The sequence below is a fragment of the Bubalus kerabau genome, chromosome 4, assembly GCF_029407905.1.
Source record: "Bubalus kerabau isolate K-KA32 ecotype Philippines breed swamp buffalo chromosome 4, PCC_UOA_SB_1v2, whole genome shotgun sequence".
Lineage (NCBI taxonomy): Eukaryota > Metazoa > Chordata > Mammalia > Artiodactyla > Bovidae > Bubalus > Bubalus kerabau.
The window spans coordinates 154,556,509-154,628,597 of NC_073627.1; the positions used below are offsets into that span (position 1 = coordinate 154,556,509).

The 72,089-nt window shown below is 40.7% G+C and overlaps 1 protein-coding gene across 1 annotated transcript; it reads left to right on the forward strand.

Annotated features, from left to right (window-relative positions):
- Positions 1 to 5,323: 5,323 nt before the first annotated feature.
- Positions 5,324 to 41,754, forward strand: DIRAS2 (DIRAS family GTPase 2). The gene is made up of 2 exons (XM_055579130.1): positions 5,324 to 5,477; positions 37,858 to 41,754. Exon 2 carries the CDS (start codon positions 37,894 to 37,896, stop codon positions 38,491 to 38,493), a length of 600 nt encoding a protein of 199 aa, XP_055435105.1. The 5' UTR covers positions 5,324 to 5,477; positions 37,858 to 37,893; the 3' UTR covers positions 38,494 to 41,754.
- Positions 41,755 to 72,089: the final 30,335 nt, after the last annotated feature.

A 72,089-nucleotide genomic window follows, 5' to 3' on the forward strand; every position in this document is an offset into this window, starting at 1 on the left:
CTTCCAATGAGTATTCAGGGTTGATTTCCTTTAAGATTGACTGGTTTTATCTCTACTCTTGTATGACCTCATTTTAACCTAACCAGTTATTTTGGCAACAAACCTATTTCCAAAAAAAGTGACATTTTGAGTTGCTAGAAATTAGAACTTCACGTATCTTTTTGGAGGGGCACAATTCAACACACAACAGGAGGTGATACAAGTTTAAACAGAGGAGGCAAGGAAGATCTCTCTCCAGAAAATTGGACATTTGGAAATACGTTGGTATTTAGGACTAGATTTGAGGCAACGAATGTAGTGGAATGACCATGGAAAAATAAGCTCATGGAACTGATGTGCAGAATACATGCAGCAGCCTTCATGGGAGGAAAGCCTCAGTGTATTTGAGAAATTGAAAGAAGGCCAGTTTGGCTGGCACTTCACAGCAGCAGGACGTAGGGCATGAAATGAAATTGGAAACGCAGCAAGCCGCTGGATCATGAGAGCCTCATGAGCCAACATAAATGTTGGGCTTGATTCTAAAAACTCTGGGATACCCCTCTAGGCTGTATTTGCTCCAATCTTCCTGGCTGCTTGTGGAACAGACTAGAGATCAAAAGCATAGATGAGGGGAGACAGCTTAGAAGCTCAGACTCATTCAATGATATCTTCAGTCTTATTGACTTTTCTAAGGGGACAAAAGTGAGAGGGACAAAATACATATTTCTACTATGTATTATACAGGTAGAAAAGGGAGAAATGATGATATGAAAGAGACAAATGCTTAGAAAGAAAGTAATCCTGAGCACAGTACAGAAACTGGCCTGTTTGGGAGGAGTGGCTAGAAAAGGGGATGCTTGAAACCAATATCTCACTGTCCTGTAATGTATCATGATCCCAGACAGCAGGCTGTGGCCATCAGTGGAGATGACTGGGATGGGGTTGGGGGAAATCACTGGGAACAAAGAGACCATGGAAAGAAGAGAGCAGAGAGCAGGATGAATCTTTTAAGTGGCACTGGATCCGGATAAAGAGAAAGGCCATCAGACCCAAAGCACAGCAAGATGAAGTGAAGACGGTGGTACAGTGTAAAAGAAGGCGGGGTTTTGCAGCCAGATAGGGAGATAGGCTCAGAAGATACGATGCACTGAGATCAAGGAGATAATGGAGCAGAGAGAAAAAAGAAAACAGTCTCTGTTTGAGATGCTACAGGAAAAGTAGAGACTGGAGAACAATCAGTTTTTATACAGGGAAAAGGGGGTGGCAGACTCTTCCACAAAGCAGTGTAGGATTTAGAGGAACTTGATGAATAAGGCACAAATGTTCCATCAGCTAGAATGGAAGACTGGGGAGGAGGGAAGGCAAGGGGTTTGATGGCCTGGATCCTGGGATGTGCAGAGCAGTGCACAGGGTTGCATTTTGTGGACAGAATCATCTGTATGTGTTCACTAATATTTTAGTAGACCAAGAGAACTAGGTCAACCTTAGATAAGGCAGGGATGTGAAATTCTCTGAGATTACAGAAAACAGATGTCAGCATTAGTATCTGTGTAGTCTGGGTAAGCTGAAAAGATTAATACCAGATAGCAAGCATGGTGCCTTGTCCTTACTGGGTTGTACACAATATGGAGGGAGGCAAGGAATGAGAGGGGCAAAATCTCCCTACACTTGAAAAGCATCTTATACAGTTGTACAGAGCCTGAACGGATGAGTAAAAATGCAGAAGCATAATTAAAACTAGTGGAATAATATAGAACTTTTATTCTCTGTAAAAAGTATTGCCTCTGAAATTCCTCATTCATGACAGATTGATTTCATTCTCTCCAGATCATCCTCGGCTTCTGAAGAGGGTGTTGCCACCCACCACCATGACCACCACTTGAGACTGAAGCCTCCTTCCCCTGTGGCTGGAGTGTTGCCGTTGAAGGCTGTCAGCTGATTTCCTTCCTGGGACTTTCCCCCAAAAGGGTCTGGAGGGAGGACAGCATACATACAATGACTAATCCAGGGTGGCTCTCAATGGGTGACCTTTTTTCAAATTTCAAAAGTCTTATTTTGAGGCTAGGGGACTCATGAACAAAAATCAAAGTCAAATTTATTTTCTTCTACTTTATGTTCATGGGCCTGTGTTTCTTTTCTCCACATAGATGTGCAAAGCTTTTTGCATTTCAATGCTAAGGTCTCAGTTTGGAGGGTCTGGCATTTTCAGTGGTTAGTTTGCCTGACTTTATAGAGGAGAAGATAGAGGCAGGAGTTTGAGGTGAAGAGAGCCAACCTTAGAGATGGACATCCCAACTGCTGGTAAGATTGCTGGGAAAGGGGGTGTCTTCTGGTCAGTGGAGTCCTGTAGCCCACTCTTACATGGGTTGCTGGGGGAATCTGAAGAAGCAGAAATATCTGGGGGAGGGGGCACATTGCTCCCCTTTCAACAGATTTTAAGGAGATATGTTGACATGACATTTGTTAAAAATACACACACACACACACACACACCACTTTAGTTTGATGTGTTTCAAAGTCTGCATCATCAAAAACACCAGATCACCTGGATTGTTTGCTAAAACACAGGTTGCTTGGCCCCATCTTCAGAGTTTGATACAGTAAAGGGAGCTAAAAAGTCCATTTCTAAAAACTTCCCAGGTGATTCTGATGCTGCTGTCCAGAACCATTGTGTTGGAGAAAACAGATTGAAAGTGAGACAAGACACATAACATAGCTCAAAGCTGTGTCTTTTCATTCCATTTGCTTGCTCAACTGCAAGCTGGAGTGCCTCCTACCTTATCCCTCAGCTCAGGACCCCATTGTTAGAATGTGGCTCTACCTCTTCCTTGATGGCATCTGGCACTCTGGATCTGTAGACCCAGGTCCTAAATGGAGCTGCCAGCCCTCACCTGGACCATGCTGGCTCCAGGGAAGTAAAATTGATGTGATTGCTTGTGCAGTTTGAGTAATGTACTAAACTGACCAATAGGTGGCAAGAGTAGGGCTAGGGTTCAACAGGTGCCCCACTCATTCAGCTGGGGACTGCAGTGGGTTGCACCTGTCCCCGGCACATTCTTTGCACAAAGTGTCCTCTGTCCCTCAAGCCACGTACTGTCTTAGGGGGAGAGTGATCAACTCTGCCCAGAGCAGAGTCTTTTTCCTAATTTGCATAGAGGCCTAGTATACCTGTGCTGAGTCCTACATAGAAGGGCAAAGTGGGAACACAGCTGGAAAGGTTCTTTTTAAAACCCCCAAAAGATCCTAGGGTGCATGTGTGACTCTGTAGAGAAGAACCAGGTTTCCTCAGAGTAAGGGACATTGGGTTGAGTGAGTTTCGATGTGCTTTAGAAAATAGAGGAATGTTACACTTCTTGTCCCTGAGCACATTACCACTTGTTATCAGTCTCTGCATTACCTGATGGGTGGCTGAGCTCAGTGGGTCCCGGCTGTAAGCAGCCTCAGGGACACCAGGGAACTTGTTAGAATCATGCATTTTGGGACCCAACCCAGCAGTGCTGAATCAGAAAACCTGGGGTGTGGACGAGCTGGCTGTTTAACAAGCTCCCCCCAACCAGATAATTCTGATGTGTGTTAGAGTTTGAGAGAAACTGGCTTAAAGCATCCCACCTCCAACAGGCCTAGAACTCTAAGGATCTTATTACATCAGATCCTGAGGCTGTAGTCCTGGGAGCAATCTGTTTCTTCTGGCTGATGAAAAGTCAGGGGTTGTGGAGAGTGACAAGACAGCAGGGCCATCATTCGAAGTGTATTGTTCCTTGTTTAAATGGGCCCTCTGGGACCCTTGCTTCACATCCTCAAAACAAATAATGATTATATGTGGTGAAATGCAGGATTCCACCGCAGTGTGGAGTTTGCAGAATCAAATTGGCTTCCTTCACCACCTCCAGATTCTTTCTCTCTACTAGTTTGGTGCCAGAATTGGCTTTTTGCCTTCAGTATTTTTACCTCTTTATATCTTTCACCCTTCTCTATTCAGCCCTCAACTTCCATTTTTTTTTTTCATTTAGTTGATAACCTACATTTTGGGATTGTCATGGAAAACACCTTGATTTAATGGTTCTTGCAGATTCTAGAAATGGAGGCAGACACACAGGGTCTTTGGGTCTCTGAGCCCTCCTCCAGGTTTAGGATGGCTTTCCTAATAGCTATCCACTCCTTTGTAATGAAGAGGAAACTGGGAAGAGAATTATATCCTTATATCTTTAAAATAGGAGTTGATTTGTTGATAGTGGCCTTACATGACAAAAATGGTATTTTATTCATAATCCAGTGACCATAGCTTCAAGATCAGAATTAGGGTGGACTGGCAAGCTGAAAAAAATTTCCTGATTATATTTATCACACTAAAGTAAGATTTAAAAAACCCATATATTTCCTGTGAGTAGCAAGGTAGAAACTTACTTTGGAAATAAGCATCATAGGGTAATGCTGACTGAAACTGTAAATTCTAAACAGTCTTAGAACTGATAAATGGGATTCTTTAAGCTAAATCAAGTTTAAAGAATAAGAAAATGTCCAATTCTTTTAATACCAAAATTTTGGTATTAAAAAAGAGCGGGTTACAATAGCTAGAAGAGATCTTCCTTAAGTGTAGTTTACATTTAATATGGATCATGTTATAGGAGAGCATTTCTTTAAAAGTTTCAGCACAGAATTTCTAGCCATAAACCTAATTCTTGCTGATTCACCTGTTTTTGATCAATGCTTCTTTGACAACACAGTTTACCAATGTCAGAAAATATACTTGGTTATTTCCCCGAAATACTAAAGTGAAACTACTTGGTGTAAAGACAATTTTAGCCCCGGATTGCCTATGGTGGTTTTGCTAGAGAAGCCTGTTAAATTAGAATGTATTAACCTGCAATGTGTGGTTGCCTGTCCATCATGGCCCGATTTTATCTGCTTTATAAATGAGGTTTTTAATTTAGAATCTGGACACTGAAAGAAAGCTTTAGGCGCCTAGTAGTAACTATAGTCGGTAATGTGAACAATCTGAAACAAAAGAATCTGGTGCACTTTCAATGAAATTATTTTAATTCATTGAATTCTCTGAGAATTCCAGTATTGACCACCTATTCCAGGAGCATGCAGTAGGTGGCACCTAAACGCTCTTTGGAGGCGAGCAGGCGCCATTTAAGCAGGAGCATCCACCGCTGCAGCAGTTGGCACAGCTGAGAAGTCCGAGATTGAAGAGGGGAGGAGGCGGGGGAGGCTGCAGGATGGTGGAGTGGCAGTGACAGCTCCGGGCCCGCCCGGGCTGGGCGGCGCAGGTGCGCTGGGGGCGCGGGGCACACGAGCCCGGCCGCAGGTGCGCGGGGGCGCGGGGCGCGGGGCGCACGGGCGGGCACACAGCTGACAGCACCGTCACGGCAGCGCAAGGGAGCTCGCGCCCCGCCTACCTGCGGGAGGAGCCAGTATCCTCACAGCCTGCGCTGCCCGGTCCTATTCGAGGCGAGCTCAGAAGCAGCTCTGCGAAGAGTTGTGTACATCCTCAGGTAACCGAGATTTCTCTTCCTTTGCTGTGGCCTCGCTGCTTCTGCACTGGAGCATTGACGGCTTTGGCATTCTTGTCTGCTAGTCCCTTAAAAAGGCTTAACGCTATCTGGGAGGGCGAGTCAGCAATATAAAGACTGGAGTAGATGAGAGAGTAAAAAACTGCATTTCTGTATCCTTGTCAGAGAGAGTGAGCATCCTGATACTTTTATAAAAATATCCTTTTAAAAACATTTGTATCTTACACATTATTTGGAATTCCGAAGCAGGAGTTTGTGTTTTAGAAAATTATACGGTGCAGGTGTTTCTGTTATGTAGAAGTTGATTTAATGGTTTTACGGGAGTCCTGAAAAGATTTGCTCCAAAGTGAGAGCACGTTAGAGGCTGCTGTTGTGTTTCAGCGTGTTTTCGTACTCGACCGGAGCTCTTCGCGGGCTTGGCTGAGACTTGGCTAAACGTTTTAATTCTCCTTTTAAATAATGCATTTCATGATGTCTACATGTGTTTCTTCCTGTTTTGTTGTTGTAAGAAGAGAAGATGGGGAAGGCGCCGCACCCCATCTTTACTTGTAAGATTGTGGTTCCCATAAGAAGACAATGACTGCTGACTGCTCCCAGGCTCGCCTGCAAAGCATTGTCAGCTTTCCGCCTGGTGGGAACCTGCCTGAGTCTTCTGTCCTGAAAAATGCTGGTTTTCCCCTTTAAAACTCCAGTTCACCTTCTATGGGGGTTTGGGAGACTTTTGAACTAGAAGCTCTGTGAATCGTTATATCCATTGAACGGTTATCTGCATGGCTGTGGTGGAATTCAGTTTCTTCCCACTGTGCAGTGACACAACTTGCCTTCCTTAGGAATTTATTCTACATATTTGCCCACATTATTTTTTGAATGACCCTCTTCCGTGTGAGAAGCTAGTCCTAGCATAGGGGACCTTTTCTGTTTTGAACTAAAAACTTGAGGAAAAATTTCCTTTTAAGGAAGATTTTCTAGGTAACAGTAAAAGGTTGGAGCATTTTACATTCCAAATCAGTCCAAATGTGCTTCTTTCCCAGTGACATTTGGATTTGAGGAGGTGGAGTGGGAGGGAGAGAAAAGGGGAGGATAAAATTAGAATAAATTTAACAAATTTGTGAGGAATAATAATTTTTTTTTTGGTCATTGCCTGAAATTGCAAATTGTCAACAATTCTATCTTTGGAAATGCAGGAGATCCTATGGGCTGAGATGAAGGAAAATCCATAGTTCGTTTTATAGAAACAGAAGACACAAAGCAGGGAAGCATTTTCATCCTATTTAACACATGGCATTTAATTTGGTAATAGGGACTTCAGTGCCCATCGAACTCAGGAAGGGGGGTGGGGAGAGGTGATTGTCTCCACCATTGCACAGAACTGCTGCTCAGTTATCTCTGCAGATGGCAAATATATATGCACAGCTATTGCAGAAATCTCCAGAATCCTTTTCTTGTTACAGCTTTAGTAGAGTTGTTCCAAAGAAGAGACTCAGAAAACACTCAAATTGAATTCCAAGTTGTGGAAGTCCCTTTTCAGCTTATGGCTAGCAAGTAGCATTCTCAGCAATCAACAGTGCCATCTCACCACGGGAAGAGCAGAGACGACTTTATTCATTTCACGCTGTACATCTCCAAGGAACCACACCTGACTTTATTAGAAATATATTATTTCAGAAGTAAATACTGTCTCTACACTGAAATCTACGTATCTTAGTGAAAAATTAAAACCTTTGAAAACTAACAAGGTTCTCGTATCAAAAAGAGTATAGCTGTGAAAACAAAATCATATGTTCACTTTTCTAATTTTGTGGCCATACTTGATATATATTAGTATATTGGAAATTAACCTATTAATTTAGACAAAATCATTATTTTCCCCCAAGATAAAGGCAATCAGTTTTTGCACAGGAGAATTTCTTTGTTACAAAGAGGAATGCTTGGCTATCTGGGTGAGGAGGTTGCCTGCCAGCTGTTTTAAGTTAAAATGGACTCAGTGCTGACCTGAACTTTCAATTCAGAAGACCATGATGCCCCGTTTGCACTTCTATGTTGAATTGAGTTTGTCTGTTTTGTTGGTCTGCCCATTATCTATTTCTCATCCAGCTATTAACCGACTATTTATCTACTTGGTAAGGATGTTTATAATGGACAGATGTCTCTTTAAAGGCAGAACTGATTTCTAGGACACTAATTGGTGTTAGGTATGATTTTTCTAGGAAAATAGCCACTCTTAAAAGGGGAGCTGATGATTTTCATGTTGTCATGATTGCTAATATTCTTTTACACATTAAATTGATGCATGCATGCACATTTAACATATAAAATTATGTTTTATTTCAATTATTTGGAAATTAGTTTAATTTCAAATTATGTTTTAGTTTTTATTTTTATTATGTGGCTTGCAAGTCTGGGTTTGTTGACCAGGTAAGTATTTTTTAAAGTATTTGGAACAAATGCCGTCTTATCCTCTCTTCCTTTGCTTTTGTCATGGGCAAATTCAGGAAAGGAAGATTGCTTGTAGCTCTCTCCTTAGTGCAGTTAAGTGTCTTCCCATAAATCAGTACTGTCCAATAGAACTAAAGTGTGTGAGCCGCATGCATAGTTTAATCTGCCCTAGTAGTCATGTTAGAAAAGTAAAAATAAACAGGTAAAATTAATTTTAATAAATATATTCTTTAACCCAGTATGTTAAAAAATGACCATTTAAAGATGTAGTCAATACAAAATACTACTGAGACATTTTACTTTTTTTTTTTTTTTGGCTAAGTCTTATATTTACAGAGTACCTTGATTCAGATTAGCTATGCTTCCAGATGTCGATAGCCTGCATGGCTAGTGGCTGTTGAATTAACCAGCACAAATATAGAATGTTAACCTTTTGGCAAAGCAATTTAAAAATTGAAATATTAGAAGCTTTTAAATTAAACTGGTTAAACACTATTAAAAATAAATATACAAATGATCTTAAATTGCTGTAAGACCTGTGTCCTGCCCTTCCTTGCCATTAACTAGTTGTGCGGTCTTGAACTTACTTTTACTACTTTATCAGTAAAACAAGAGGATTGGGTCAAATACTTCCCTTGATTTTATGAAAAATAACCAGTAGATATGAATTCAGCCCACATGCAGCTTAGAGAGCTACTGTAGCAGAAACAAAGGGAGCGGACCTTATGCTGGACATTGCCGTTTTGCACGAGTTTGCTTTGGTCCAGTTCCTGATGACAGATGTCAGCATGTGAGGTCCCATGCCTCGTTGGAGGTCATTCCATTTTCATATTTAAATTACTGGACGAGTAGCAGCAAGCCTATTGGAAAATCAAGAAATAGTAAGCTAGCATTTAGGTCTTTTTATATTATCCTTCACTGGCATACATATCTTCAATGTTGTTATCTATTTGTTTCAACACCATTAAATAAAGTTTGGTTAATTGTAATACTTTATGATTGACTGATCCATGAGTAGTGACTTCTGGTTTGGGGTAGGGGTGTTGAACATTTTTAATTAATTTTTATTGGAGTAGAGTTGCTTTTATTGGAGTAGAGTTGCTTTAAAATGTTGTATTAGTTCCTACATATAGCAAAACAAATCAGCTATATGTATACATATACCCCCTTTTTTTTGGATTTCCTCCCCATTTAGGTCACCACAGAGCACTGAGTAGAGTTTCCTGAATTATTATATATAGTAGGTTCTCATTAGGTATCTATTTTGTACATAGTATCAACAGTGTATACATGACAATCCCAATCTCCCAATTTATCCCCTCTCCATTTCTCTCCTTGTGTTGTAAGTTTGTTCTCTATGTCTATGTCTCTATTTCTGTTTTGCAAATAAAATCATCTTCCATTTTTCTATACTTCACATATATGCATTAATATATATTTGCTTTAGTAGTGACTTCCTGGTAGTTCAGCTGGTAAAGAATCCTCCTGCAATGTAGGAGACCCCAGTTTGATTCCTGGTCAGGAAGTTCCCCTGGAGAAGTGATAGGCTACCCACTCTTTGGCTTCCCTGGTGGCTCAGATGGTAAAGAATCTGCCTGCAGTGTGGGAGACTGGGGTTCAATCCCTGGGTTGGGAAGATCCCCTGGAGGAGGGCATGGCAACCCACTCCAGTATTCCTGCTTATAGAATCCTATGGACAGAGGAGCCTGGTGGGCTATAGTCCATGGGGTTGCAAAGAGTTGGACACGACTGAGCGACTAAGCACAGCGTAGCACAGAGACTTCTTGACACATCGATATGAATGTCCTTATGAAAAGATGTCAGTTTCCTCCCCCAGTCTCTGGATAGCTTCTGTGATCAATGAGTGCTGATGGGCATGGGTACAATTTCTATCATATGACTCTCTGCCTTGGAAAGGATTGTAGGACATTTAAAGAGAACTATGTTTTGTATGAAAGGAATTTATATGCTATTTTTCTAAAGCTAATGAATGTCTGGAAAGTGAATTTTTTCTGAAGAAATAAGAGAACAGAGGAACTTTGTATTAGGCCTTTCTATAGTAATGAATTTCTCTGTCTCTTTCTTTCCCCTTGCTCCTACCCCCTCAGTTTCTGAAGCTATGCTCCAGAAAGATCTAGCTACTTATCAGTATTTAGACAGAGAAGACTTTGCAGGGGTAAACTTTCCTTCCTATGTCCTCTTTACACTCAGATTGTTTTATTGGAGCACCTCTATGATTTTTGAATTTGGACTTTATCTTTGAATGATACTGAGCAAAGAGGAAAAACGATCAGTACCCGGTCTTTGCATCCAGAGCAAAGCCAGTACGCTCAGGTCTCTGTCACTTTAAAAATCCAGTGCAAAGGCATTTTCCTTTTGGTATGAACTTGAACGCATCTCCCCAAACCCCATGCCCAGCTGCCACCCCGTCATTACACGCACACATGTAAGAGCAGTGGATTATCTCATTGCATTCTTGAAATAGTCCCCTGAGATTTTAAGAAAGGCCTTTGTGGAGTAGTCTCTGACACTTAAAGATTGTGCTTCTCTTTGGAGGCCCCTTTAGACTTTGTGGGTTCCTGACCACAGAATGGTGTTCAAGAGGGCACCACAAAATGTACATCTGACCTTACTTTTTTTTTAAGGTTTATGTAAGTGTACATCTGTGTAAAGTCTGGGCAAGCTACATGCAAGCAAAATGGGGCTGGGAATGTTGAATGATAGAAATGACTAGGTGACCTACATTTTTGAAAGAATCTAAATTTTCCAGGATATCATGATAACCATGTGTTTATATATTTTCTATCATTTCAGGTGGATTTACAAATGGCACTCTATATACCTCCTCTTTGTTCTTTCCTTTTTTAAAAATGATAGCTTAAATTCCTCTAAGTATACCATCCATTTCAAAGTGCTCCATGTTGTTGGAGCCAATATTTAAACATAAAGAATGAAAATGTGGATAGAGAGAATGTTTAGTGATCTCAGAGCAGGGAAGAATTTTCTAAGGATGATGCCAAACTGGGATCGTAAAGAGGAAAAGTTTCTTAAATTGGGCTTCACAGAAATTTTAAATTTCTCTCTAGGAAGAAGAAACAATAGCAAAGGATGAATGGCAGCTGGGAATAAACATTTGAAAAATATTTCAGATGAGGTCTAATTATCTTAGTATGGTAGGTCTCAAATGTTAAGCACCCGAATCACCTGATGAGATAGTTATACTTGCAGATCCCCAGAGACTGTGATTCAGCAGGGCCAGAGCAGGTGGAACGTGGTCCCAGATGAGCAGGATAGCTTTGGTCTGCTGAGACGAGTTTGAGAATGACCACCTTGAAGTAGGGTAAATACCATCCTTGCAAATGAATAGAAATCTGAGCAGAGTGCAGGAACATGCAGGCCTCAGATACAAATTACTTGGAATATATGAAGAAATCCTCTGCTGCTGCTGCTAAGTCGCTTCAGTCGTGTCTGACTCTGTACGACCCCATAGATGGCAGCCCACCAGGATCCCCCGTCCCTGGATTCTCCAGGCAAGAACACTGGAGTGGGTTGCCATTTCCTTCTCCAATGCATGAAAGTGAAAAGTGAAAGTGAAGTCACTCAGTCGTGTCCGACTCCTAGCGACCCCATGGACTGCAGCCTACCAGGCTCCTCCGTCCATGGGATTTGCCAGGCAAGAGTACTGGAGTGGGTTGCCATTGCCTTCTCCAAAGAAGTCCAATCTTCAGTCTCACACAAATCAAATACAATTAAATCAATCATGAGAAATAGACTTCTTGTTACATGGGGAGGAGCTACAACTTTGATAATACACCCACACTGGGCTATGCCAGGCCAAGGAACTAGCACCATCACACATTACTAGGGTAATTTGGTAGTAATTTTGGAGAGCAACTGGCAGTCTCTACCAAATTTAAATTGCACATACAGTTTGATACAGTATTTTTATTTATAGGAGGCTAGTCAACTCAAAAATGTGATGAGAGTTTGTTGAGGAAAAAAAAAAAGCAATCAGTGAGAAATTAGTGATAAATGATAGGCCATTTAGTGAGTTCTATGTAGCTGGTATGTAGTTCTAAGTAGCCAGAGTCTAAACTGTTCCTAAGAGGCAGTAGGGGGAAAGGACAGTATATATGTAATTTTGCTGAAGGGGGAATACATGCAATCAAGCACATGTTTTTTAAGAAAGTTTCTGCTGGTCTTGTGAAACTTCTGCTAATCATGAGAAACAGTCATCACCATGAAGGATGTTACTGCTTTTTTAGATATGAGGAGATATAGGAATTGGGCTCATAAAATCAGCTCCTGAGAATATCTAACTATCTGAAGACTTGACTTGTCGGTTTTCCCAGAGCAGAGAGTGCCTCATTTCTGCTCTCTGCCCTGAACTCCTTCAGGAGTGTTGGAGGTCAGCAGCTGCAGCAGCACATGGCTTAATCCTTGTAGAGGTAGATGGCAAGCACCCATGGCAAGTACCAATTTGTGGATGACAATGCAATTACCCAGTTCTATCTTTTAGGACAATTCCAGGTTCCACTGAAGCTGTTCTACTTCTATTACAGAAATACGAGCCATGTTTTGGGCACAGGGATCTTGCTCTACAACCCTGAGACAGCCAAGGTGACGCGAACCTTAATTTTAGGACTGGTACTAATTAGGAACTGTAAATCTTTATTTTAATGCAGCATTAAAAGGTATGTGAGTCCTAAACATTTTGTATCATCCCATTGCCTTCCCTTAAGACCTGTGAAGACCAGGAAGATCAGAGTTCTTACTCTGACTCCAGTCTCCTGTGTCCTGGCCCTTCACTGGTCAGCTGTATCAGGATACTTTTGCCCCTGGCATTAGGGCTTAGTTAAAATATTGATTCAAATATGCATGGTGTAAGTATAACCGATGTTACACAAGCAGGTGTGATATTAACCACTGGTATTGCTCAGAGGAGGGCATGGCAACCTATTCCAGTATTCTTGCCTGGAGAATCCCTGTGGACAGAGGAGCCTGATGGGCTACAGTCCATGGGGTCACAAAAAGTAGGATATGACTGAGCAACTAAGCACAGCACAGCACAGCACATGGTTGCTCAGTGTTCAGCTTCTGATAATGCATCTCTAACTTTTTTGGTGAATCAGAAAACATACACAGTATCCATTATTCATTGCCTAACATGGTTATTGGGCTTCCCAGGTGGTTCAGTGGTAAAGAATCTGCCAAGATGTGAGTTTGATCCCTTCCTGGGTCAGGAAGATCCCCTGGAGAAGGAAATAGCAACCAACTCCAGTATTCTTGCCTGGGAAGTCCCATGGACAGAGGAACCTGATGGGCTACAGTCCATGGGGTTGCCAAAGAGTCAGACTTGACTTAGCAACTAAACAACACCATTATTATTATTTTTAAATAAATATGAGATGTTCTGAAAGTTGCTTGACAATAACTACATGTTAGTGTAGAAAAACTTCCTCCAACATTTCATAATGCGGAGCTCCTTGTTCACTTGTTTCTAATTTGAATTGGTCAGAACTCTTTAAAGGGTTTGCTAAACTTGAGTTGAAATGCAGGTTCTGCTATTTACTAGCTTCGCATCAGTACACTGTTACCTTAACTGCCTAAGGTCTCAGCTCCCTTCTCTGTAAAATGGGGCTGTTGATAACTAAAGACATTTCAAAGATCAGACTTTCCTGGGACCTCTCAACACTGGCTAGATCGTCAGGACTCCTGGGTTGTGCTGGTGGTCACTATCTTATCAGCATCTTAATGATTCTTCTCTCTCACTATCTCAGATTTATTCTCTTACACGGCCTGGCCTGAAGCCCATTGTCTCATAGTTGCACTTTGGTTCTGGATGGAATTCTGGCCTTCAGTTTTAGCTTCTCCTAATTTACCTAGTATGTGCACTCTCCAGTTCATCCTAAAATATTGATTTTGTTTCCTTTACAGCTTTGTCTTTAAGCTGGACCTACAGGACTCCCTATTTTGTATCTGGTTAAATCCATGTTTTCTCTTTCCAGAGCACTCTTTTCTTCTGGTCTTCGACTGAGCTCATTTCCCCACAGACAGTGCTGACTCTCTAACTGAAGTCACAGTTTTGCAAGAATAGACCTTGCTTGATATTTTGTTATCCTGGTTTTGAGATATTTATCTCGGTAATGATTCCAGTGGTCCTGGCCTTGATTGGAAGCCTGCTGAGGGCAGGTAGTACTACATGTTGTCTGATGTTGATTGTCACTGGATTCTAGACACATCAGTAGCTGTAGCCTTTTACAGCAAATTTTGCTGGCCTGCCTAGTGACCAGAGAACAGACGCAAGTATGTATTCATTGATTAATGGTTCTCAGCTCCTGACTGTATGCCCTTGCCTTTTGTCAGTCCATCAACTTCAGACTTCCTGGATATTCCACTCTCACCAAGGGTGTTCCCTCTGGTTTAGTCTTCTCCCTCACCTTATGCTCAAATGTCATCCAAGTGACTTCTTGTTTTCCCTCCACCCCCCTTAAATTCAACACCTGCAGCCACAGGGGATCTCATCAATGCAAGAGGTTTTCCCACTTCCAGAGAACGGTGGAGCATCCGCTCCCTGACCACAGCATCCTGATTCTACAGCATCCTTGCTCAATTTCTCCTTGAGCCTCTCCCAGAACTACAATTTATCTTGCTAGTATATTCTGTTTCCTTCCCATTAACATTTAAACATACTAATGTCTCTTTAATCAAAACTGGGTAGCATTCAGCCTTCAATTCACAAGCTTTCCTCCAATTTACGATCAATCTCAGGAAATACTTCAGAGCTGCCTGTATCAATGTCTGTATCTCATGTATTAATGTGTGTGTCTCGTGCTCACTCTGAGTTTCCCTGGTGGCTCAGGTGGTAAAGAATCTGCCCGCAATGCAGGAGACCTGGATTCAGTCCCTGAATCTGGAAGATCCCCTGGAGAAGGGAATGGTAATCCACTCTAGTATTATTGCCTGGAGAATTTCATGGACAGAGAAGCCTAGTGGGCTAAAGCCCATGGGATCACAAATAGTCAGACACAACTGAGCGACTAACGCTTTACTTTTCCATGCTCACTCCTCAACCTACAGCAATCCAGCTTCCACCCAGGGTGCTTTAAGAGCATCTCTCACTAAGGTCACTGATGATGTTCATTGCTTCTCAACCAGTGGGTGTTTTCAATTTCTCACTGTACTTCACAGCTCACCGCCAGTTCACATAGTCAAGCCCTCTCTTCATTTTTGAAGTCCTCCCTTTCCTCAGCTTCCACAACATGCCCTTCAGTGTCAGTTGTTTTTATTTCCACAGTCTGGTCTCTCCTTCTCGTAATTCTTTGCATACCCACTGCCTTTTCAAATAGTACATTTTGCAGTCTCCTGAGGTTCTATCTAGGTCCTATACTATTTTCTCTTTGTTCTTACAAGTCATCTCATCCACAGACTTGGCTTCAATCCCTACCACAGCACAGATGACTTCCATGTCTGCAATCTGATCCCTGATGCTGCAGCTGCTCTGGATACATCCTCCACCTGTGCTCTATCTGCTGAAAATCAAACTCATGACTTCCCCTTAAAACCTGGCCTTTGATCTCATCCCATCTCTCCAGTTTCACCACTTGGAAGCCTTAGGAGTTTTTCTTGACACTTTATTATCTCTTTGTGTCTTAACACTTTCATCCACCAGCCATCACTCTTTGCTGTTGATGTCACTAACTAATGGTCATGCCACCCTCCTTCCAGTGTTTGGAGGGCTCCAGATGTGGAGCATCAAATGTGGAGGGCTCTCTCTCTCCAAAAGGGCCTGCAAACAGTCTTGGCCTGGCTTTGTCAATACACTCCTGTAGTAGATGGCCATGGATGAGTCCTCTCCAGAGATAGAAATGCCTGCCATTGACATAATGGTATGGTCCACACTAGTCCTCTGTCACTGTAGCCTCAAAGCCATGTCTGAGATCCCACTCAGCCCACCACCAAAGCAAGGGTAATTGCCACAGGTAGTGATGGCCATTGGAGAAGGAAATGGCAACCCACTCCAGTGTTCTTGCCTGGAGAATCCCAAGGATGGGGGAGCCTGGTGGGCTGCCGTTTATGGGGTCGCACAGAGTTGGACACGACTGAAGCAACTTAGCAGCAGCAGCAGTGATGGCCAGGTAGAGACGAACCCAAGGTCTCTGCTCATGTTGCTCTTGCCTGAGGCACATTTCTTGGCCTGTCCTTTCCAGTCTGTTCATTAGAACTCAACTGCAGATTCATTCACACACTGAACAGATTCTTTTTTTTTTTTAATTTTATTTATTTTTTTAAAGTGCTGGCCAACCTACGGGCAAAGCTCATTCTTTATTTTTTTTCTGTTTCCTTTTTTTTTTACTGTGCACTCTTTATGGGCCAGGCAGTGTTCAAGCACTGCAGAGACAGCAGTGTAATAAACAGAAAAGACCTGTTTTGGTGCTTATAATATAGTGGAAATAAACACAGTTGTAAAAAGGCAAATTGTATTCAGAAAGGGATACATGCTATGGAAGAAAATTAAGCAAGAAGAGGCCTAAGACTGCTGAAATTGAGGCTGTTACTGTAAATCCAGTTGAAGGGTCAAGGAACTTCTCACTGAGAAGGTGACGTGTGAACACAGGCCTGCAGGAGGTGGTGGGCGAAAGAGTGGTCCAGGTAGGGGGATAGCCAGTTCAGAGGCCCTGAGGCAGGACCGTGACAGGTGTGTCCAGGTTGCAATGGGGAGACAAAGATGGCTGGAATAAAGCGAGCAGGGGGCAGAATGGCAGCAACTGAGAGCACAGGTTGGGACAGAACCCTTTACCTTTCACTCTCAGGGAGCCAGGGGGACCAGTGGGCTTTAAGCACAGGAATGATGTAATCTAGTGCCTGGGGGAGGCGCTGGTTGGAGTGGCTTAAGGCTTGAAGCAAATGACCGCTTAGGAGGCTGTGGTAGGGATCCAGGTAAGAGGTGGTGATTGCCGGGAGATCGTGAGGGCACTGGGGAAGTCTGGATGTGAAGATACCACTGGCACACTTTGCTGATGGAATGGGCAAGAGGTCCAAGAGAACCCGAGGGGTTTGGGAGGATTCCAAGGGGTTTGTCCTGGACACCCAGAGGGAGACTGTAGGCGTCGCTTGAGATGATGCAGATTATAAAGGGAGCAGTTTAGGGTGGATATAGTTTTTGTGTTTTGCACGTACTATATTTGAGACGTCTCCAACGCGTCAGAGCAGAGGTGTTCAGGTGAGAGAGGGAGACATATGATTCTGCAGTGTGAGTCTGCAGTTTAAGAAAGAAGCCTAGCCTGTACAGGTTGTTGCTGCTGGCACATGGATGACATCTAAAGACGTGAAACCTGGTGACACTGTTGAGGGCGTGAGCATAGCCGGGGTGGGGGTGGCGGGGAACAAGGATGCAGGCGTGAGCTTGTCTTGCACGCATATGTGCTCAGTTGTGTTTGACTCTTTTTAACCCTGTGGACTGTAGCCTGCCAGGCTTCTCTGTTCATGGGAGTTTTCAGGCAAGAATACTGGAGTGAGTTGCTGTTTCTTCTTCCAGGGGATCTTCCTGATCTAGGGATCGAACCACATCTCCTGCGGCTCCTGAATTACAGGCGGATTTTTTACACACTAAGCCACTGGGAGCTTGTATAACGGGCAAGTTAATTAGGAGTGATGGCACTGACCCACCTCCCCTGCCACCATCCTGGCCCCAGCTGGACCTCACCCCAGTAACAGCTGCCTCTCCCCACCCACACATTCCCTGCCCATTACCTTGCTGGCTCCATCTTCTTCTCTCCACCCCTTGTTCCATTCTAGAATCCTCCCTTTTCCTAGAACATATCATGCTAGCATCTGTGTTTGTCCCTTCCCTCAACCAGGGAAGTTCTTCTCCCAGATATTCAGAATTCACACCATCATTGTTCTCAAATCTTTGCTCCAATAAGAACTTTCCAGGGAGCCTTTCTCTGGCTTCTGGCCACCTCTGATGTCCACTGTACATCCTCAAAATGTAACTGAAAGATACTGCATTGACGTGCTCTTATCAAATGTACCCATACCCATGGAAACCCTTCATTTGGAAGACTTAAAATGATAAAAACATCTCTTTTCAAATTTGTAATTGTACAAGTAAGAGAGCTTTTAAGGGACACATTTGCATTGCGTTTGGCAAAATCATATATAAAAATGTTTCCTCTATTATATCTCCTTTCAAAATGCCCTCTCCATAGGATAGTTGTTTTTCCAAAGTAGTTACTGATCCCTCTCTTATGTTTTAAAATGTCACCTTTCTATTACAGGGATGGAGAAAATGTGCTTATTTTTGCAAAATACCTGCTGTATGTCATATTGCTAAAAGCTGCCTGCCACCCAGAAAATGGTTATGAATATAGAACAGTTGCTTTTTGTGTAATAGAAAAGCACGCAATTTGCCTTTTAGTTCTGCAACACATATATTTGCCTTGCTACAAGATGACTAGTGAACCATCCTGTGGTTAAAAAAAAAATTTCATCGTGGCTCACCATCTTCATATGAAATACTGTAAAGGTCTTATTCTTATATATTAAGAAATAAAGTACCCAGAAGCTCCTTTTTGGCTTCAGCTTCTTTGCTGCAAGAACTGACTGATGAACAGTGCAGTAAATTCGTTCACCTCTGCTTCTGTCTCTATAATGTCATCATACATCCTCATGTAATTTTTTTATTTCTCTTGACATTGCCAGCCTATGAGCAGTTACTCTTACATAGATTTTTTTCAAAACTTGATTTTGTTTCTTTAAAGAGTTCATTGATCTTCTCTCATACAATTTTCCTTGGTCAGCTCACAAAAATGTATTTCAACAGCAGGTAATCAACATGCGCTAAGTGTTTCTGATATGTCCAGCACTGGGGTAAATAAAATTACGTGCTGCTGGGTGAATCCCACAGGGATCCTGCCTTTATGATACTGGTATTGGAGGGAGAGGAAGAGAGAGAACACAAAATAATAAATACTGCAAGAAGGATGGTACTGCTGCATGTGAGCTCATATATCCAACCTTTGCGACCCCCTGGACTGTAGCCCACCGACTCCTCTGTCCATAGGATTCTCCAGGAAAGAATCCTGGAGTGGGTTGCCATTTCGTCCTCCACAGGAATCTTTCTGACTCAGGATTCGAACTCATGTCCCCTGAGTCTCCTGCACTGGCAGGCAGATTCTTTACCATGGCACCACCTGGGAAGCCCTGTGAAAGAACAATATATGTATAAAGTATCTTATTATTGAAAGAGAATCATTCTAATAATAGATGTGCTGAAGTATGTTTGAAATGTTTCTACTTTGCTCTGTTTAGTGAACATGTCGCCTGTGAAACTTCTAATACTGGTTCTTGATACCTTTGTAATTGTTTTCTAATTATCTTCCTATAGGACTCTGAGAAAGGACTGCATTTTAGTTTGTTATTAAGAGTTTTGGTGTATTATTTTATATTATAGATGGAAAATAAGTACTTTTCCAATGATTTGCGACATTTTGCCTTTCAATATCAAAAAGATTCTAAGCATTTAAAAAATCAAGTGTAAATTTTGTAGCATACTGGTTTAAGTATACTGTGTTAACCTTTGCTTAAAAAGTATAATTTGTTTGAGTGGTGCAGCCCAATAGATAAACACTATGAGCCAATCTATAATTGTGTATTTTCTAGGAGAGCTGCCCAGGTGGTACTAGTGGTAAAAACAAAACAAAACAAAACAAAAAAAGCAACCCACCTGCCAATGCAAGAGACTTGAGAGACTTAGGTTCAATCCCCGGAGTGGGAAGATCCCCTGGAGATGGGCATGGCAACCCACTCCAATATTCTTGCCTGGAGAATTCCATGGACAAACGAGCTTTTTCACTGGGTTGAAAAGAGACACAGGTGAAGTGACTTAGCACACATGCGTTTTCTTGTAATCACATTTAAAAAAGTAAAGACCCAATTGAAGTTAATTCAAATAATATATTTTATTTTACCCAATGTATATGAAATATCATTTCAACTTGGAATCAGTGTCAAAATTATGAATGAGATATTTAACACTCTTTTTTTATATGTGTTCAAAATCCAGGGCAGGACATCTCAGTTTGGTCTAGCTGAATTTCAAGTGGCAAGTGACTACTATATTGGACAATGCAGTTCTGTGGGTTAGTTTTAAATGCAGTGGCTAATAGTGATGTGTAACAGGAGCACTGATACAGTATAAAATAAAGGCCTAGAAGTAGGTGTAGATTTCATCTGGTCTCAAGAAATTAGCTGGAGAAAAAATGGTAACCCACACTAGTATTCTTGCCTGGAGAATCCCAGGGACAGAGGAGCCTGGTGGGCTGCCATCGATGGGGTCGCACAGAGTCGGCCACAACTGATGCAACTTAGCAGCAGCAGCAGCAGCAGCAAGAAATTAGGTATTTTTTTTGGCCTGGTGAGATCAGATTAGATCCTTATTGCTCTTAATTTGTAATGTGGATGACAAAGGAGAAGGGCTATCTGCTGTGCCAATGCCAATTGTACTATGGGTGCAATTTTTAATTCATAGTTTTATTTTTGCTAAAAATATTTTTTCTTATAATCATGTATTTTTATCATGGTAAAATATATGTAACATATTATTTACCATTGCAATTGCATTTAGTGGCATTTAATACATGTACATTGTTATATCACCATCCATCTCCAGAACTGTTCATCTTGCAAAACTGAAACTCTATTCCCATTAACAATTACTCCCTATTCTTCCCTCCCCCCAAGCCCTGGTAGACCACCATTCTATTTTCTGTCTCAATAAACCTGACTGTTCTAGGGATGTTTTATGAAAGTGGAGTCATATGATATTTGTTCTTCCATGACTGGCTTATTTCACTTCACATGGTTCATCCATGTTGTAGCATGTACCAGAATTTTCTTCCTTTTAGGCTATATAATGTTCCATTTTGTATATGTGCTATTTTGTTTATCCATTCATCTGTTGATGGACGTTTAGGTTGCTATGGTTATTGTGAATAATGCTGCTAGGAACTAGAAACATGGGTACACAAATATCTTTTCAACTGTTTGAATAATATATCATAATATATGTTTAAATTATTTTGAGTATATACCCAGAAGCAGATTGCTGGAGTACATGGTGACTGTTGAATTTTGCGTTATTTTACATTCCTACTAGAAGGATTCTGGAGAAGGCAATGGCACCCCACTCCAGTGATCTTGCCTGGAAAATCCCATGGATGGAGGAGCCTGGTGGGCTACAGTCCATGGGGTCGATAAGAGTTGGACATGACTGAGCGAGTTCACTTTCGCTTTTCACTTTCATGCATTAGAGAAGGAAATGGCAACCCACTCCAGTGTTCTTGCCTTGAGAATCCCAGGGACAGAGGAGCCTAGTGGGCTGCTGTCTATAGGGTCGCACAGAGTCAGACACGACTGAAGCAATAGCAGCAGCAGCAGCAGCAGGAGGGTTCTAACTTCTCCACATCTTCCTTAACACTTGTTATTTTGTTTTGTTTGTTTTTTTTTTGCTTTGATTTTTGATAGTAGACATTCTTGTGGGTGTGAGGTGATTTCTCATTGTGGTTTTGATCTTCATTTCCCTGATAATTTGTGATGTTAAGCATCTTTTCATGTGCTTATTGGCCATTTATATATTATTTAGAGAATGTTTATTCAAGTTCTTTATCTATTTTAAGTTGTTTTTTTCTTTTTGTTATTCAGTTGTGTTTCCTCTGTATTCTGGATATTAGATTCTTACCAGATATATGATATCTGGTATGATATATGATATCTGGTACACCAAATACATGATATATGTACCTGATATATATATGATATCTGGTACACCAGATACATGATATCTTCCATGGTGTAGGTACTCTTTTAACTTTCCTGACACTGTTATTTGTTGCACAAGAGTTTCTAATTTTGATCAAGTCCAATTTATCTATTCATGTGAAGCCACAACGGCCCCCAAAGAGCCAAAACAATCTTGAGAAAGAACAAAGTTCAAGGCTTCATACTTACAGATTTCAAAATGTATTATAAAGATGCAGTAGACCAATTGTGTGGTACTGGCATAGAATAGACACATAGACCATGGAATAAAATTGAGAGTCCAGAAATAAACCTAATTTACATTTGTAATTAATTGAATTTTGATAAGGGGTCAAGATCATAACAAATAGTTTCAGGATACTGATATCCATAGATAAAGGAATGAAGTTGGATTCCATCACACCATGTTCAAAAATTAACTCAAAATGAAGCAATGGCCTTAATATAAAAACTAAAGCTACAAAACTCTTAGAAGAAAATGTAGAGGTATGTCTTCATGATGGCAATGGATTCTTAGCTAAAATACCTAAAGCATGAGTAATAAACTAGTTCATGATTGTGTGATGGAATTTTTTTTTTATCCACTTTCCAATTTTGTAAACTTTCATTTGACTAAAAATAGAAATCTACCTAACCAAGTACATATACAAAGAGCCATGTTCCAGTAAGTGGACAATGAAGGAAGGACGCCAGGCTACACATAGTAGCACCTTAAGCCATCACTCCTGATATTGAGCACTTTCTTCTCCTTGCTGGCAGTTTTTGCCCTCCAGTTGTCTTCATCTTTTGGTGTTAATTTCCCTGCAAGGTTATCATACTGCATTGGTCATTCAGGATCAAACTTGGTAACTGATCCTTTGACCAGGACAATGGTACTATCTCTTATTCACATGGTGTGCCTTTTTATTTCTCTTACCCACATGGAAAAGCCATTAAAGCTGAAAATTCCCCAAACATAATCAGGCTGAAAAGTGTAACTAAGTGCATTTTATTTAGCTGTTTGGATTCCTAGCCATCATATTTTTCCTGAATGAAATAGTTTTAGACAGACATCAGTGAATCTTATTTCTGTGCCTAAGCTGTGGGCTTATTTGGCTCTCAGTAACAAAACTCTTAAAGAATAATTTATTCTATCCTTTCCATTCCAAGAAATGTCCCAACTTTTTTCCACTTATTTCATTGTTGCTGTTATCACAAGTCTTGTGATGAGTGCCTACGGAACCCCCCCGACCCCGTATTATGGGATGGGAGCTCCATTACCTGAGTGCAGATGAGTCACCTGCTTTAGCACCTGCAGAAATATTGCCAGGGTGGGTGTCTCCACAACACTAGGAAACAAGATTACTCAAAAAGGATTCTACATCTTTGGATAAAGGTGAGCCAGGGATGTTTAACTCTTCTTTATGATCAGGCAGCTATTTCTCACTAACAAATCTTTCATTTTTTATGTTCAGCTAAGAAGGTACATGAAATGAATTCTTAATTAAATTGAAATTCTAAAAATTTTTAAAAGTACACTCTCTTACCTAGAGAATATATGCTCTATTGAAAATAGTTAATTTCTTAAAGATATCCTTGTTTATGTTGTAATAGCAATAACAATCCTTCAGTTCAGTTCATTCGCTGAGTCATTTCCGACTCTTTGCGACCCCATGAACTGCAGCACGCCAGGCCTCCCTGTCCATCACCAACTCCCAGAGTTCACCCAAACTCATGTTCATTGAGTCGGTGATGCTATCCTACCATCTTATCCTCTGTCTTTCCCTTCTCCTCCTGCCCTCTATCTTCCCCAGTATCAGGGTCTTTTCAAATGAGTCAGCTCTCTGTATCAGGTGGCCAAAGTATTGGAGTTTCAGCTTCAACATCAGTCATTCCAATGAACAACCAGGACTGATCTCCTTTAGGATGGACTGATTGGATCTCCTTGCAGTCCAAGGGATTCTCAAGAGTCTCCTCCAACACCACAGTTCAAAAGCATCAATTCTTCGGCACTCAGCTTCCTTTAAAGTCTAACTCTCACATCCGTACATGACTACTGGAAAAACCATAGCCTTGACTAGACAGACCTTTGCTGGCAAAGTAATGTCTCTTCTTTTTAATATGCTGTCTAGGTTGGTCATAGCTTTTATTCCATGGAGTAAGTGTCTTTTAATTTCATGGCTGCAATCACCATCTGCAGTGATTTTGGAGCCCCCCAAAATAAAGTCAGCCACTGTTTCCACTGTTTCTCCATCTATTTGCCATGAATTGATGGGACCGGATGCCATGATCTTAGTTTTCTGAATGTTGAGCTTTAAGCCAACTTTTTCACTCTCCTCTTTCACTTTTATCAAGAGGCTCTTTAGTTCTTCTTCACTTTTTGCCATAAGAGTGGTGTCATCTGCATATCTGAGGTTATTGATATTTCTTCCAGCAATCTTGATTCTAGTCTGTGCTTCATCCAGCCCAGCATTTCTCATGATGTACTCTGCATAGAAGTTAAATAAACAGGGTGACAGTATACAGCCTTGATGTACTCCTTTTCCTATTTGGAACCAGTTACTTTTACTTAAATGACCCATTTACTTTTTATTACTAGTAGTTTTAAATATAAGCTCTTAAGTGCCCACTTTAAATATGAAATTTGCCTAAAGTTAATAAAGTTTAAATTTTGTAATAAAGACATATCTACTCAAGGAGAAAGCATTTTGGAAAACCAAGGCAAAAATTGATCTGAGACAGCCTGTATAAACTTCAAGAAATGCCGGTACCCTTGATCTCAGACTGTTCATGGGACATTTTTGGCAGGATAGTACACTAAATTGTCTGGCTTTTCCAAATACTGACAGCTGAATTCTTGTAATCTATGATTTTTCTCTGGATTCAATTATATGTTTTTTTTGAAGCAGGCTTAATTCAGGGTATAATGTAGATAAAGATTGTGGTTTTACATGAGATGTTTCTTCTTTTTCTAAAATTTTATTCACATGAATCTAACATGTCTTCCAAAGGATCCATGAATGGGCACCTCTTGTGACTCAGGGAATCAAAGTCTATTTTCCCTACAGTCCTGGACCCTGTAGGCTGAGGATAAGCGTCTGATAATTCTTCACCCACTTATAGTGTGGAGGAGGTTTCCCCACATGTCCAGTGATTCTCCAGATACCAGGTGGATGTCCTACCATTTGACTCAGTTCTGACACTATCATCCATAGAGAGCATCAGACTCCACAGGATAACCTACAAGACTGACCTCTGCTTCAGATGCCAACTGCAAGTCTAGGTTATTACCTGTGCTTCTGACTAACTGGTTATAAATTAGAGGTTCCCAGTAGTCCCTCCTTAGGTTTGTTTAATCTGCTAGAGTGGCTCCCAGAACTCAGAAAAACGTTTTACAGACTAGGTTACTGGTTTATGATAAAAGGAACAGCCAGATAAAAGAGCTGTCTAGGGAAATATGGGGAAAGGGCACGAAGGTTTCATTCCCTCTCTGGGTTCACAGTTCTCCCCATGGCTGCATGTGTTAACCACCCTGGAAGCTCTCCTAATCCCGTCCTTTTGAGTTTTTGCAGAGCCTTCATTACAGAGGTGTGATTGATTAAATAGTTGGCTATTTGCAATTGATTCAACCTACAGGCTTCCCCTACTCTTTCCTTTCTCCTTCCTAGAGATGTGAGGTGGGGCTGAAATTTCCATCCCTCTGTTCCTGGTTGTTTAATTATCCTGGCAACCAAACTGTAGTCTTAGGTCCTTTCCAAAAGTCACCTTATTAGCATCAACCCAGTTGATGGAAAGGGGCTTTTTATGAATAATAAAACACTCATTACATCTTTATGGTGCTGAAATGTTTTTAGGAACTAAGGACAATAGGCCAAATACTGTAATAAAAGATGCCCTCACTGCTCTTACCTCTCAGGAAATTTCAAGAGTTTGGGAAGCTGTGAGCTAAGAACTATAGATAAAGACCAAATAATGTATTTCTTGTAAACCAAAATTTTGCACCTCTAACTTGACTGTCAGTATTTAAAATGTCCCATTTAAAATGTTTTATTATAAAACACACGTTTATATTTTATGACACTTTGCAATGGAAAGGATACCCTCTTTTCTTGATTTTTTCCCTTCATTTTCTGTTTATGTATAAGCTTTTTAGAAGTATAAGAGACGGTAGAGATAGTTTAGTCTAAACAAGTTCAAGAAAAGCTGTGAAGGTTGTCTGTAAAGTTATGCCAGATAGCCTTCCTATTCAGGGACTGGGCTGCTGGTGAACAGATCTGTGCATCAAGAGAACCCAGTCTAGCTGCCTCTCCAGCCAGTATGATTCTTCTGTATATCAGTGGTCAACAAGAGACCAATAGACATTTGGTAAAATGAACCATGTGAAAGAAAAGGACCACAGTGAAGAAATGGAACCAGAAGTATCTCAATTCAGTTCAGTTGCTCAGTCGTGTCTGACTCTTTGTGACCCCATGAACTGCAGCACGCCAGGCCTTCCTGTCCATCACCAACTCCCAGAGTCCACCCGAACCCATGTCCATTAAGTCGGAGATGCCATCCAACTATCTCAACCTCTGTCATCCCCTTCTCCTCCTGCCCTCAATCTTTCCCAGCATCAGGGTCTTTTCAAATGAGTCAGCTCTCTGCATCAGGTGGCCAAAATATTGGAGTTTCAGCTTCAACATCAGTCCTTCCAAGGAACACCCAGGACTGATGTCCTTTAGGATGGACTGGTTGGATCTCCTTGCAGGCCAAGGGATTCTCAAGAGTCTTCTCCAACACCACAGTTCAAAAGCATCAATTCTTCTGTGCTCAGCTTTCTTGATAGTCCAACTCTCACATCCATACATGACTACTGGAAAAGCCATAGCCTTGACTAGATGGACCTTTGTTGCCATAGTGATGTCTCTGCTTTTTAATATGCTGTCTAGGTTGGTCATAACTTTCCTTCCAAGGAGTAAGCATCTTTTAATTTCATGGCTGCAATCTCAGATAAGAACAATAGCAACAAATCTCAATTAATAGTCTTACTGAAATTCTGCTTGGCATCACCTTTCCTGATAACAAAATGCTTCTTTGAGAAAGAAAAAAATCAGAGTACAAGAAAGTTTATCTACAACATAAAGGAAAAGATTTTAGAGAAATCAAGAACAGGTACACTTGGTTCATCATCTAACAGAAGTTTCAGAAAGAGAAAAAAGATAGAAGGATTAAGATGATGTAATTTTAAAAAGCAAATGAAAAATTTCCCAAGTTGCAGAAAGGGTTAAGTTTTTAACCAGCAACATGCTGCACACCAGCCCCCTCCCACCCCCCACCCCCGCCCCGGGAAAAAGTCACCACAATTAAAAAGCAGTTCTAGATATATCCTGAAATGTCATAACTCCCAGAATAAAGAGAATACCCTAACCCTGCCAAGAGAAGGGGAAAACACAACTTTCCTACAAAGGAAAGAATATCATACTGGCTTTGAATTTTGTGTCAGCAACCCTGGATGATAAAGTTAAATGATTTTTAAAGTCTGAAAAGAAAAAAGAATTTGAACTTAATTTGGCTGCAGAATTCTATCAATCAAGTGAAAGGGTGTGAGCTCAGAAATTTTAATGTCATCTAAAAGAAATTATCAGTAATGTTTATACTGAAGTATAAAATAAATCCTAAGATGATCAATTGAAATACAAAAATTATATTATTAATACTTAGGCAAAAAACAGACAAAAAGCTGGAAAAGTAAGACCCCAGTGTTTCTGACACAGAAAATTATGCAATCAGCAGTTTGGTGAAAATGACCTTTCTCTCTTAGTGGGTCCAATTTTGTCTACTTCCTCAGTAAAAAATCTTTACAAAGTCCTTTTAATGCTGTTTATTAATAGCATTTAGAAACAACCTGCAGAAGAACCACAGAAGACAATATAAGTTTTGGAACAAATTGTAAATATTATAACTGGAAATTTTAAATACTGATATTTGCTTTAAAAATAGAGCATAAGTGATACAATTAGGCAATGGAGGAAGATAATAGTGCTAATTTTACAGAGAGAGAGAGAGAGAGAGAGATGGTCCAAAAATCAGTAACTCAGGACATTAAGATGTATTATTCAAGCAATGAATGCATTATTTAAAATTTAAAGGTGAACACCAGGAAATAATTGAGCTTCCATTCTTAGAGACTAGAGCTGCTGAAGGAAGGGGTCTAGGAGTAGATAAGAGTATTTTATAATATTTTTATTTTTCTTTAACCAAGTACATGCATTGTATTATTTTTCATTTGTTTGTTTTTAAAGTTTTTAAGCTGAGATAACAGGAGCAGTTGGGATTGGCCTGGTCAGGTTTAATTGGGGCTTCCTCTGCCGTCACCTGCCCTTCTTTCTCTCCTTGAAGAATAACTTGCTGTGTGTGCATCCTGAATCCCATTGGCTCCTGTTTTCTTTCAGATTTGTTCCATCGGACACCCAGCAGCAGACCTATGTAGATATTCTTCCACACTTGTCTAACCCTTACCTTAGCCTTTGCCAATTATCCCTCTCCTTTCCTTAATCCCTGAATTTCCTTAAATAGAATCTGTACTTCTTTTCTTTCCGACCAGCTCATCAATTCCCATCACTCTCATGCCCACTGCAGAGTGACTTTTGCTCCTCTACACCACTTACCTGAAACTTTGCTGGTCTTCATCTCCTTCTGTGTGGCTGAACCACACTGAGTCCTTGTTGGCAGCTCCGTCATAGTTCTCAGTCCTACACCTTTCCTTCTCTGTATAACTGAAAGTGAAAGTGCGAGCTGCTCAGTCGTGTCCGACTCTGTGACCCCGTGGACTGTAGCCTACCAGGCTCCTCTGTTCATGGGATTCTCCAGGCAAGAATATTGCAGTGGGTAGCCATTCCCTTCTCCAGGTAATCTTCCTGACCCTTCTGCCTAACTCACGAGGAATACTCACAAGTTGAATATGTTTCCTATCAACTTTTACACTAGCCTTCACCTGACATGAAAAGTGGAATGAATGCCTTTGCTGGCACAGATGGTCATGAGACACCCCCGCCCCACCCCCTACAGACACACCAACCAACCTCCAGGAGGAAAAACCATTGGTTCCCAATGGGTGCATACATGCTTCTCACTTGGTCATCAGAATCTATATTTCACATTGGCCCCTTTAAACTCCCCTGTAGCCCTTGCAACAGGGTGGAGTGCTGCTATGAATGCTTCTGGATTGCCATCTGCCTCATCCACCCCATATGTAAGTTACCTTCAATAAACTTCATAATTGTACTTCATGGAGTTGCCTGCTTCATTTCTTAATCTCAAAGTTCCTTCTCAGTTTGAGGAATATTATTCAATATCCACATCTTTTGGCTTTTTGGCCATGAGGCATGTAGGATCTTAACTTCCTGACCAAGGATCAAACCTGCACCCCCTCCATTAGAAGGCGAAGCCATAACCACTGAACCACCAAAGAACTCCTGCTGTGATAAATTTAAAAGAATGAAATCATTCAGAATAATCTGTATAACCATCTTATAAATGGTGTTAACACCTTTGTAACCACTGCCCAATGAAAATATGCAACATATCTAGTGCTCAGCAGGCTGCTTAGCAGATCTCAACCATCAGATTCGACTGTGTTGTTGCATGTATTATTCTTTGTTCTTTTCGTAGCTTTTTATTATTTTATGGATAAGGTAATTCAGTATATTGCTTTTTATAGTATGAATATTCCATTCTTTGCTTGTCATTTCTACTGTGAAGATGTATGTTGTTTCCATCATCTGGCTGTTACAAATAAAGCTGAGCCTATTAACTTTAGAATATTCACTGAATCAGTTTCAGAATCAGTAGACAACATCATCATATACAGTGGAGTGTTATCCTATGCAATCTTTTTTTAAAATTATAGCATTGTTGAGATATAATTCATCCAACTGAAGTATGCAACTTAGTTGTTTTTTAGTATATTCACAGGCTCGTCCAATCATTGCTACAGTAAGTTTTAGAACATTTCATCACTGAAAAGGAAACTCTGTCCAGTCACTTCCCAGTTTTCCCCAACATCCACCTCACTCCATCCCTAGGCAATTACAAATATCCTTTGTGTCTATAGATCTGCAATTCTGCATATTTCATATAAATAGACAATATGTGTGGTCTTTTGTCATTGGCTTCTTTCATTTAGCATCATGTTTTCAAGGTTCATCCTTGCTAGATCACCTTTCAATACTTCATATCATTTTATTGCTAAATAATACTTCATTGTATGGATATACCATATTTTTACTTATGCTTTAATTAGATGGTGACCATCTGAATATTCTCCTGCTTTTTGACTACTATGAGTAATGTTGCTAAGAACATTCACATACAATTATTTGTGTGGCTGTGTTTTCATTTCTCATGGGTGTAGGATTAGGGAAATCACTGGGTCTTATGGTAATTCTGTTTACTTTTTTAAGGAAGTGATGGATTGCTTTCCAAAGCAGCTATACTACTTTACATTCAGATCAGCAAAGCACAGTGGTTCCAGTTTCCCTACAGCATTGTCAACATTTGCTATTTTATGTTTTGTTTTTAATTTTGAATTTTGTTAAAATCTTCCAAGTGTCTGTGAACTGCTTTACCTTGTGGTTTTGATTTGCATTTCCCATCACTTCATGGCAAATAGAAGGGGCAAATGTGGAAGCAGTGACAGATTTTATTTTCTTGGGCTCCAAAATCACTGTGGATGTGACTGAAGACATGAAATTAAAAGACACTTGGTCCTTGGAAGGTAAGCTGTGACAAACCTAGATAGTGTATTAAAAAGCAGAGACAATCACTTTACCATCAAAGGTCCATATAATCAAAGCTATGGTTTTTCCAGTAGTCATGTACAGATGTGAGAGTTGGACCATAAAGAAGGCTGAGTGCTGAAGAATTGATGCTTTCAAACTGTGGTTCTGGAGAAGACTCTTGAGAGGCCCCTTGGACAGCAAGGAGATCAAAGTAGTCAATCCTAAAGGAAATCAACCCTGAATATTCATTGGAAGGACTGATGCTGAAGCCGAAGCCATCTGAATACTATAGCCATCTGATGCAAAGAGTCAGAGCCAACTCATTGGTAAAGACCCTGATGCTGGGAAAAATTGAAGGCAGAGGAAGAGAAGAGGATGAGAAAGGGTGAGGTATTTAGGTATATCACTGACTCAATGGACACGCATTTGAGCAAACTCATGGAGATAGTGAAGGATAAGGAATCCTAGCATGCTGCAGTCCATGGGTCACAAAGAGTCAGACATGACTTTCAACTAAAAACAACAACAGTGACTAGTAATAGTAATGTTGTCTTTTCTTGTGTTCATTGTCCAGTAGTATAGCTTCCTTAGAGAAATGTTGGTTCAAATGCTTTGTCCATTTTAACTTTTTTGTGGGTTTGTTGTTGTTGTTATTGAATGCCAGGAATTTATTATATATTCTGGAATTAATCACTTGTCAGATATATGATTGTAGAAATTTTCTCCCTTTCTGTGGGTTGCCTTACACTTTCTTAATAGTGTTCTTTAATACACAGACTTTTTGATTTTGATGAAATAAAATTTACCTATTTTTTAATCTTGTTCATGTTTCGGGGATCATTACTAAGAAATCAATGCCAAATCAAAGATCATAAACTTATGCCTGTATTTTCTTTTAGGATATTTTTTAGTTTGGGGGCTTACATTTAGGTCTTCAATCCATTTTGAGTTAATTTTTGTATATGGTATAAGGGAGGCCTCTTTCTTTTTCATATGAATATCAGTTGTACCAGCACCATTTGTTGAAAAGATATTCTTTCTTGAATTATCTTGATATCCATGTCAAAAGTAATTTGACTGTAAAAGTCAGAATTTATTTCTTGACTCTGAAGTTTTTCATTCATCTATTTGCTGTCCTGTGCAATATCACACTGTCTTGATTACTGTAGCTTTGTAATAAGTTTGAAATCAAACAGTGTGTGTCCTCCAACTTCTTTTTTTCTTCAGTTACCATTGGTTCAGTATTCTGGGTCTCTTCAATTTTCCTGTGGATATTGGGATCAGCTTGTCAATTTATGTCGTCAGTTGGGATTTTCTAAAGGATTGCACTGAATTTGTAGATGATTCAAGGGACTATTGCTGTTTTAAAACATTGTCCTCTGATACATAAACGTGTGTATCTTTCCAAAAATGTAGGTCTTCAGTTTCTTTCAATGGTATTTTATGATTTTCAAAGGTGTACTTTTACTTCTTTGTTAAAGGTATTCCCAAGTATCTTATGCTTGTTGATGATATTGTAAATGGAACTGGTTTCTTAATTTTAGATTGTTCAAGTATGTAGAAATAGTTTATTTTTAAATGGGTGTTGTATTCTGAAAACTTGTTGATCTAATTTATTAGTTCTAACAGTTTTTAGTGGGTTCCCTAGGATTTCCTATCTATTAATACAAAGTTACGGAGAAGGCAATGGCACCCCACCCCAGTACTCTTGCCTGGAAAATCCCATGGATAGAGGAGGCTGGTAGGCTGCAGTCCGTGGGGTTGGTAGGAGTCGGACACGACTGAGCGACTTCCCTTTCACTTTTCACTTTCATGCATTGGAGAAGGAAATGGCAACCCACTCCAGTGTTCTTGCCTGGAGAATCCCAGGGACGGGGGAGCCTGGTGGGCTGCCGTCTATGGGGTCGCACAGAGTCAGACATGACTGAATCGACTTAGCAGCAATACAAAGTTATGCCACCTGCAAGAGAGATAGTTTTGCTTCATTCCTTCCCAGTCTGAATGCCTTTTATTTCATTTTCTTGCCAAATTATCATGGTTAAAACCTCTAGTAACATGTTGAGTAGAAACTATAAAAGCGAATACTCTTTTTCTGGATCTTAGTGAGAAGTCATTCAGTCTTTTACAATGAAGTATTGTGTTAGTTTGGTATTGTTCATTATATGCCCATTATCTGGTTGAGGAAGTTCACTTTTATTGCTGGCTTAAGGTAAAGAATCTGCTTGCAATGGGCGAGACCCAGATTCCACCCCTGAGTCAGGAATATCCCCTGGAGAAGGAAATGGCAATCCACTCCAGTATTCTTGCCTGGAAAATTCCATGGACAGAGACTATAGTCCATGGGGTCACAGAGTCAGACACGATTCAGTGACTATACTTTTTCTTTAAACTGTTTTTATTTTAACATAATTGAATGCTGAATGTTGTCAATTTTTTGTATCTACTGAGGTATTGTGGTTTTGTCTTTCATTGATACATTGTTTTATGTTATATATACATATATATTACACACATGTACACATATATATGTTTACGTATATATGTGTATGTACTCAGATGCTCAGTCATATTGGACTCTTTGCAACCCTATGGACTGTAGCCCACCAGGCTCCTTTGTCCATAAGATTCTCTCAGCAGGAATACTGAAGTGGGGTGCCATTTCCTCCTCCAGGGGATCTTCCCTGGAATTCACCAGTGAAGCTATCTGGACCTGGGCATTTTCTTTGTAAATAATATTTTGATTATTATCCCATTACAGTTCTATTCAGATTTTGTATTTCTTCTTGAGTCAGCTTGAGTAGTTTGCATCTGTTTCATCGTAGTTATCTAACATGTCATCTTGGAGTTGGTCATGCCCTTATAAACTTTATTTCTATAAGATCTGTAGTGTTTTTTCTTTCATTCATGATTTCAGTAATTTGAGTCTTTTTTTCTTCAATCTAATGCAAAAATTATTATTGTTGATATTTTCAAAACACCAAATTTTGGTTCCATTAATTGTTTTCTATTAGTTTTCTGTTCTTTATTAATTTCTACTCTAATCTTTCTTTCTTTTTTCTTTCTCTGGGTTCACTTTGTTCTTTTCTTAAAAAGTTGTAACAATGTAACTAACCATGTAACATGTAACCATGTAACTCAAAGTACAGTTAATTTACAATGCTGTGTTAGTTTCAGGTGTACAGCAAAGAAGATTCAGCTGTGTGTGTGCATATATATGTATATAAATGCTTCTTCAAGTTTCTCGATAGGTTGCTGCTGCTGCTGCTAAGTCGCTTCAGTTGTGTCCGACTCTGTGCGACCCCATAGATGGCAGCCCACCAGGCTCCCCTGTCCCTGGGATTCTCCAGGCAAGAACACTCGAGTGGGTTGCCATTTCCTTCTCCAATGCATGAAAGTGAAAAGTGAAAGTGAAGTTGCTCAGTCATCTCCGACTCTTCGCGACCCCATGGACTGCAGCCCACCAGGCTCCTCCATCCATGGGATTCTCCAGGCAAGAGTACTGGAGTGGGGTGCCATTGCCTTCTTGATAGGTTAGGGGTTCCAAAGCGCATACGACAACAGCTGAGTATTTAATTGAGCATATTTGCAGGCCAGTGTACATAGTGAACTCAGAAAGAAATCATGAGATATCACTGTCCTGGGCTTTGACCTGATTTGTCTGCCAGTAGACATTCGCTGCACATACCCATTTTCTTCCATGGCTAATTATATCTAATTTTTACTGGTCTCTGAAAATGATTTTGAGGAGTGCCTTTCATTATTGTCCCTCAGTTACTCCAAAAAAAGTGAAAGTGAAAAGTGAAAGCAAATGTTGCCTAGAGAAAATGGGTTCCATATTTCACATTACCATATTACTTGTCTACTTCATTTTAAAAATGTTGGATATTGCTTGATTCTCTATTTTTTGGATGTTTTTGTATCCTTTCTTACCAAAAAACAGGGCAGTATGAAAGATATTTAATAATCTATATGTCAGGAAAGAGGTGGTATTTGTATTGAAAAGAAACCCCATTCTACTCCATTTTATGACCATTAATACTGGTTTATACTGTTATCTTAGTAACATTTCTTATCATTCTTAAAAATAAAGCATCTATAATCATTTTAATTGTGACAAATGAAAGGACCACTCCAAGCTTCTTAGTTAATTGTCAATCAGATCAGATCAGATCAGTCGCTCAGTCGTGTCCGACTCTTTGTGACCCCATGAATTGCAGCACGCCAGGCCTCCCTGTCCATCACCAACTACCGGGGTTCACTCAGACTCATGTCCATCGAGTCAGTGATGCCATCCAGCCATCTCATCTTCTGTCGTCCCCTTCTCCTCCTGCCCCCAATCCCTCCCAGCATCAGTCTTTTCCAATGAGTCAACTCTTCGCATGAGGTGGCCAAAGTACTGGACTTTCAGCTTTAGCATCATTCCTTCCAAAGAAATCCCAGGGCTGATCTCCTTCAGGATGGACTGGTTTGATCTCCTTGCAGTCCAAGGGACTCTCAAGAGTCTTCTCCAACACCACAGTTCAAAAGCATCAATTCTTCGGCGCTCAGCCTTCTTCACAGTCCAACTCTCACATCCATACATGACCACAGGAAAAACCTTGACTAGACGAACCTTTGTTGGCAAAGTAATGTCTCTGCTTTTGAATATGCTATCTAGGTTGGTCATAACTTTCCTTCCAAGGAGTAAGCGTCTTTTAATTTCATGGCTGCAGTCACCATCTGTAGTGATTTTGGAGCCCAGAAAAATAAAGTCTGACACTGTTTCCCCATCTATTTTCCATCAAGTGGTGGGACCGGATGCCATGATCTTTGTTTTCTGAATGTTGAGCTTCAAGCCAACTTTTTCACTCTCCACTTTCACCTTCATCAAGAGGCTTTTGAGTTCCTCTTCACTTTTTGCCATAAGGGTGGTGTCATCTGCATATCTGAGGTTATTGATATTTCTCCTGGCAATCTTGATTCCAGCTTGTGTTTCTCCCAGTCCAGCGTTTCTCATGATGTACTCTGCATATAAGTTAAATAAACAGGGTGACAATATACAGCCTTGACGAACTCCTTTTCCTATTTGGCACCAGTCTGTTGTTCCATGTCCAGTTCTAACTGTTGCTTCCTGACCTGCATGCAAATTTCTCAAGAGGCAGATCAGGTGTTCTGGTATTCCCATCTCTTTCAGAATTTTCCACAGTTTATTGTGATCCACACAGTCAAAGGCTTTGGCATAGTCAGTAAAGCAGAAATAGATGTTTTTCTGGAACTCTCTTGCTTTTTCTATGATCCAGTAGATGTTGGCAATTTGATCTCTGGTTACTCTGCCTTTTCTAAAACCAGCTTGAACATCAGGAAGTTCACGGTTCACATATTGCTGAAGCCTGGCTTGGAGAATTTTGAGCATTACTTTACTAGCATGTGTGATGAGTGCAATTGTGCGGTAGTTTTAGCATTGTTTGGCATTGCCTTTCTTTGGGATTGGAATTGTCAATACTTGGTGCTTAATAAGAGTTCACACTCAGGCCCTCTGTGACTCCAGCAGCCTGTGGGACAGAGAGACATCAGTTTGCATCCCCGTCTCACCTCACTTAGAAAAGACCCTGATGCTGGGAAAGATTGAGGGCAGGAAGAGAAGGGGGTGATAAGAGGATGAGATGGATGGATGACATCACTGACTCAATGGACATGAGTGTGAGCAAGCTCTGGGAGGTGAAGGACAAGGAAGCCTGGCGTGCTGCAGTCCACGGTGTCACAAAGAGTTGGACACAACTGATCAATTGAGCAACAGCTCACCTCACTGGCTGTGTGAAGTCAGGGACATTCAGTTCAGTTCAGTCGCTCGGTTGTGTCCGACTCTCTGCAACCCCATGAATCGCAGCACGCTAGGCTTCCCTATCCATCACCAACTCCAGGAGTTCACCCAAACTCATGTCCATCGAGTTGGTGATGCTATCCAGCCATCTCATCCTCTGTCATCCCCTTCTCCTCCTGCCCCCAATCCCTCCCAGCATCAGAGTCTTTTCCAATGAGTCAGCTCTTTGCATCAGGTGGCCAAAGTATTGGAGTTTCAGCTTTAGCATCAGTCCTTCCAATGAACACCCAAGACTGATCTCCTTTAGAATGGACTGGTTGGATCTCCTTGCAGTCCAAGGGACTTGCAAGAGTCTTCTCCAACACCACAGTTCAAAAACATCCATTCTTTGGCGCTCAGCTTTCTTCACAGTCCAACTCTCACATCCATACATGACCACTGGAAAAACCATAGCCTTTACTAGACAGACCTTTGTTGGCAAAGTAACGTCTCTGCTTTTGAATATGCTATCTAGGTTGGTCATAACTTTCCTTGCAAGGAGTAAGCATCTTTTAATTTCATGGCTGCAGTCACCATCTGCAGTGATTTTGGAGCCCCCCAAAATAAAGTCTGACACTGTTTCCACTGTTTCCCCATCTATTTGCCATGAAGTGATGGGACCAGATGCCATGATCCTATTCTTTTTGTGTTTTCAGGTTCTTCATTTTGCAGGGGATAATGACACCAGTTCTGCAGGGTGGTGAGGATTTCATGAGTTAATATAAACATTGTGTAAATATTAATTGCATTCTGCTCCCCTTTAACTCCCTCTCTGTACTTGTAAAAATTATGTATTATGACTGGTATATTGAATGTTCATAGCACTTTAGGTTGGAGAAGGCAATGGCACCCCACTCCAATACTCTTGCCTGGAAAATCCCATGGATGGAGGAGCCTGGAAGGCTGCAGTCCATGGGGTTGCTGAGGGTCAGACACGACTGAGCGACTTCACTTTCACTTTTCACTTTCCTGCATTGGAGAAGGAAACGGCAACCTACTCCAGTGTTCTTGCCTGGAGAATCCCAGGATGGGGGAGCCTGGTGGGCTGCCGTCTATGGGAGTTGGACATGACTGAAGCGACTTAGCAGCAGCAGCAGCACTTTAGGTTAAACAGTAAAGATCTGCTGTGATTGTGTGTGTGTGTGTGTGTGTTTTGAGGACTGACTAGTTTCCAACTCCCCATTACCTTTCCTGGATTCTTTCTCCCTTGGACTGACTTTGCATCTTTTCCCTGGGTGCTGGGTGATTTGAGAGCAAAGCTGCTCAGAACCATGGTCCAATAAGGAGGAACAGACTGACTTCAGTTAGCCACTCAGTAGATCAACAGCCCTGTTGAAAACGGAGGGTTATCTATAATTGGATTTAGAATTAGAGAATTTTAAAATGAAATTTGAATTGTTATGTAGGAAAAGTGAAAGCAAATAATACCACTTAATTTTTTTTTCTTTCAGCTATCAAGAAACGGTAAAGCAGTCTTTTCCTAGGTTTTCTTTTACTAATTCTCTCAAACATCTGGTTCCTTTGGTAGGTGCTTCCTAGTTAATTGTTGGAGCCTGCAAGCAACATGCCGGAGCAAAGCAATGATTACCGGGTGGCCGTGTTCGGCGCAGGTGGTGTTGGCAAGAGCTCTCTTGTCTTGCGGTTTGTGAAAGGCACGTTTCGGGAGAGCTACATCCCCACTGTGGAAGACACGTACCGGCAGGTCATCAGCTGTGACAAGAGCATCTGCACCCTGCAGATCACGGACACCACGGGCAGTCACCAGTTCCCAGCCATGCAGCGGCTGTCCATCTCCAAAGGTCATGCTTTCATCCTGGTCTACTCCATCACCAGCCGGCAGTCTCTGGAGGAGCTCAAGCCCATCTATGAGCAAATCTGCGAGATCAAAGGGGACGTGGAGAGCATCCCCATCATGCTGGTGGGGAACAAGTGTGACGAGAGCCCGAACCGCGAAGTGGAGAGCAGTGAGGCCGAGGTGCTGGCCCGCAAGTGGAAGTGCGCCTTCATGGAGACCTCAGCCAAGCTCAACCTCAATGTGAAGGAGCTCTTCCAGGAGCTGCTCAACCTGGAGAAGCGCAGGACCGTGAGCCTCCAGATCGACGGGAAAAAGAGCAAGCAGCAGAAAAGGAAAGAGAAGCTCAAGGGCAAGTGCGTGGTCATGTGAACTGCCCTCCCGTGGGAGCAACGGTTGTGTCCCCCCTCTCCGCCCCTCCCCCTCCCACGTGACACCCACAGTAGTCAGGGTAGCATGTCAGACGCCCACGTGTTAAATATTGCATTTTGACTGAGATGTGCCCAACTGTCCTCAGCGGGCATTTCACACCACCACCGATAAGCACCCCCTCTCCAGAATCAGGGAATCTGACAGATGCTTAAAATGAAAACCAACACGCTTGGCTTCGCAGGAAACCCAAGGGACATCAGACATTTCTGGAGGCATCCTTGGCCCTCAGGAGGCAGGAAGGCTCATGCCGGCAGAAGGAAAGTATGCTTTGCTGATAGCAGGAGGTACCATCTGGATACATGTGAGAGCATTTATACACATTAACCCAGAGCTGCAGGCACCAACCCCCAAGACCAGGCATCCCCTCTGCTCCGAAGCCAGTGACATCCCTGCGGGATGGGAGGGGCAGGAGGAGGTGAGAAGACCAGGCCAAAGCTGTTCCTTTCTATGGTTCTTTAACTGAATTAAATGTAATACAGCTGACCTGTGAGCCTTGCCACTCTGAGGGGATGTCCTCACTAGCCTAGTTATTAGCAGGTATCATTTTAACCTTTTAGAGTATTTCTTTTCACATACAATGGTGAATTCACTGGGAGTATGCCACTCTGTCAAAAATTCAATTTCCATTTGAAACGTTTGTGTGAGGATATTGTGACAATACTGAAACATCACAATAATATTTTTGTGTGTTATATTTTGAGAGTTTTAGAAACGTGAAGTTTCCTTCCTTTGACCTATGAGGGGTATAACTCTTCCAGCCCTTAGATTTTAAATAAAAGCAATCAAAGTAGCTATTTTTTAGACATTTTTTGTCCTCCAACATGATCTTTTTTTTTCAATAACTCGCTCTATCTCCAACTGAGTAACAGCCAATAAAGGCCCTCTGAAGACCAGAAGCACATCCATTTTCTAACAGACGTGGAGACGTCTGTGCCATATATTGCACCTCAATGAAATACTTTGAGACAGAAGTTATTTGCTGTGTTTTTGATAATTATCTCTAACAAGTATATTCCTGGAAAATCAGTTCAAGTAATCAATTATGGTGCACATTCCTTTAGAAATGCCTTCTAAGAGCTGGCCTATGCTGGGTTCACTCTGGAATGAATCTCATGTGCATCCTCAAACCACTGCTGGTTGCTGCATGCTGGCTGGAGACAGGTCGGGCAGGCCTCTGTCATGGGCAGAGCACAGACTACTCAGCTAATTCTTCTGCTGGCATCAAGGCTGCTTTGGAGCTGCTTCCTGAAAGTTCCCACTGACAGAGCCTCTAGGTTTTCCTCTTGGTTCCAGTCTGCATCCCACTCTGGCTTCCTCTGGAATGTTCCCTTGCAGAACACCTTCCCGTTGCCTGCCTGGCAGGCAGAGTACAGGGATGCTTCCAGGCTGCTGGGCAGCAGTGCTAGCTGGTACTGAGTGGTCAAGTTCAGGATCTTTATGGATACCACCTCTCCTGTACTTTCTGTGTTTTCCCTGCCCCTCCTGATGTGGCCACTTCTGGGCAGCTCTATGCTCTCAACAGATCCTAAATTCCCCCTTTTGGTTTGATTTTCTTGCCTTCTTCTCATCCCTTCTGCTCTGCTAATAACTCATCTTTGTGATGTATTTCGTGTGTGGGAGGCACTTTGCAAGCCATTGGCTCGATAGTCTGCCAGATAGAATAGAACTTGGGCAGGGAGGGTGGAGATGGCTGGCCTGGCCACCAGTGGGGATCAGGGAAACCCAGAACTCCTGGTCCAGAACCAAGTCCCTCTCCAAGTCCTAACAGCCACACCCTCTGCTGGGATCCTTCTGTTCCAAGTGACTGTTGCACAGCCTTCACAGTGAGATCTCATCACTGAATTTTCTAGAACATTTGCTTTTCAACTTATCCCTATATATATTTTTTTGTTCTATTTCCATTCTCAGAGAGATGCCATCCATTTGTACTTTAGATTTGGGTTAAGTGGAAGAAGAAATGGGACTTCATGGCCAAAATGAACTGTAGAGATCTTAGGTGGGTTAAGCTAATGGTCAAATGTGATGTCTGCCATGAGCTGTCCTGTCCACAAGGCTCCCAGTTTGCAGGCTCCCCATGACTGCCACATTACTCCTGATCCAAGTTAGAAATTCATTTAGCCCTCTCAAGGCGATGTCTACATTTTTCAGTGTTTACAATTTTATCAATGTGAGAAGCTTGTAATTATTGAAAATCTGATGTCATTCAGGACACATTTTGTTCCTTTGTATTTTGCCTGTGAGTTTACTGGAAGGCTATTGATGCCTCAATCATGGGTCTTTGTTCTGAGATCATTTTTTATGAACTGCACTGAGGGTATAGATGATTATCTCAAAATAATCTTTTCAAAGCTCTCCAACTGACACTCAGGGCTCGAGGAGTTAGTTCCACTGAATCAGATGTTTTTAGCATTTATGTGGCCCCATCCTCGAATAAGTAGTTGTGATTCTTGAGGACACATCCTACCTTGTGTATGGACACAACAGATTTTGACCTCGCCTCAGTAAGTTACAAAACTCAAAGTATTGCTTAGAAGATGGCTCTCTGGGAATAAGCTTGGGGCTCCATGGGTCCCATTCTGTCCCTGCCAATCCCTCTTCCATCTGGTGACAAGCCATGGGCGTGCCCTAGGCATGCATGCAATACAGCAAGACCAACTCAAGAGCAATATTGAATTGTTCATTCGATCTAAAATTATATATATATATAAATATATATATATATAATTTCTCTTCCTGCATTTTTGAAGTATAAATTAGTACATTGTATATATCTGTAAGCTAGTATATTTGTTTCACCATTTGTAATATTTAAGAAATACTCTTTATAGAACAAAAGTATTAAATATTCAAAAAATGCTCTGTGATACTTAATTTTTTTTTCAAAATTTGTAATGTGTTGCTCCTACATAAGATCTCTGGAAGTATCTATAACTAATGGGACACATGTAAACCCTCGAAGATCCATCCTGAAATTCAGTGTCCCACAAAGATAGTGTGTGGACAGAGCATTTACAAAGCATGACTTTTATACGTGTGGGATGGCAATGTGTATATTTATATTTAAGGTGTATTTACTGTTACAATTCCATTATCTATTTTATCTACAGTTATAAAAATCACTCTTGCATATGAGTTTCTAGTTGCCAGTGATGTTCTGAAAACAATAAGCATATTAAAATAAAGCTTTGGTTCTGACACACAGCTGGAAGGTGATGATATTTCTTACTCTTCATGACATTGCGTGTCTGTGATGATCTTGACCTAGTTCTTCAACAGTTGCTTTCTTGCACCTAATGACCACATGGGAGACTGTCAGGCCCTGCAGGTCTGGGCTTGGCAACAGCAGCTGCCCCGCGGTGTGCTGAGGAAGTTTCCCCACTGGTTTCTGTCACTGGGCTGATGTGATGCTCTGGGCTGAGTGAGGTGAGAGGAAAGAAGTCGAGGCAGGGCCCTCCTTGGCTTTGAATAGGCCTAGTGAAGTGAAGAAAAGCTCCTCTTTGATTTTGTTTCCCCCAAACTCTTGCCTCCTCTCAAAGGCCAGGCTATTAAGTGGATTGATATAAAAAGCCCAGTGCTGTTCCTGGGCACAATTTCTGTCTGACATCCTTGGTCCTTACCTCTTCTTTGCAATACTGACTATGAAATAAACCTTACTTTTGATTTTGAAAGACAATAGCTGTCAACACAACAGAACCATCATTTAGCCAATGAATAGCTAGATGACTGGGGGCAGGCTCTTAACCACTCTGTGCTTCTGCAAACTGGGATTCATTAACATCCGCAGCCTGAGTGGCCCTGAGAATTATATTAACGATAAGCACAAAGCACTTGGAACTGTCTTGTCACACACTGAGCTTTCAAGTGAAATGAAATCCCTGGACGATGTATGACTGTTTGGAAGGTCTGTAAGCATTGTGAAAATTAATCCATGCAGATACAACAATCAACCAGAACCTTTCAGTTTCTTTAAGCTTCTATAACAGCATTCTCCAGTCTGACTTTCAGAGTACTGCCGTCTGCTTCCCCTCTCAAGGTCATTAATACTACATTATTCAGGGATTTTTCCATTTACAGAAATAATTACAACTGGCAGGCCCCATTACGCCCCATTAAAGGGCATCCCATTGAGTGCTTATCAAGCTTTCATGTGCAAATAAAGCACTTGAGACGGGCTTCTTCAGAGTCTGAGTCAGCAGGCTGGGGTGGGGGCCTAAAAATCTGCATTTCTAACAGGCTCTCAGGTGATATGGATGCTTCTGGTCACTGAGTAGCAAGGCTGTAACCTACTTATACTCCAATTTTGCTGCACACTGGAATTGTGTGGAGGAGTCTTGAAACTTACTGTTGGAGAAGAAAAATTTTCCTCTACACTTCTAGGTTCTTCTGGCTGGCCTAATAATTAAATGGACATGAGAATAACAGAAAAACAAAATTTAATTATGGAATTGCCTAGTGGTTCAGACGGTAAAGAGTCTACCTGCAATGCAGGAGACCCGGGGTTTGATCAAAAAGGTAAAAAAGTAAGTGGTCCAATTCCTGGAAATCCTCACCTCTTCTTCCAAATTGCTAGATTATTCCTCCCATTTGTTAGCATATATCATTATCCAGCCCATAAAATGGAGAAGGCAATGGCACCCCACTCCAGTACTCTTGCCTGGAAAATCCCATGGACGGAGGAACCTGGTAGGCTGCGGTCCATGGGGTCGCGAAGAGTAGGACACGACTGAGCGACTTCACTTTCACTTCTCACTTTCCTGCACTGGAGAAGGAAATGGCAACCCACTCCAGTGTTCTTGCCTGGAGAATCCCAGGGACAGGGGAGCCTGGTGGCTGCTGTCTATGGGGTCGCACAGAGTTGGACACGACTGAAGTGACTTAGCAGCCCATAAAAACTAACCACCCCCATACCCCAGGGCCACTCTCACTTGAGATGGCCCACATCCACATCTGTCTGTGGAATGTGTTTATATGTCTAAATTCGCTTCTACTTTACTATAGCTTGCTCTGGAGTTCTTTCTTCATTTGGCAGCCCACCCCAGAAACTCACCCAACACTTAGAAGAGCTGTGACATGACTATTCTCATGTGCTCCTTTTTCCTGCAACAGAATCTAATACCCACAAAAGAGTATTACTGAAACATAATTTTTCTCTCTAAACATCACCCTCATTTTTCCAAACATAGACACATTAGTTTATTTGAAAAATTTAGCTTCATTACACTTGGCTTGGTTATTTACATGAGTGCAGCAAGAATAGTGATTGACCATATAGAATCTTTTAAAATCTGCTTTGCTGGATTTTTTTCATAAGGAATCGCAGATTGAACTTCTAAATGCTTCTCAAGGCTAGGAGGCTAGCCAAGGACTTGTTTGTCTTCAGATTTCCCCTGTAAGATCTAAAGATTTGGATTAATTCCTTTGATTTTGAAGTTCCCAACATATTCTGAGGTCCCTATACTTGCCAGAAAGTGACTTTTTTTTACCTGATTAGTTTGTCAGGAAAGGTGTAAGCAACCTATATAGAGCTCTATGCCAATGTCACAGGAGTGGGAGTCTTATACCAAAATCACAGGACTTTTATCTCTGGAATTAACCAAGCCCCATAGCAACTGCTGCCATAAGCCTCCTGATCTAAACAGGCCAGCTCCCTGACCTCATATTAAGTAAAATACCCACCCTGTTACCCATCTTATAGCTTTCTAATCAATTACCTAATGCCACCCTTCCCATAGGAATTTTTTCTGTCTTGAGGCTATAAAAATTGGCCTCCAGCCTCTGAAAGGCTGGAGAAAGGCAATGGCAACCCACTCCAGTACTCTTGCCTGGAAAATCCCAGGGACAGAGGAGCCTGGTAGGCTGTAGTCTATGGGGTCGCACAGAGTTGGACACGACTGAAGTGACTTAGCAGCAGCAGCTGTGAAAGGCAGCAGCTCTCCCTGGTCTGCCAGGAAGTCAACCTGCTGCCTTTTTGGCACCTGCATTATTCTCCCTTCAGTTGTCTCTTCCTTCAGCCAGCCTACTGTTCCAGCAGCGTCTCCGGCTCTAATAAACTTTATTCTTCCCTAATCCTGCTCATGTCTGAAAATTCTTTTCTAACCTGTGAAAATCCCATGGACCGAGGAGCCTAGTGGGCTACAATCCACGGGGTCGCAAAGAGTCGGACATGACTGAGCAACGTGTGTGTGTGTGTGTGTGTGTGTGTGTGTGTGTATGTATGTGCGTGTGCACAGACCATGACACAAGGTATCAGATTTTTTTCAAGGGGTTTTATTAGCTCTATTAAGTCAACTTTAATTTCTTAAGGGCTTCCCTCATAGCTCAGTTGGTAAAAAAATCCACCTGCAATTCAAGAGACCCGGTTTGATTCCTAGGTCAGGAAGATCCCCTGGAGAAGGGATAGGCTACCCACTCCATTCTTGGGCTTCCCCTGTGGTTCAGCTGGTAAAGAATCTGCCTGCAGTGAGGAGACCTGGGTTCGATCCCTGGGTTGGGAAGATCCCCTGGAGAAGGGAAAGGCTACCCACTCCAGTATTCTGGCCTGGAGAATTCCACGGACTGTATAGTTCAAGGGGTCGCAAAGAGTTGGACATGACTGAGCGACTTTCACTTAGTTTCTTAAATCTGTTTAATCATATCTGAGTTTATGCATGCCTCTCTGAAACATGACATTCTAGTCAAAGCCTTGGTCATATAGCCAATGCTTCCAATTGTGTCCTGGCATAAGAACAGATTCTTAGTGAACTTATGCAAATAACTATATTGCCATAAAGAGTACTCAATGAGTTTTCAGTTCTAGGGGAATCAGGTAGGGAGAAAAAGATACACGTTTCAATTTCCTTACAAAGGAATAATTTACCAAATCTCTGTAAGTCATAGTTTAAGAGGAAAGGTTTCCTTATATCTGGAAAACAAAACATTAACAAAAATTAGCAATGTTTCAAACAAAAAAGTCATAAAAGTTAAAATCATCCTGTTCATTCAATCCCATGTGATTAATTCTTGTTGATCTTTAGCTAGCAGTTTTACAATGCCATCGGTTTCTCTATTAGTAACTTCATACCTAGTTTAGTGGTACGATCTGAAAGTTATCAGACTGTATTTTAGAACACTTTAGAGTCATTTCCATGAATTTTTCTGAAGATGAAACATAGTTGCAAGAGCAAAAAGACTTAAAAATGATCATGATTAAGGATCAAATGAAAATTCATTGATGTAATTGACATCACATTATTTCTGTGACATACACTTTAAAAATAGCAATTAGAATCACAAATAATAACACTATACTTGGAAACATCAGATTTTTAGGAATTTTATATAATTTCTAGAGCACTTACATTAATAACATTTACCCATGCAATATAACCTAAGAAGGTTTATTATCACTCATTTGATAATGTTCCCCATGTAATTTAACATATCAAATACACCTAATTAGTTTAATCTCTCTCTCTTTGTAAGGTCACACAGTAAATCCTTTCAGGGGAGCCAGAAGCCCCTTAGAAATTCTCAAAGTTAGTTTTTGATCTAAGACGCTTCATTTAGAATTTGAATTTGGGGAAAGTTAATCAAAAATATCAAAGAGATTATAGAACATTTGGTTAAATAGGATCATAGCTTGCAGGCAAGCATGCTAAGCTGCTTCAGTCCTGTCTGATTTTTTGCAACCCTATGGATTGTAGCCCGCCAGGCTCTGTCCATAGGATTCTCCAGGCAAGAATACTGGAGAGCGTTGCCATGCCCTCCTCCAGAGGATCATCTCAACCCAGAGATCAAACCCATGTCTCTTATGTCTCTTGCATTGGTGGGCGGGTTCTTTACCACTAGTGCCACCTGGGAAGCCCTGGGATCTTAGGTTATTGTGAAACAATACTTATTCATTTAACAATGGCAACAATTAAACATTTCATAGGCAAATACAGAAAGTTAAATAGTTGTAAAAAGTCATTTTAATATAGGAAAGATTTAACTTTTAAAAATAATCAAAACCTGATAAAGGCAAAACAGAGAATCTTTGTTTTTCTAGGCAAATTACATTAAAGATACAGGGAAATCTTTCATGAGAACAGATGAAGGAAAATTAAGTTTTAGTTTTATCTAAGTACACTATTGATAGAAAAACTTGTTTTTTAAGATTTTTATAACAAACTCATTTTAAAATTTTTATAACAAACTCATTGATCTTTCCTAAGATTCCTTTTTTATAAACCTTCTTCAACTTTCTACATCTATTTTAATTTATTCCTTTTTTTTCCCATTCAGCTTTATTTTAGGACAAAACTATCTTATTTTTCCTCAACAGAAATACATCTTCACATCCTATACATTTTCTAACTGAAACTACATCCCACTTTCCTTGCAAATAAAATTGTTTCCCTTATAATTTCCAGTAGTTTTAATTATATGTATTAATTAGAATTTTCAACCTCTAGAAACTTTAATTTCTAGTGAAAATTAAGAAGTAAACAATTGTGAACTATTACATAATGGTTTTTAGATTGGCAAATTTATGGAATGTGTTTCATAATTTCTAGATATATGCGTTTTTGCACAGCACAAGTTTTCAAAGTGGCATATGCCATATTTATTAATAGACTCAAATATCTTTAGACTCTATAATAAGAAATCAAAAGTAGATAACTTGTCTAACAATTAATGTCTCAGTGTTTTATCTTATCTGGAAATTATCAAACATTTAAGAAATGCACCTCATTTCAATCAGCAAAATTCTAAGTGTGGAAGCCAAAGAGATTTGGGTAAGTGAATATATCATAAAACAATCAACTTAAAAAGTTCATCTAAAAACTCTTATCTCATTTACATCTCTTTAATTCATTTTTAAAACAATCATACTTAGATTACTCCTGAAGAGTGAAGATTTAATGAGACATTAAAGCAACTAACCATCATCTTAAGTTATTTTTATTGTTAACAATTTTGTAACAGAAATAAGATAAGCTTATTTGAGTTTTAGTAAATCTAAGTAGAAAAAAATACATTATGCTTAATGATAACTCTAAAGATATGTCTGTATTAATTAAACCAACAAACTGGATTTTATTTACCAAAAATTATCCTAGATCACATAGAAAAACATATGGATTATTTTCTATTCATGAGATTTAGAAATACTTTAATGATAACTTCCAGATGTTCAAGTTAGAATTACAATAGGCAGAGGAACCATAGATAAAATTGACAACATCCATTGAATCATAGACAAAGCAAGAGAATTCCAGAAAAACATCTACTTCTGCTTCACTGACTACTCTAAAGTCCTTGATTGTGTGAATCACAAGAAACCATGGAAAATTCTTCAAGAGATGGGAATACCTGACCACCTTACCTGCCTCCTGAGAAACCTGTATTTGAAAAAAGTCAAGAAGCAACAGTTAGAACTGGACATGGAACAATGGACTGGTTAAAAACTGGTGAAGGAGTACATCAAGGCTGTATATTGTCACCCTGCTTATTTAACTTATATGCAGGGCACATCAAGTGAAATGCCAGACTGGATGAAGCACAAGCTGGAATCAAGATTGCTGGGAGGAATATCAATAACCTCAGATATGCAGATGATACCACCCTTATGGCAGAAAGCAAAGAGGAATTAAAGAGCCTCTTGATGAAAGTGTAAGAGGAGAGTGAGTGAAAAAGTTGGTTTAAAGTTCAACATTCAGAAAATTAAGATCATGGCATCTGGTCCCATCATTTCATGGCAAATAGATGGGGAAATAATGGAAATAGTGACAGATTTTATTTTCTTGGGTTCCAAAATCACTGCAGGTAGTGACTGCAGCCATGAAATTAAAAGACACTTGCTCCTTGGAAGACAAGCTATGAAAAACCTAGACAGCATATTAAAAAGCAGAGACATTATTTTGTTGACAAAAATTCTGTTTAGTCAAAGCTATGGTTTTTCCAGTAATCATGCATGAATGTGAGAGTTGAACCATAAAGAAGGCTAAGCACCTAAGAACTGGTACTTTTGAATTGAGGTGTTGGAGAAGACTCTTGAGAGTCCCTTGGACTGCAAGGAGATCAAACCAGTCAATCCTAAAGGAAATCAGCCCTGAATATTCATTGGAAGGGCTGATACTGCAGCTGAACCTCCAATACTTAGGCCACCTGATGCAAAGAGCTGACTAGTTTAGAAAAGACCTTGATGATGGGAAAGAAGGCAGAAGAAGGATATGACATGAGTCTGATCAAGCTCCAGGAGATCGTGAAGGACAAGGAAGCCTGGCGTGCTGTAGTCCATGGTGTCTCAAGGAGTCAGAAACAAGTGAGATACTGAACAACAACTTAATTTTGAGCCAACTAAATAGAACTCTTTTTCAAATTAATCTGGTAATTGTATCTGAAGGTGTCTGTATGTATATCTATTGTATACATATATAAACACACATGCAAACATAAACAGAGATCTTATAGTTTTCATCTTAAAATTTCAGTCATGAATTAGATATAATGATATAAAACTCACAAGTTTATACATAGCAGTTGGAATAAATTAAGTTTATATGTCCAGATGGCTAAAGCTTTGTACTCTTTTAAGATTTGCATTTGTCTTTGACATGTAATTTTAAGAAGGTTATAAACTAGATTTTGGACAAGAGAGGATTTTCAGCAGTGTGTATTTTTTTTTTTTTTAATCAACATCCCCACTCCATCCCCTTTTCCTTCAGTCTGAGCAAAGTTTTAATTACCTTCCAGGATGTTTACATTTCAAAGCCCCAGTAAATTTTATAACTTCAAAAGACAGAGAAAGAATGCAAGTTTTCTCTTAGGAGTTTGGGGTGTATTTAACTATTAATAGAAGTCTATGGTAATTACTATTTCAACTTTTTCTTTGTTTTGTAAGTACAGAGCAATTGTATCTCCAGTGTTCTGGTGTTTGGAATATCTGAAAATGTACGAAGGTAAATAGGAAAATGTCTGAGTGGATTTTGAGATATTTCAGAATTATGCTTTTGTTTTTATAAAGACTGGCGTAGTGAGTTAAGTATTGCTGATTTTCACTTCTTTGTTTGCATTTCTGTAAGCTATCTTCATCAGGCACTCTATCTATCAGATCTAGTCCCTTAAACCTATTTCTCACTTCCACTGTATAATCATAAGGGATTTGATTTAGGTCATACCTGAATGGTCTAGTGGTTTTCCCTACTTTCTTCAATTTCAGTCTGAATTTGGCAATAAGGAGCTCATGATCTGAGCCACAGTCAGCTCCTGGTCTTGTTTTTGCTGACTGTATAGAGCTTCTCCATCTTTGGCTGCAAAGAATATAATCAATCTGATTTCGGCATTGACCATCTGGTGATGTCCATGTGTAGAGTCTTCTCTTGTGTTGTTGGAAGAGGGTGTTTGCTATGACCAGTGTGTTCTCTTGGCAAAACTCTATTAGCCTTTGCCCTGCTTCATTCCGTATTCCAAGGCCAAATTTGCCTGTTACTCCAGGTGTTTCCTGACTTCCTACTTTTGCATTCCAGTCCCCTAAAATGAAAAGGACATCTTTTGGGGGTGTTAGTTCTAAAAGGTCTTGTAGGTCTTCATAGAACCGTTCAACTTCAGCTTCTTCAGCATTACTGGTTGGGGCATAGACTTGGATTACTGTGATATTGAATGGTTTGCACTGGATCATTCTGTTGTTTTTGAGATTGCATCCAAGTACTGCATTTCAGACTCCTTTGTTGACCATGATGGCTACTCCATTTCTTCTAAGGGATTCCTGCCCACCGTAGTAGATATAATGGTCATCTGAGTTAAATTCACCCGTTCCAGTCCATTTTAGTTTGCTGATTCCTAGAATGTACATGTTCACTCTTGCCATCTCCTGTTTGACCACTTCCAATTTGCTTTGATTCATGGACCTAACATTCCAGGTTCCTATGCAATATTCCTCTTTACAGCATCGGTCCTTGCTTCTATCACCAGTCACATCCACAACTGGGTATTGTTTTTTCTTTGGCTCCATCCCTTCATTCTTTCTGGAGTTATTTCTCCACTGATCTCCAGTAGCATATTGGGCACCTACTGACCTGGGGAATACCTCTTTCAGTATCCTATCATTTTGCCTTTTCATACTGTTCATTGGGTTCTCAAGGCAAGAATACTGAAGTGGTTTGCCATTCCCTCCTCCAGTGGACCACATTCTGTCAGACCTCTCCACCATGACCTGCCCGTCTTGGGTGGCCCCACAGGGCATGGCTTAGTTTCATTGAGTTAGACAAGGCTGTGGTCCTAGTGTGATTAGATTGACTAGTTTTCTGTGAGTATGGTTTCAGTATGTCTGCCTTCTGATGCCCTCTTGCAACTCCTACCATCTTACTTGGGTTTCTCTTACCCTGGACGTGGAGTATCTCTTCGTGTCTCTTCTTCTACTTATTTAACTTATATTCAGAGTACGTCATGAGAAACGCTGGGCTGGAAGAAGCACAAGCTGGAATCAAGATTGCTGGGAGAAATATCAATAACCTCAGATATGCAGATGACACCACCCTTATGGCAGAAAGTGAAGAGGAACTAAAAAGCCTCTTGATAAAAGTGAAAGAGGAGAGTGAAAAAGTTGGCTTAAAGCTCAACATTCAGAAAACTAAGATCATGGCATCTGGCCCCATCACTTCATGGGAAATAGATGGGGAAACAGTGGAAACAGTGTCAGACTTTATTTTTTTGGGCTCCAAAATCACTGCAGATGGTGACTGCAGCCATGAAATTAAAAGATGCTTACTCCTTGGAAGGAAAGTGGTGGCCAACCTAGATAGCATATTCAAAAGCAGAGGCATTACTTTGCCAACAAAGGCCCGTTTAGTCAAGGCTATGGTTTTTCCAGTGGTCATGTATGGATGTGAGAGTTGGACTGTGAAGAAAGCTGAGTGCTGAAGAATTGATGCTTTTGAACTGTGGTGTTGGAGAAGACTCTTGAGAGTCCCTTGGAGATCCAACCAGTCCATTCTAAAGGAGATCAGCCCTGGGTGTTCTTTGGAAGGAATAATGCTAAAGCTGAAACTGCAATTCTTTGGCCACCTCATGCGAAGAGTTGACTCATTGGAAAAGACTCTGATGCTGGGAGGGATTAGGGGCAGGAGGAGAAGTGAATGACAGAGGATGAGATGGCTGGATGGCATCACTGACTTGATGGACGTGAGTTTGAGTGAACTCTGGGAGATGGTGATGGACAGAGGCCTGGCATGCTGTGATTCATGGGGTTGCAAAGAGTCGGACACGACTGAGCGACTGAACTGAACTGAACTGAACTGAAGCTATCTTCAAGGAACTGGGCAGGCTTTTTCATCATAATGTTTAGAGGTTGATTGCTCACTCAATCACAGTATTTTGAATTTGATTTTTTATATCAGAGAACAAATTTCCAGCTAAGATGGGATCAAAATATTTCTATGCTTTTTATATTCTGCTGTCTAGAGGATGTTACTTATTTGGATGGGTAGTCTAGGATATATTTGCAAAGGACATTGTGTAAGGAAGGCTTGAAACTGATTATAGGGCCCAGCTAAATAGCCTTATTTCCCATGGTGCTGCTTAATTTATTTCCCGGTTAGAGTCTTAACATGTGTAACCTGTAGACCCTGGCCCTAGAAATTAGACTGGAATGCCTCTATAAATCTTGTAGAGAAAGGGAAGTTGAAAATAAGCAGCTGAGGGTTTAAGGGCTTTTCTGGGAAAGGTGAAAGAATGCAGGCCTCACAAGATTCAGCAAGTTCATTCTCAAAGATGGCCTAAGAAAGCAAAGATTTTAATTGCACAAGTGGTAAGTAAGGATGATGTGGTGAAAATGGTGTATTCAAGAAACTTCTAGTTACAAACCTGATGATGTATGACACAAAGCAGGTGGTAATGGAGTGGTATTTCTCAGCACTAGAAGAGCAACAGGGTCCTTCCCAGGTGGTGCAGTGGTAAAGACTCCACCTGCCGTCCAAAAATGGAGATGAGTTCAATCCCTGGGTCAGGAAGATCCCCTGGAGAAGGCAATGGCAACCCACTCCAGTATTCTTGCCTGGAGAATTCCATGGACAGAGGAGCCTGGTGGGCTACAGTCCATAGGGTTGCAAAGAGTCAGACATGACTGAGCAACTGAGCATGCACACATGAGCAAAGGAACAACAAAGGCCCTGTTGGATTGTGACCCTTTGTGACAAATTTCCCTGGGAGCTGGCACAGCCAAAGAGAGTGATGCTTGTGACCTCCTGTCTCAGAATCCCAGTCTATTTACTCAACTGGCCACCAGATGCACTCTAGTAAGTACACCTTCCAAATGGCAGAAACCAGAGAAAATATTGTTGCTGGTCACTAAGACAAGCTCTCATAACATAAGGCAAAAATAAAAGGAAAAACCTCATCTAGTTTTTACCTAGGAGACCCACAGTAAAATTTACCTAAACAGATGTGGGTCTGATGAGACCCCTGAATTCACTAGAGATAAGCCTGAACAGGAGCCTTAAAGGGTGCATGCCACCGTTCTGCCCTACATTTGCTTGTTTGTTTTCCTCCTTTTGATGAAAAACACAACAGAGACAAAGGAAAACCATGACCATCTCTAGAAAAATTTTTTAAAAAGGATCAATAAAAGTCAAGAGTACTCATTACTAAATTTTTACCAGAGTTATTATACCCAAGGAACAAATTCCACAAATAATTTCTGCTAATCTATATATTTGCTTTTCTCTTTCTGATTTACTTCACTCTTCATCACAGACTCTAGTTTCATCCACATCACTACAAAAGACCCAATTACGTTCCTTTTCATGGTTGAGTAATATTCCATTTATATACTTACTATACCTTCTTTACCCATTCGTCTGTCTATGGATATTTAGAAAAAGGACTCTCACTACTTTTGCTTCCATTGGATCTTGCAAACAGAGATTCAGGATGCTGATGTGATATGGATTCCTACCTTCTTTGGCTTTTTGTCAGAGTTCCCAGAATCTCTTGATCTGCTCCAGTCCTGAGAGAAAGCAGTTTCCAGCCACTGAGGATCCTGCCAACTAAGCCAATAATTGGAAAGGAGGAACTTTCCTCTATATTTCCTTTCTAGGTTCTTCTGGCCTAATAATTAAATTGATATAAGCTTAACAGGGGGCAAACCAAATGTAATTCTGTACATATGGGGGCTCCATAAGAGTATGAGGCCCGGAGAAGTCCCCGAAGCAGACAGCTCTTATACCTTTTAGACAAAGAAACTTCATTTTTGGAGAACAGACATGACAAAGAAATATATTTGGGTACTAATTAGTGAAGAATATAAGCAGAGTTTCTTTACATACTGGGCCCTGAGTTCCCTTTTCTGGTGATAAAGATCTCTCTGTGAAAGGAAGGGTACTTTCACATGGAAGATATATTTCCTACTTTCAGGGCAACAAGGGAGGGTCAAAGCATCCTTCTTGCACAGGCAGTTTGTTAAGAAAATTTAATTTAAAGTAATTAACATGCCACTTGGACATATTTTATCACAGCCTACCTTGAACCCCATCAATATCCATGCCCCACCCAGAAATCGTGATTTAGTAGGTCCGGAATGTGGCTTTGATTTTGGGATGTTTAAAAGTTCTTGTAATTGGAATGGAGAATCAAGTTTGAGAACCAGTGCTATTAGACAGGTTTAATTGGGAAGGTCTGCCAGCTTCATAAATTTCCTGGGGTAGGGGAGATGCTTATTAAATTAAGTTCCCATTCAGTAAATATTTTTCGGGGAGCAAACTGGTGAAATTGGCATGACGGTCATGATCTCCTCTATGGGTAGCCCCTCCCGATTGGCCTGAAGAGGAAACTATGATCTGGGGTAGCAATCCCACCCACCATACCACCTAGAGAAATTTGGTCAGCTCTAAGTGTGAAATGATCTCTCTGGTCTTAAGTTGGAACCTCAGCAATGGCCTGGAGTGTCCCATCCTTGCCTGGCCCAACCCCAGCATGGAATCTTCACAGCTCCTCATGTTTCCTCAGTGCCTGCAAATACCAAGTCCCCTGGCCGCCTTATCAATCCTGCCTTAACTTTGTTGATTTGCTGTTGTCCTGGTTCTGGTACCATGGATGTGATCAGTGCTCGGTGCTTCTTACATTCAACATTAGGTAGCTACATCGTTCCTTTGACCTAAGACAATGGCTCTGCCCCACAGCTGTCCTGCTGCAGACTGAGGCATGACCACACATGTCGTCTTATTTTCATATTTTTGGGTTTCTCTCATTTGCTCTCTCATTCCATTACTTTTGCATAACTGAAAGAAGTTTTTTCCCATGCTAGTATATCACTAGTTATTGGTGGACCCAGAAAGGAAGACATTGTGACTCAGATATTTTGATGTAACTTCTATTGTCATAATAATAATATCATTATTAATTTTGTTTTTATTGGTTTACTTTTATAATTCCTCACACTCCCTTTACCCTAAGCAACCCTGCGAGTAGTTACCTTAGGTTTAGGGAGTTTATGTAAACTACCAACTTCCAGCCGAATTTCTATAAAAAGAGAGATTTAGGGATCAGAAAAAAAGCTAAGTGCATATGAAACCACTCATAATGCATTTATGATGAAAGTTCTGCAGTTTATTAGGGACAACAGGTGATATAAAGTAGATGAGAAATTTTTATTACCCTCTTGTCAAAAATCAAGGTTACATTCTTTGTGGTTCATCTCATAACAAAAACACATAGCTTTCAGGAAGTATTAATACCACTCCAAGTGCCCAAGGGCTTCCCTGGTAGCTCAGACAGTAAAGAATCTGCCTATAATGCAGGAGACCTGGGTTCCACCCCTGGGTTGGGGAGATCCCTTAAAAAAGGGAATGGCTACCCACTCCAATATTCTTTCTTGGGAGGAGAGAGAGGAGCCTGGTGGGCTACCGTCCATGGGGTTGCAAAGAGTTGGACACAATTCAGTGATTAAAAGAAAGAAAAGAAGTGCTGAATAGCCCACAGTCAACCATAGTAGTAAAACAGCCTTCAGAATAGATGCTATAAAGTATACCATATACCTAAGTAAGATGACCATAAAGTAAATATCAGGAACTCCATGGAGGGTGAAGAATTGAACTCTGTTTAAGATATCCTTGTCTAGATCCTGCATGCCACAATGAAGATCCAGTGCAGCCAAATAAAAAATAAGTATATATTAAAAAAGAAATTATATCCTTGCCACTGTAAGTCTGACAACACACTATTATAAAGTGGCTGTTTCAACATGCAATACTTTGACAGTGATATTTTTCCTGCTCAGAAATCCTTTCTTTCTGTCTCTTGGTCCCATCTGGTCATATTAAAATTTTTCCTGTATTAAGGCTACCATCCAATGAATTCTGTGAAGACTTCCTTGGTCATTTAAATCAAAAAAGGATATTCACCCACTTCAGAATTCCTCTTGATTCATGCTTTCTTATCCTTTCTGACTCTTATGACATGTTTTGTTACTCTAAAATGACTTTTGCATCTGTCCTTATTTGTTCTATATTATTTAGCCTGAGGTGGCTCATAAAGAATTGGCCTGCAATGTGAGAGATCTGGGTTAGATCCCTGGGTTGGGAAGATCCCCTGGAGAAGGGAATGACAACCCACTACAGTATTCTTGCCTGGAGAATTCCATGGGCAGAGGAGCTTGGCAGTCTACAGTCTACGGGGTCGCAGAGTCAGACACAACTAATGCTTTCACTTTTATTTAGCCTGAAGTCATTGTTGAACTCTTTTGGCAACCTGAACTGTACTTTGCAACTGGAATGCCCTGTAAATGCTTGTTAGAAGGAGCAGCCAACCCCACCTAATTGCTCATGGTGGGATTCTGTGCAGTTCTCCAAATATCCCCATCCTCCCACTCTGGATAAAGTTAAGATTACATTTCCTGGTGCCCTTATTGTCAGGTTGGATCTGATTACTTCTGGCCAAGGTGTGTGAATGGAAGAAATACTTGTCATATCTAGACTGGGACATTTATTCCTCAATAAGAAGCCCTCTGAGTCTGCTTCATTTCTCCTATGGGATGGTAATGGTCCAAACAGTGGTTGATCCATTGGCCTGCATCTCAGAGTGAGGACAAGGATGAGATGGGAGCAAAGCCACCTGATAACCTGCAGTATATATGTAGCCCAGCAGAGAAATAAACCTTTGTTGTTCGGTACTGTTGAGATTTTGGGGGCTGTTTCTTACAGCAGTATAATCCACTCTCTCTTAACTAGTTCCTTGACTAATTCCTGGTCTACTAGCTCAAAATTTAGTGTTTCCTTCTCATCAAACTTTTCCTCTTGAAATAATAGTGAATAAATAAAACCTATGCAATACAAATAAATACAATACTATAAAGGATGAAATTCTTAGAGCATGTCAGAGTCACATTTGTAAAGGGTTTTTTTATTTTTATTTTCCTTGGACAATTAAAAAAATTCTCAAATTTAGGCTGAAAAATGTCAATCAAAAATGATTTAATTTACAGAAATGATGCAAAAAGCTGGTCAATCAGACTCTTCAGGCATTCTAGAATGCCTTGCTTTTGCTCCATAAGCCAGTAAAATTCAAAATGTGGTCAACTGAATGGCCTGTAGGCAGTTTCATAGTTTTCAAGGGAAAGGCAGTTTTGTTCAGTCTATAAATTTTACTAATGTGAGCTATAAAATGAATTGATTTTCACAGAAATCGCATTGAGTTCCTAATAGCTGTGTTCTCAGCAGCTGTTCCTAAGCCACTGGGACTAGTCCTTTGGGTTAGTATTATGCATTTCACCTTGGCCTCTGTGCTTTCATACATTTTGCATGGACTTTCTTGGCTTGTTGAATTATATTTTTTAATGTCTAAGTCATAATTCAATGAAGCATAATGGCAAGATATAATAATAAACATATAATGTCATAAAGGTCTTCCCAGGTGGTGCTAGTGGTAAAGAACCTGACTGCCAATGCAATAGACTTAAGAGACATGTGTTTGATCCCTGGGTTGGGAAGATCCCCTGGAGGAGGGCATGGCGACCCACTGAAGTATTCTTGCCTGGAGAATCCCACAGACAGAGGAGCCTGGCAGGCTCCATAGGGTCACAAAGAGTCGGACACAAATGAAGCAACTGAGCGCGCATGCAGTGTCATAAAGCACTGGGAATCTGTGCAGACAGTGAACCTGTTAATCTGTGAGCATGATAATTTTCCAAGACAGAAATCTCCTCCCCTGATCTTCTATACAAAGGTGTTTACAAAATAAGAAGAAAATATCTGACAAATTAATATTATGTGTCTGGACTCCTCATGTCAATGAGTTGTTCGTTCAGAAAGGTTATCAGTTCCTCAAAGATTTACCATCATGAGAAGAGCAATTATGATCTCATTTTCAACAGAATAAATACAAAATAATATTTTAAAGTGTGAAGTGAGTGAATTGTTGATAAAGAAAATTAATAAATCACAAGTAATATTTTGCTATAGAAACACAAGCCATACTATCACAGAAAGTCCTATAAGCCCAGACTCTATGTTTATCACAGAGGCTCTGAGAGAAAAACCGAAACTGTTTTTCTCTGTTAAAATTCCTTTATTCACTGTTAGATATTATATAATATTAATGGCATACCATGTGGAAAAGCAGTGATCAAAGTGTTAGTGTTTTTGCTGATTCTGTTCCACACTTGAATCAGTCCATGGTGTACCAGTGGAACACATGAGAGGTCAACAGAGAATTCATACTATAAAAGAAGATGTTTGTCATTGTTATTTGTTAAATTTGTGATTATTTTGTAGGAGGAAACACGTTGGCACAGGTACACTGTGGTCAGTATGAGTAGGTAAAGGCTTTACTTGAATGCCAGATCAAACACTTCTTTATTCTCCAAAGCAGTTGGTGGTTAATGATTCACCTCCTGATCCTAATTTATTGTTCAAAGGAAAAGTAAAATTTGGGGATGTGATCAAATCATGGTCACCAGCACCTTGGCAGTCTTCTATATTTAGAAAAAGTGAAGCAGGCAGGGCATATATTGTAGTATGCTGCTTTGCAGCACTAAGTATATTCACAGCTGAAAGAAAAGGCACTTGCAGGGTTTTTGACATTAAAAATGAGTTAAACTATTTTCATTTTGATGCTGATAATGTCAGTAGCAGGATCAAGTCATTTATTTTTGGGACATATTGAGTACCTTGAGTCACTCCAGGTCAAGATATTATGATTATTTACATTAAAAAGAATATTTTATATGACCTTATATGGATGAATGTAAGAGCAAAATCTCAAGTGATAGTTACTGAAGCAAGATGGATTTTTATTCTTTGTCACTGAAAGGAGTCCAATAGCTTCATGAAATCACGAGGGATCTAGATTTATCAAATGATTCAGTTCCCCTTTCTCTGGGATATGGGACACATACTAATGGTTGCTGGAGCTCCAGCCATCAGAGTCCCTGCAGGCTGACAGCAAGAGGATGAACGTAAAGGAAAGCATGCCTAGTATACACAGCCCCTCTTTCCCCTCACTGAGTAGAACTTATTCATATAGCCACTGCTAGTGGCCAGGGATACTCAAAAATGACTGTCTTTTTATCTGGGAGGCAGTGTGCTTATCTAGAAGTTCAGGATCTGTTATTAAGAAGGGAAAAATGGGTATTGCAAGACAACTGGTTGTTTTAAAATGTGAACTTTATTGTTTTTCAGGTATGGTTAGACCATCAGATCAGGAAGCAATTGTCACTAAAAAGATAGTTTGTTATACTCATAGATCCTAAGATTGGGGCATGACATGCTATGCAGTGAGTAGGGGAACACGTGGGGAAGTAACAGGAGGCAGAGGGAGAGGGGAAATGTGGAAAATAATCTTTATTATGGTTTCTCTGGGAAAAAATGAGCAAGACAGAGTAATAGGCTAGTTTGAATAATTTCAGCAGACTCTGGGGCAAAAGTGCTGTCTTTGATTGTCTGGTGCCTAGTTCTAGGGTGATTAGGGAAAAGCATGAATGTGACAGCCCCAGAAAGAAGGTGGTTGGGATGTGAGCTCTGCATTGGTTGACTTGCATAAAAAAGGTGTGCTCATAGGTGAGTAGTTTACTATCTCTGGGAGCTGGCTAACTCTGGGAGGCACAGTCCTTCCAGGGTCAGGAAGGCCCCAGATGTCAAAGCATCAGAAATACAGAAAATAAAAGGCAAGGTAGACACACTGGCAATCTCTGTCATGGATAGGAATTCAGGATTTTGTGAGATGGCTCAATCATCATTTCTCCAGTATTTTATTTTATTTTTTTTCTAATTTTTCTGGAGAAATAAAGCAATGAATATTTTAAAACCATATCCAAATGCTAAAAAAATGAAGAAGCACTTCCTAAAGTCAAATGAAATAAGTGACTAGATTAAGAATCCATTTGCTATGATCACTCTGCTGAAACTTCTAACCTCTGTCTTTAGAGTGTTACATGCTTTGCAGCCAAAATCAGATAAAGCACTGAAAATAGGGCCCACTGAGAAATATCTTCTCTTTTCTGGGTCCATTTTTAATCTTGATACTTAGCCATAATCAAGCACTTACTGTCACTTATAATGAGCTATTTTTGTGTTGTTAGTTTTTTCTAATTTGGTAGAAATAGATGACCAGTAAGAGATATTGCCTATGCAATGAAGTCTGATGCATCATTCAAGACATCTGTTGTCTCATTAGACTGAAAACTATCACATGGAAAGATTAGGGGACATGATGGTGGCTAGGGGACACCCATCTCACACATAGGAAATTTCCTGCGGGTTTCAGCTGTGCCAGGGTTAAGGGGTGTGACTTTTTCCTGACCACACAGAGCATCCAGCCCTCAGCCCTCTGTTTAGAGGTCCCTGTAAGTGTCCAGAACTTTTGGGCAGAGAGTGTGGAGGATGTGGTGATAGATCCACACCCGAAGATCCTTATCCTCACTACCCCTTCTAATTGTCCCCTTGTTCCCTTGTAGTCAGTGGTGTGATGATGCCAGCTCCTGCTGAATCACAAGATTCAACTGAGCCCATTTTCTCCTAACTCTGAGCTAAGTGATTTGAGAGCAACCACAAGAGAAATGTGTACATCATAACTAACGCTGTAAATCAGGGCTTTCCTTTCCTTCTCTCCCTTTTCTGAAGCATGCATGTGTGGCCTAAGTGGGCTAAATCACTTCAGTCGTGTCCAATCCTGCGACCGTCTGAACTGTAGCCTGCCAGGCTCCTCTGTCCATGGGATTCTCCAGGCAAGAATACTGAACTGGGCTTCCATGCCCTTCTCCAGGGGATCTTCCTGACCCAGGGATCGGACCCACATTCTTATGTCTCCTGCATTGGCAAGCAGGTTTATTACCACTAGTGCCACCTGGGAAGACCACTGGTTGTGAAACAATTAGCAGGACACTGTTGCTTGCAATGTAAGAAAGTGTGTTACCACTTTTCCCCTCTGAGACTTTGTTCTCCAAGCATTTTCTTCCTCTCTGGTTGCTATCCACCTTCATGCTACTTTCACGAGAATCTTCAGTGATCTTTCAACTCATCAGTTACCAGTTTACAGTTAAATTCATTGCAAACAATTACTTTCTAACATTTTTTTTTTTGTAATTATAATACTGAGGGCTGATGGTGAAAACTATTGTAGCCTTTGGAAACATTTTTGGAAGCATTAAAAAAAAGCTGAAATATCTAACCCAGTGACCTAACATTGCAGGAGTATCTGAAACTAATTTGAAATATAAAGAAATAATCTTCCACTCATAGATGTCCTTGTCAGCTTTAATTAGTAGAAGATTGAAAAAAAAAAAAAAAAAACAACACCTAAAAACATCTCTACAATACCAAGCAGAATGTGTGCTATTGGATGGTAAGAACAGTCAGCCTGAGGCACTATCAGTGACTTAATTATCTAAAAAAAAATTAAATTGGGTTCACTAAGTCAAGAAAATGTGTCTTACATTCTTTGGGAAAACATTTGGAAAAGTTTTTCTGGTTAGTGCTCAATTAAACCAGGAAATTAAATTACCCGGAACACTCGATTAATTGAAGACTTTCTTAATTGAGATTTTTTTGCAATCACATTTAAAACAAGAAGTTCTGCAGAGTCTGTTAGTGTAGGGCTGTTTCTGCTGTTAGACAGAAAATAACAGTGTCAAAGCCTGACCCACTGTTTTGTACTGTGACTGGGGGCAAATGGACACCTTCATTTCCTCAGCTGAAACTGGGAGCAATATCTTTTAGGACTAGATGAAATCCGAGGGGCACAAGACTTGGAATAATGTTCTCACATAGTAAACACTCAAAATGTCACAGCAGTGATTGTCTCAATCAATGAGAGCTGTTCCCAGGCAGGGTACACGAGATAGCATCTCACTTCTTATCTTGAACTCTACCTTCAATCTTGAATTATTTTCCTCTGTCTTCCTCTTTCTTTCATTAATTGTAAGACCATGCTTTCCACGAATCAACTAGAATTGGACCAAAATATGTGGTGCTCTGAATTAGTCTTCTTCTAGGTTAAATATATACTGCTTCCTTTCACAGGATCTCTCTCTCTCTCCTCTTCTAAAGTCCTCTGTTGCTTTCATTCACACACAACTCAAAATAGCTGCTTTCAGGAAGTGCTAAATATAGGTACTCTGAAAGAGCTGGTTTTATCCTTCCTTTTAAGATCCTATTCCTTTTGAGTTCTCTGAGAGGAAGTTTTCCTGGGGAATTGGGGAGGAATTTGCTTCCATTTCCTAATGTAAACCCCAGAGTCCCCTCCTGATGTCTTGGGGCCTCCTCCTCCAGCTTCCAGGCCAATTGGGGTCAGTGGACACCTTGCTGAGGGTCAGAGTCTTTGTGATAGGTTGCCACCCTCCCCACACAGCATTAGTAGAGGGCTGCGAGGAGCTCAGCTGTCCTTCTTCTGAAGGCCTATACTTTGTTGTGTATTAGGGAAACCTTAATGACAATGACTAGAACTTCCTCAATACTGGCTTGATTACTAAGATCTTCCTCTTGGGAACCAGGAAGCTTGAAGGGATGCATTGCAGAGGTCCTCGGATTTCTCTAGATGCCTCTGTCTTGTTTCCATGAAAGATAGCTGCTTCATCACCAAGAACGGGGCCACATCCCAAGCAGCAAGCAAGAGGAAGGGCAAAGGGAAAGCAAGGGTGCCACGGCAGCCACACTTTAATGGAGCTTTCTGGAATCCCTACCTCACAGCCTTAGCTAGAATTTCACAGCCAGCAATGTCTTCCATGGCCACTCTTCCACAAAGGAAGCAAGAGTGTTACTGGTAAACCTGGCCACTCACAGTGAAGTTGGTATTCTGGTAGGAAAGGAGAGAAGACACACCTGCCCTGCTCTTTTATTATTTATACTGTCACCTTGCACAACTGTATTTGTCCGTTAGACACCCTGAACAGTAGGCTTAAAGGTGACTGAATCATAGAAAACAACATCATCCCTAGCCTGACTTTGTTACCAATCTTGTCAAAATGTTTCTACCAAAAAATTTGAAGACACACCATCAACACCCACCCAACACACACACACACACACACACACACACAAATGGACACACACAGAAGGGAGCTGTAATGCTATCCCATTACACTCATCGTCGGCAGTTACCCAAAGTCTCAGTTCAGTTCAGTTCAGTACAGTCACTCAGTTGTGTCCGACTCTTTGTAACCCCATAGACTGCAGCACGTCAGGCTTCCCTGTCCACCACCAACTACCGGAGGTTCCTCAAACTCATGTCCATCGAATTGGTGATGCCATCCAACCATGTCGTAATCTGTTGTCCACTTCTCCTCCTTCCTTCAGTCTTCCTAGCTTCAGGGTCTCTTCAAATGAGTTAGTTCTTTGCATCAGGTGGCCAAAGCATTGGAGTTTCAGCTTCAGCATCAGTCCTTCCAATGAATATTCAGGATTGATTTCCTTTAGGATTGACTGATTTGATCTCCTTGCAGTCCAAGGGACTCTCAGGAGTCTTTTCCAACACCACAGTCCAAAAGCACCAATTCTTTGGTGCTCAGCTTTCTTTATAGTTTAACTCTCACATCCATACATGACTACCAGAAAAACCATAGCTTTGACTAAATGGACCTTTGTTGGCAAAGTAACATCTTCGATTTTTAATAGTCATGTATGGATGTGAGAGTTGGACTATAAAGAAAGCTGAGCACTGAAGAATTGATACTTTTGGACTGTGGTGTTGGAGAAGACTCTTGAGAGTCTCTTGGACTGCAAGGAGATCCAACCAGTGCATCCTAAAGGAAATCAGACCTGAATATTCATTGGAAGGACTGATGCTGAAGCTGAAATTCCAATACTTTGGCCACCTGAGGCAAAGAACTGACTCCTTTGAAAAGACCCTGATGCTAGGAAAGATTGAAGGAGGAGAAGGGGATGACGGAGGATGAGATGGTTGGATGGCATCACCGACTCGATGGACATGAGTTTGAGTAAACTCTGGGAGCTGGTGATGGACAGGGAGGCCTGGTGTGCTGCAGTCCATGGGGTTACAAAGAGTCGGACACCACTAAGCGACTGAATTGAACTGAGCTGACCTAGGTTGGTCATAGCTTTTCTTCCAAGGAGCAAGAATCTTTTAATTTCATGGCTGCAGTCACCATCTACAGTGATTTTGGAGTCCCCCCAAAATAAAGGCTCTCAGTGTTTCCATTTTTTTGCCCCATCTATTTGCCATGAAATGATGGGACCGATGCCATGATCTTAGTTTTCTGAATGTTGAGTTTTAAGCCAACTTTTTCACTTTCCTCTTTCACTTTCATCAAGAGGCTCTTTAGTTCTTCTTCACTTTCTGCCATAAGGGTGGTGTCATCTGCATATCTGAGGTTATTGCTATTTCTCTCAGCCATCTTGATTCCAGCTTGCACTTCATCCAGCCCAGCGTTTCTCATGATGTACTCTGCATAGAAGTTAAATAAGCAGAGTGACAATATACAGCCTTGACATACTCCTTTTCCTATTTGGAACCAGTCTGTTGTTCCATGTCCAGTTCTAACTGTTGCTTCTTGATCTGCATACAGATTTCTCAGGAGGCAGATCAGGTGGTCTGCTATTCCCATCTCTTTCAGAATTTTCCACAGTTTATTGTGATCCACACAGTCAAAGGCTTTGGCATAGTCAATAAAGCAGAAATAGATGTTTCTCCTGAACTCTCTTGCTTTCTCGATGAATCCAGTGGATGTTGGCAATTTGGCCTCTGGTTCCTCTTCCTTTTCTAAATCCAACATCTGGAAATTCACTGTTCATGTACTGTTGAAGCCTGGCTTGGAGAATTTTGAGCATTACTTTGCTCGCATGTGAGATGAATGCAATTGTTGAAAAATCTCAATTATTCACTCCAAAACAGTGCTTTTCTAACTTGAACAGTGAATGAATAACTTTGAAAAAAAAAAAAAAAAAAAGAGGTTGGTGAGCCTCTGGGTAGTGATCTACACTATTTGTATTTTAATGTTACTTAACATGTGAAATGGGACTTCCCAGGTAGCATTAGTGATAAAGAACCCACCTGCCAATGCAGGAGACATAAGAGACACGGATTAGATCCCTGGGTCTGGAAGATCCCCCAGAGGCAGGGCAATCCATTCCAGTATTCTTGCCTGGAGAATCCTGTAGCATGGTGAGCTACAGTCCATAGGATTACAAAGAAACAGACACGGCTGAAGTGACTGAGCACGGATGCACACATGCAGTTTGGAAAGCACAGAATCTGGTTGAACTTCTTAAGCTTTTCTCTTTTACAAAAACAAAATTTCAGTGCAATTTCAAGTAAAACTATCAACTTTTGCAATCAATTAAAATCATATTAGCATAATCGTAATGGGACATGGGTGTTTTCCTCAGTGGCAGCTCATAGATGCATGCAGCAGCCATGGCTCTGATTCTGCAGTGGGAAAGCCTGCAGCAGACCGTGCTAGATGCTGGCTCAGGTCTCCCATCATTCTTTTCTTTTCAAGTCATTGCAAAGTTTTTATTTCATGCTTCCCTGGATGTCATTTGGCCTCCATTTCTTTTCTGTCAATGACAAAGTTAATTTCCCTTGGTACTGAAGGTATCATAGATAAATGTGGAGTTTCAAGGCAGGATGACATCTCAGGTGATCTTCCTATTGTTGCTGATCATGGCAACAATTAACTCCTTCTACTTCCCTCTCTACTTTCTCATCAATTTTTGCCTCTGGGTACTTCCTGAAATAAGAAATTTCCTAAGAATATGAAAAGCAGAAAAAGCAAAACTTCTTGTAATGCTTTGATTAGTATCTCAGGCAAGTCCTATTATCTACCTAGAATAGGGGTGAAGTGGATGAAGGGGAAGATTGGGTTCTTTTAGTGGCATATAAATGTTTCTCATATTTTTAAGAGAATTGAACAGCTTAATCAGGTGTTCCCATGCTTTTGGCCTTGGGCTTTAGTCTGTCATCATTATTGAGTGTGAAATCTGTTTAGAGCACTGCAGTAAGTGGGATGGGAAAAGGAAAAGTTGGTTCTCTCATCAACAGCAAAGACTAGGGAGAAATTGGCACGTTGGAAAACCTGGAGCAAGGTAATGCAGAAATGAGTTTACCATCTCTTGATGGAAGTACATTTTTGTGATTTTGCTATATAATTTAACATCAGAATTTCTTCATACAATTTCTTAAGAAATTAATGACCACACACTATCCCAGCATTCCACTTTGGTAGAGAGTCTGCACTAAAATACAGTGGAGATCAGAGTTTTGTCTAATATCCAGAGAAGAAAAGGAATCAGCTCCACAGATAACATATATTTGAAGGGACAGTTTAGGATTTGAGGGATGTGTTTATCAATCATTTTCTTAGGAATGATACCCAGCTACAAACAAAACTCTGATCCATAAAATTGCTACACTGTTAGTGATAAGAGCTGGAAGCTAGATCAAATCCTGTTTTTTCTTGACATAGACTGATTAAAAATTAAAGAGAAAATTAAAAAAAAAAAAAGCAATGGAGAAAGGTAGGGGAAATGTGGGCAGTATTTCAGAATCACTTGCATGCAATGTAGGCTATCCTGACTAACACTGTTGGGAAGTTCAATTCTTCACAACTTCTGAAGAAGGAGCAACGCCAGTTACCCAGGGCAATTTCACTGCTTTTTAGAGGAGACCCTCTACCCAGCCAGAATAGTGGATTGGTGGGCAATCTTTAGTTCCATTTCCCAGTTATTTTCTTCCTTGCTGGCTTCTTTCCTCTGGGTACGGGGAAAAACTGTATTTCCTAGCCCCTTTAAAGTTTGGTAAAACAGATGACTAACTCTGCCCCATGGGTTGTAAATAGAAATAATGTGTGTTGCTTTTATTCCAGAGATCCTAATTGCCTGTCTCAAACCCCCCAGAGCTCTAATTTATGGCTGCTTTAACATCCTAGACCCTGTCAGAAGACATGCCCAAGCTAAGAGACAGAAGATATGAGGCAGTATGAGAAATAAACCTTTGTTGCTTCAAGGCACTGAGATTAGGGAGCAGTGAAATTGCCCTGGGTAACCGGCACTGCTCCTTCTGTTGGTAGATCTACAGTTTGTCCTGAGATTATGCACTTACAAAGGAGGATGCAAAACCCTCTACACTGGTGTTTGGAAATGATATCACATGCCACATGGGGAAATGGTGTCTGCCTACCCTAATCTCATCTATCATTTGGTTTACATTTACCTGTTATTTTGTTCAAGTTATTTTTAATTTCATGCACTATCCATATGACTGTGGATTTAGATAAAGGCAACTGTCTCAGAGGAGCTTGCTGAAGATGGTCTCCTGGGCAAGATTTTGCAGGCAGGAATAGCTCTTTCAAGATTCAGGAACGGTATCTAAATTTCCCATAAATAAAAGTACTAGCTACAGTGGGAAAGGTGAAGTAAATGGTTTTAATGAGGCTTCAAGGAGCAGCCAATGTTGGAGCAGCATTTAAGGCCTCTTACTACCGGTTGACAGTGAATTTAAGATATTCAAAGTTGTTTCCATGACAGTTAGTTGTAGGAATGTGGGATCATTTTTCAAAAGAGATTCTAGATCATATAAAGGAATAGAGACATACTTAGCCTCCAAGTTCTCTAATTCTACAGGAGAACATAATTTTAGATGGCATTTGAAATTATTTACATAATACATGCTTTATTATGCGCTATGAAGAAAAAACATGAATGTCATTGGCAACCATGGAAACACTGGCAAAAATCTGACAATAGTAGTATTTCTGTCTCTTCCTCTCTCCATAGCATAAAGAAGTTAAAAAAAAGGAAATGGAAACTGAACAGATATAAACTACAGAGAAATGGAAATCTTTATCTAAAATAAGATAATTATATTTGTGATGCATTATGTTTGTATACAGTCTTTTTCTGTACAAGCCCCCAAAATACAATGAACCATGGAAATCATGCTCATATGCTTTGTAAACATAAATCCCGCCTATATTGAAAGAACAAAAAAATACCTAGATACCCTGAAGTACCAAAATAATCTGCTCACCTTGAAAGAGGATAGAATGAACTGACATCACCATCAACTTCTGATGAAAATTTCTAAATTCATCATAGCTCCTATGGAATGTAGCTCACATTGTATGTGGTAGAATTTGATTAGTTCCTTGAAAAATGTTGAAATTGTGGGTAATTAATCAAGTGCATTTCACCTGCCTTTACCAGTCAAGGTCATTTGAAGACTTGCATGCCCTCTAAGCTGCACAGAGCCTAAATAATAAGATAATTGCCTGAGCTGTTTTCAGTGGAGTCCAGTTTGAGCTGAACTGGTTGACACGTGATAGGCCACGAGCACTGTTCTACTGGGCACACGTGAGTGTCTACTGGCTCCGTGACCTTGTGAACATAGAGAGGCCTGAGCTTGGTTAATGCCTGCACAAAATGATAGTTCTTTGCACCTTTTCCCAATCACCATGCCCCATGTTCCCTATGCCTTAGACCACTCTTTTTCTTTATTCCTTATCCTGTAAATACCCTGAACCCCTTGTGTTAGGGGAGGCAGACTTGAGACTCATTCTCCTGTCTCCTTGCTGGACTGCCTTGCAAATAAACCCTGTTTTTGCCGCAAATCTAGGCATCTCAGAGTTTGGCTTGCTTCCTATTGGGCAAAGCAAACCTGGTTTGGTAACCATGTGATATGTATGATAAAATTTGGATTATAATCTGTAGCACATGGCTGCAAAGGTGAAAAGCAAACTCAAGCTATAGTAGTTAGGAATTTTCTGTGGCAAGTGAAAAATCACCTTTAGACTTTATAGGTAAAAAGCTTTTCTTTTGTAGCACTCATCATGAATGTCTATGTTTTCTGTTGGAGAAGTTGGTGGTAAATTAAAAAAGAGGAACAGCAACACATTGCAAAAATAGGCCCCTCAAAAAAAGGAAGAGTGGTTGGTTGTGAGCTTTGAATCTTCTCCAAATTCTGTGGATCTGAAACAGGAGGCAAGGGAGCAGGGCACAGCCTTTAAAAGAATGACAGCCATAGGATGTGATGAAAGCTAGTTAGAACCTAATAGATCCAAGATGGAGGATGAGCTGACTTCCTCTAGACCTTGAACCTCAGTATACATTCACTGTAACACATCATCATGCTAAATGACACACCCACAGACACCATGACAGTCCCAAGGGGAGGGTGTTTCTGTCTAAATAAACCCACTTCTTCTCACTTTGTCACTCACTGAATTCTTTCTGTGATAGGACTTTAAGAGCCTGAGCTTCAGCGAGTCCTGAAACTGTGTGTCATCTCAGTTAGAAGACTGTGGGTTCAAGTCCCAATCTGAGTTACATGCTTCTAGATCTAATAGACAACCAGTCGCTTCTGCCGCATTCTATACCATGTTTGAGTGGAGAAACCCAAGGGTTAGCACAGATGATGTAAGCATTACAAAGAAAAAAAAAAAAAAAAAGATGTGTGGGTCTGGGATCCTGTGATCACAAAGGAGAGTCAGAAGTTGTGCGGGGGAGGTGACTGTCACCCTGAGGCCTAAACAGAGACAGAAGATTGAGAAGAGCCTTGCAGTTCTGGACAATAGCACCTGTAAACACAGTTCCCCCTTGAGACTGATTAGGACCAGCTTAAAAAGGTGGATGGGGCTTCCTAGGTGGAGCTAGTGGTAAAGAACCTGCCTGCCAATACAGAAGACACAAAAAATGTGGGTTCAACACCTGGGTCATAAAAAGCCCCTGGAGTAGGAAGTGCCACTTCATTCCAGTATTCTTGCCTGGAGAATTCCTTGGACAGAGAAGCCTGGCAGGCTACAATCCATGGGGCCACAAAGAATCAGATGCAACTGAGCACACAAAAAGGTGGATACCATGTAAGTAAAATATTTTTCTTTTATATTTTAAATCCTATTGTTTATGTTATATATATTAATATATTAATCCCATATTCCTAGTTTATTCCCCAGCCCCTTCCCCTTTGGTAACCATAAGTTCTTTTATTTATTTTTTCCTAAACCTATGAGTCTGTTTCTGTTTAGTAAATAAATCCATTTGTATTATTTTTTAGATTCCACGTATAAGTAATATCATGTATCTGTCTTTATCTGACTTACTTTACTTAATATGATAATTTCTAGGTCCATCTACGTTGCTGGAAATGGCATTATTCCATTCTTTTTTATAGTTAAGCAAAATTCCATTATATATACCTTACCTTCTTTATCCATTCATCTTTCATGGATATTTAGGTTCCTTCCATGTCTTGTCCATTGTAATTAGTGCTACTATGAACACTGAAGTGTATGTATCTTTTTGAATTAGAGTTTTCTCCAGATATATGCCCAGGAGTAGAATTGCAAGATCATATGGTAGTTCTATTTTTAGTATTTTTAATGAATCTCCACAGTGTTCTCCATAGTGACTGCACCAATTTACAGTCCCTCGGCAGTATGGGAGGGTTCCCTTTTCTCTGCTCTCTCTAGTATTTATTATCTGTAGACATTTTGATGATAGCCATTCTGACTGGTTTGAGGTGTTACCTCATTGCAGTTTTGATTTGCGTTTATCTAAACTCCAGTACTTTGGCCACCTCATGCGAAGAGTTGACTCATTGGAAAAGACTCTGATCCTGGGAGGGATTGGGGGCAGGAGGAAAAGGGAACGACAGAAGACGAGATGGCTGGATGGCATCACCGACTCGATGGATGTGAGTTTGAGTGAACTCCGGGAGTTGGTGATGGACAGGGAGGCCTGGCGTGCTGCGATTCATGGGGTCGCAAAGAGTCGGACACGACTGAGCGACTGAACTGAACTGAACTGAATAATTTCTTTAGTCATATATGCAGAGTATATCATGCAAAATGCTGGGCTAGATGAATCACAAGCTAGAATCAAGATTCTTGGGAGAAATATCAACAACCTCAGATAAGCAGATGATATCACTCTCATGGCAGAAAATGAAGAGGAACTGAAGAGTCTCTTGATGAGAGTGAAAGAGGAGAGTGAAAAACCTGGCCTAAAACTCAGTATTCAAAAAACTAAGATCATGGCATCCTGTCCCATCACTTCATGGCAACTAGATGGGGAAAAAGTGGAATCAATGACAGATTTTATTTTCTTAGGCTCCAATATCTTTGCTTATAGTGACTGAAGCCACAAAATTAAAAGACACTTACTCCTTGGAAGGAAAGCTATGACAAACCTAGACAACATATTAAAAAGCAGAGGCATTATTTTACTGACAAACTACATCTAGTCAAATCTATGGTTTCTCCAGTAGCCATGTGTGGATGTGAGAGTTGGACCATGAAGAAGACTGAATGCTGAAGAATTGATGCTTTCAAGTTGTGACACTGGAGAAAACTCTTGAGAGTCTCTTGGACTGCAGGGAGGTCAAACCAGTCAATCCTAAAATAAATCAACCCTGAATATTCATTGGAAGGACTGATGTTGAAACTGAAACTTCAATAGTTTGGCCACCTGATGCAACGAATAACTCAATGGGAAATACCCTGATGCTGGAAAAGACTGAAAGCAGAAGGAGAAGGGGGTGATAGAGGATGAGACGGCTGGATGGCATCACTGACTCAATGGACATGAGTTTGAGAAAACTCCAGGAGATAAGGAAGGACGGGGAGGCCTGGCGTGCTACAATCCATGGGGTTGCAGAGTCATAAATGACTTAGCAACTGAACAATAGCAATAATCAGCAATGTTGAGCAAATTTTAATATGCCTATTGACCATCTGTATGTCTTCTTTGGAGAAATGTCTACTTAGGTCTTCTGCCTTAAAAAAAAAAAATAGGACGTGAGCTTTTTTTAATAGAAAAAAACATTGTCTTTAATCTTTCATCTTCTTTCATTTTCCAAGAACAAGATGTCCCCCACCCCAATCCACGCATTGGTCGTGTTCTTGGAGCCAGGATCCACTTGGGTAGAAGGCCCTTCACAGACCTAGGATCAGTCACCTGCAGAATAAAAGGCTAGCCAGGAACACAAAATCCACTGAAATTTTATTCATGCCAAACTGTACAGGTCTGATGAGCTTTTCAGCCTCATTTCTGAGATGGCATTCTCAATATTCCTTGTTTCAGAAGCAAGGAAGTCTTTTCTCTGTTTGCATTCTTTCCTATCTCCCCTTCAATAAAAGA

Excerpts from the sequence above, each read along its gene's own strand:
- DIRAS2 (XM_055579130.1), top strand. The coding sequence starts at position 37,894 with ATGCCGGAGCAAAGCAATGATTACCGGGTGGCCGTGTTCGGCGCAGGT.